The sequence below is a fragment of the Oenanthe melanoleuca genome, chromosome 2 (genome assembly GCF_029582105.1).
Source record: "Oenanthe melanoleuca isolate GR-GAL-2019-014 chromosome 2, OMel1.0, whole genome shotgun sequence".
Lineage (NCBI taxonomy): Eukaryota > Metazoa > Chordata > Aves > Passeriformes > Muscicapidae > Oenanthe > Oenanthe melanoleuca.
This window is the reverse complement of record NC_079335.1, coordinates 128,934,868-128,990,215: the sequence shown is the minus strand read 5'-3', so window position 1 is coordinate 128,990,215 and position 55,348 is coordinate 128,934,868. Positions and strand designations below refer to the sequence as shown.

The 55,348-nt window shown below is 37.2% G+C and overlaps 1 protein-coding gene across 1 annotated transcript; it reads right to left on the bottom strand.

Annotated features, from left to right (window-relative positions):
• Positions 1-935: 935 nt before the first annotated feature.
• Positions 936-52,471, bottom strand: LOC130250438 (macrophage mannose receptor 1-like). The gene is made up of 30 exons (XM_056486162.1): positions 52,184-52,471; positions 48,096-48,497; positions 46,461-46,634; positions 42,920-43,081; positions 39,442-39,555; positions 36,888-37,034; positions 32,420-32,602; positions 28,478-28,635; positions 26,128-26,241; positions 24,701-24,816; positions 23,207-23,355; positions 21,947-22,146; positions 21,254-21,378; positions 20,283-20,370; positions 19,227-19,371; positions 18,286-18,327; positions 18,003-18,166; positions 17,049-17,116; positions 15,969-16,069; positions 15,318-15,460; positions 14,437-14,551; positions 12,870-13,039; positions 10,790-10,892; positions 9,653-9,882; positions 8,365-8,530; positions 7,878-8,030; positions 6,929-7,045; positions 5,292-5,459; positions 2,746-2,805; positions 936-2,353 (listed from the first exon to the last, which is right to left on the bottom strand). The coding sequence occupies exons 1-30, from the start codon at positions 52,248-52,250 to the stop codon at positions 2,103-2,105; spliced, it is 4,395 nt and encodes a 1,464-aa protein (XP_056342137.1). The 5' UTR covers positions 52,251-52,471; the 3' UTR covers positions 936-2,102.
• Positions 52,472-55,348: the final 2,877 nt, after the last annotated feature.

Below are 55,348 nucleotides of genomic sequence, written 5' to 3'. Positions count from 1 at the left end.
GGAGAGTAGAGCTGACACAGCATTTCACAGAAGCACCTACATCTACTGCCAGCTATTAACTAGTATGGCATTTTTAATTCTCTTCAACTCAGAGATGATGCTGGATTTCAGGAAAAACAAATGGATGAATGAGCTCAGAACTATCCAGGCTCCAGTGTCTGGATTCCCTCCTTGACCCTTGTTAGTGATGCACTCTGTAAGTATGACAAAGAACCAGAAATGAGACAACCCCTCTATTTTTATCTTCTTTGCAACCATTCCTTGCATATGTGCACTGCAATAAAGGTTATCTGGAAGAATAACTCAGATACCATTACAGATACCATTTTAAGATTGTGCAGGGCCAGAAGAGGACTGAGCTTCTTTGAGGTGAGACTGCACCTGTTTGTTGTTTCTCAGCAGGCAGCACAGTGAGGCTGGGATTCCAGCCAGGCTCTCTTGGCCTTTCATTGCTGTTTCACCCAAATTTCTACCACTCCTCCCTATAACTGAAACAGCATGACACTTGGTATCATTAATCAGTCAGTCAAGAGCTTTCTGCCATGAGCCATATCAGATGGCATAAAAAAACATTAGAGGTACTGATCCTTGAAAAAACATGCTTGAACAATTGCATTTTAAAAATGGAAACAGCAGTAGGAACACGGCAAGGAAATAGCTGGGAGAGCAGAGACAGAGAAAAGGAGTTCCTGGACAAATTTTCCCATCTTACCTACATACGTATGTCATTTAAGATTTTTACTAAATCTCTCAACTCACATTTTTGTTTTGTCTTTAAGCAGATAATCCTGGGACAGATGCAGGCAAATATGGTAAATATAACACCTGATCACAACTTTTGCTGGAATGTCTCCCCAGTGGTATTATCTTTTCCTTTTTCACTTTATCATGTCACAATGTCTTATATAGATGAGACTATAAAATGCAAACCTATGTTAAAAATCAAAGATAGTTATTTTTTATTTCACAGGGCAAAATCTGAAACCACAAAATCAATCCTTGCAAACATATGTATGCAAGTGAGGAATCATGCATGATTTACATTTTACAGGATCTACAAAAATTAAGAATATAAACTCCTGGGGAAATATAAGATGTCCATAAATAGTAACTGATTTAACCATTTTAGAAAGTAAATAAAATCAGTTGTAACTATTATACTGGTAAAGTTAAATTGTTCTTGCAGCACACATCCCACAAACCTATGCTACCTATTGAGAAGCTGTAGAGAGCAGTACCAACATGTGATCACCATAACAACCATGCAGACACCTTCTGCTGCTAGAAACCTTCAGAACACACACAGGCAATTCTCCTCCCTCTCCTCAGTCACTGCTGCCTGATAAGAAGGAAGTTTTGCCATGACCTTCATCACCTCTCACCAACAAACCCACCTGTGGCCAGCCAAAACTGGCAGCTAATATCAACCTCACTTTCCACTCCAGAGGTCTGCCTCCAGATTTTTTCTGATTAAATCCTAGAATACATAAACTACAAGTATTACATTCTTGGATTTCTGTGTTGTATAAAATTGTGGAAGCTGAAATACCATAAAGGTACTTTTCCCCATGTAGTTCAAAGGGGAAATGTGCCCAAATTCAGACTTACCCTGTAGTAATTATGCCTGTACTTAAGTCTATGGGAATACTTGAAAGATGGTAGAATTACAAGATATTTACTGAATAGCTCTGAGTATCCATTCAATAGCATGGTTTGAAATAAATCCAATGCACAAATGTCAAATCTTGTCTGCATTCCTCAAGTGGATCTATCTACGTTTTACTTTATTTTGTCCATTTCTATTGTCCCATTTAATAATTAATCAACATTATCACTTTTCTTATATGCACATTCACCAGTGAGATCATCAAATCCTGAGACCTGAAATCTTTCACCTTATATAATGGCTACAAAATAAAGTAACTGCAGTTACTTTATATGTATGACATTACACACACACAGAAACAGGATATTACAGTAATTGCACATGAGAAATACCTTTGGCTTCATTCTAATTGCATAATTTTCATAAAACAAGGCACATTTTATTTTATTACATTACATTTAATATTACATATTACATTACATTCCCTTTTGTTACATTACAGTGTTGCATGTTCATTCTGTTCTATGTTGGTCACAAGATCCTTTGTGTCACTAATTCCAGGAACAGCATCACCATTAAAATATAAATTATTCTCAAAGCTGTCATTTGTTGGCAAGCAATTCTTTCTTCTTTTGTAGAAGAGATATCCTGCAAGGCCACTTCCAAGTAGGATGATGACACCAACAATAACTATAACTCCTGTTTTGCTGTGATTTAGGGTAGAAGCCTTCTCATCTTTTGTCATTGCTGAAAACAAATAGGAAGAAATTAAGAGAATGCTACATACTCTTTATCTGATTACTGGAAAAAAGTTCTTTAGAATGCATAACCTTTTAAGAAAAAGCGGTTCATTTAATTCAAAGTAATGAGAAGAAAATGTAGCAACATAAAATAACTTGATTTAAAATCACTAATATTGCATGCTATATCACAAATTAATACTTTTTTTAAATCTGCATCTGCACCCAAATAGAGTGTATTGTACTAATAGGAAACAGTGTCACCCTAGGAAACAGGTACAGTGCTTAGGCATACCAAAAAATTTAAGAGACATAATACAGAATAGAATTGTTTTGGTTTATGATCTTAATGTGGGACTATTTTCTAATTTTTTTCATCTTGAAAGACAATATTCTTACCCATTGTAGGTATTTCAGCGGGTGGCATTTCAGATGCTGATGGCATTTCAGTTGCTGGAACTTGAAAACATTAAAAAATAATTATATTTTTCTATTATTATTTATTTATTATGTATTTCTATATTTTGGAACATACTGAGAATTATGTTCAGATAAATATAAGGTAATAAAACCATATAGTGCGAAAACATTTGGCTTTGGTTCATAGAAAATTATATACGACTAAGGCATAGCACAATGGTCTAGTGTATTCTGGTCTCATTTGGAGTTATTTACACAAACTAGCAAAAAAAGAAGGAATATCAAAAAGCTGCATGAAGACTGATCCAGACATCAGAGTAAAAACACAGGAAAATCTATACAGCACCTTGAGGATAGACATGGTCAAACATAATCCTCAATATAATTACAAATTCTTTCAGTACTTGCTATATAAACATAAAAAGTGCAATAAATTTGGTTTGCCAAGAGATTTTGATGGCTTACTTGCATAGACACTTGAAATCACTCCTGAACTTCACAGTGTCCTAGCAGGCATCACATCTGAACTAAAAGGTTTGTAGCTCATTTAAATTTTAACATCTGGACCATGAAATCTGGCTTGCTGGTTAAATGGGCCGTCATTTAAGATAAAGGTCTTTATTTTGCCATGTGGGTATAAAATCAGTTTATTACTAAATCTTGAATCAATGCATCATGTTTCATTCTGAGAAAGGTGAGCTCAGAAATTTAAATTACTTTTACCAATCCACACTTACACCTTCTCCATAGTGCTGCCTAGTGACAGTAGAGAGAGTGTGGGTACCACTGTGCAACACAGATGTTCCCTCTGAATATCAGGAAACACTTTTTCACTGTGAGGGCAGCTGAGGACTGGCACAGGCTGCCCAGGGAGGTTGTGAATTTCCATCCTTGGATTGTCACTACAGGTCCTTATAAGAAGTCCCTTTCCAGCTTGTCTTTAGGTGCTCTGAGGTCTCCCTAGAGCCTTCTCTTCTCCAGGCTGAGCACCTCCTCACTTATGAAATAAAGTTAGATACTCCATGGAATAGACCTGCTAGACAACTCTCAAATTACTATGGTAAAAATTAGCTCAATAAATGAAACAGAAAACACCTATTCTATGGGAAGACTTCAGTCATGATTTTGTGTTTCAGTCTCTTCAGAAAACAACAAACATAACCAGCAATAGCCAGTGCAACTCAGTAAAACCATGTTTCTGATGCTCCATTTATTGGTCTGTAGCTATTTAATGGTTTGTTTAAATTCTGCTCGTGGAGCATTGTCACAGTTCTGAAAAATTATGCCAAGGAAAGCTGCATTTCTGTGACAGTGTAGGACTAGGCTGTGTTCTGTTTCAGGGTGAGTGACTATATAATCCTTGCATTGACACTGGAATTCGGTTGAATCCATGGCAATCCAGATCAGTAGAGTAGACTGGCTGAAGCTAATCCTAGAAAAAGTAACTAGCTTTCATCTGCTTCAGCTCTTTACAATGCCTCAGCATCAAAACAGGTGAATGCTAGCAGCAGCACAAATAGTATCATTGAATGGTCAAAAAGGAACAGTGGTGATTTGTTTCAACACTTAGTACCCACATCTACGAATTTTTTGTCACTGACAATGCAAAAAGATAGATAAGTAGACTCTGAAAGGGTGGCTATACTGAGATTTTGCAGTATTTCCTGAAAAAGATACAGTCATCATTACTAGTATTTGAGTAAGTAAGAATAATTTTGCTTGAGAACAAATTTACAGAAAGGATAGCAGAAATTCTCTCGTTTCCAGTATTGTAGAGGAAGTGGGTATATTGCAGCTACACGTTTCAATCTTTTTAGGAAGCATAAGTAAGAGATTTTGGTATTGCAATATATGCTGAAAAACATTATTATGATGACTTTTAGGAATACAAATGCACTAGATGTCCCTACTGTCAAATTTGCACATTCAGTTATTTCAGGACACCTTCAGCTTAGCACATTCAAGCTATGCAATTTGCTTTGCTTTTCATTCATTCATCTTTTCCCAAGAGGAGGACACAGAGACAAAAGATCCCAAGCTGTTAAATAATTCACACCTCACAAATTCTCAATTCATAGAAACACTACGTCATACTCAGAAAACACAGGCACATGAGACTGGCAGAGGGAAATTAACAATGGCTACTCCATGGGCAGGGCAGAGGGAATTCCCTGAGGAATATATCTGCATATAGATGAGACAGATTTGGGTATGCAGGGAATGGTCCTTACACTCTGATTTCTCAACAACAGTCGATAGAAAATGTGCAAGAGTATATGCTAGGTACAGTTAAGATATGAACACAGTCTTTTAAAAGCAATTCTTAAGGGACTTGACTGCTGTCCAGAACTATTTTCTGGTAAGAGTCATTCTATGTTTTTGTTGGCATGGAAATTTGCATCCTTTGGCATTTATAAAAATTCAGAATATCCAGCTGAAATGCATTGTGTGTAATGGCCACCTACTAATACTAGCATAGAGAGTATAATCCATACATAAAACTAATTCATGAATGCATCACTTACCTTTTGGCTTTTTACAAATATATCCTTTGTAGGAAGAGCAATAGAAATTATTCCAATACCCAGAGTCTGCATACATTTCAACACAGTGCTCATTTTGTTGAGGAGAAGGTTCTCCTACATTCCAGTTGACAAAATTCACTGCAGTGCTGTCTAGCCACAACCATTGTCCTAATTGAAAAAACATTGAATACAGAAAAAAAAAAAAAAAAAGATAGTATTAATTTCCATACTGACACCTTCACATGCCCCATATTTATTGCCTTTGTGAGAAATTTACTTGCCACTTCTGGAGACAGACATTAAACTATTTACTTCTGACACAACATGTTGCCTCTAAATTTTTATGCAAAAGATACAATATCAAATTTTGGAAAATGGCAGACAAATCTGGCTCGTGGTCTTGCAAAGGCAAGACAGTTCCAAGAAGAATCTCCCACAAATCATAGCAATGGTGCAGTGTTAATTATTTGTTCAATTTATAGAAATAAGTGATGTTAAAACATAACTTAACTTCACCAGAAAGCTCTTTATTTCAGTAATTTGTATGAAGGTTTTGTGTTACTCTTTTCAAAGCCCACACTGAAGTCTTCTTAGGCCCAATTTTATTTCATTTATTTTCCAGTTTCTGCTCCTTTCCACAAGCTTTACACACACAGTTTTCCTTTTTATAGATCTCCTTCCAAAATCTTGTGATCATTGTTGCTCAGCTATGCTTGAGACTTTCTGCCTCTTCCTTCCGGTTCCTTTTTTCCTTCTTTCCTTTAATAGCGCTATTTATTTAGAATAAATGTACTCCTTGTGACTTTAAGTTGTACTCAAGCAAATTCTTAGACTCAGCATGAAAATTGTATTTTGATGTCTTAAAAAATTCTACATATTTTGCATTTGTTTTGGTTTTTTTTATAATTCCTGACACCCTTTGTGTGAGGACATGGCAACTGAATACAATCTAGATACACACATAGAGGTATGAAATTTGGCCATGCAGTTATGCTGAAATTTCTATAATCATTATCTGGAGCTACAATAAAGAGCTGAACAGCTCTTATCATTGTAAGAAGTATGCTGTTCTACACTGCTCTAGAATCACCTTAAGAAACACTTTTTGTGTCAATTGACATGAGTAAACCTCAGTTTTCCTCTATGGGTCATGCATATAAATGACTACTCTCAAATTCTTCCCTTTATCAAAAATTTTCACTATTCCTGGTTAAGATTCAAACAATGTAATTGAAAAGTTCCCTTATCCCTAAGAAGTTTGTCATTCAAGTGCTTGGGTAGGCAGTTGTAAAAATAATCTTCCAAAACTCCAGAAAACCCCACATCAAGTCACCTGAACTATTTTGCAATCCTATCACTGGCAGTCACACTGGCATTTTTTGCCTGAACAGTACAAGAATGTACTTTAAAGTCTATTATAAGGATAGAAATATCTAACTGAATATTAATTGCATTAATGTGAAAGTAATAATCAAATTTTGGATTTAATTAAAGCAGCCTGTTGACTATTCTGTCTTGCTTTATCTTCCTTGTTATAGAAGTAGAATGTGAAATTTTCAACACTCATACAAATAGCTTGCAGTACTCATTCACTAAAAAAAAAAAAAAAAAAAAAAAGCTAAAAGTAGAGAAAGTACCATCCACATTTCTGTACATTCCTGTCCAAAATGTTGATGTTTTCCCTTCAAGTGGTTCAAGGTTGTAGGTCAGAAAGCTGGCTTCAGCTGAGTCCTCAATCGAGACCAAAGAGGCACCTGGCAGACACAGGGAAAGAAAAATCTCTTAGATATGTTTCACAGTGGGAAGCATTCTCCTTGTCCTATCAATAAACCACTTCATGAGAACCCAGGAGCAAACCTGAGTATCAGAAAAGAGGTGGAGAATCTCCTCACCCAGTACCAGGTGTCTACATTTGCCATGGGTTTCCCTGGTAGGTTTTTATTGACCACACATCAATATACACTTCCAGTGAAGATAAAGACATAATCAGTTCTGCTGGAGAGTGAATGAGATCTGTCCATAATCTAATGGGAGACCAGACACCTAAGGCACATTGCCACCCTTGCTACAAACAACAGTGCTACAGACCTATGAAGTCCAGCATTAATCGATTCTTCAACATTTCCCAAAGAAGGAAACAGAGAATGAAACTACACAACAGCCCTAGGTCGGTCATATACTACCCAGACTAAACAGCTTTCACTGCAGTGGCATAAAACTGCAATAATCAAGGGAGAATTTCGATCAAGAATACAAAAGATAAAAATTCCATTAAGCTTAATGACTGTAGTGGATGAAGCTGTTTATCTCCTATCAGGCTCAAAGTACAAGTTTTCCACTTTCATGGTCTTCACTCTAGACCACACAGTTCCTCTCGTGCCTGGTCCCACATGCATGAGACATAATGTGGGCCATTGGCAGACAGAGGTTTTCCATTACCTCCCAAATTAGGGCAATAATGGGGTGCAACTGTCTTGTCCAACACTTCCACCATCCTTGTAATCACAAAAACACATAACACGTGTTCAGCTTTCCACAGTCAGGAAAACAAGTCAGGAATATGTGCTCATAAAGTAGGATACTCACCTAGTCGAAGACATTCTAAAGATGCCTGGGCCCAGTTTCTTGAAGAGGAAGATTCAATGTAGTAGCAATGACCTCGGAAAGGGAGCCAAGACCTGTGTCCTTCTGATTCAGGACACTTTCCTGGAAGCTGAGGGGGTTCAGTGGGAGCTTGAACTGATTAAAAATAGTTAAAAAAAACCATGTGACTACTCACTTACATTCACTGTCATTTGATTTTTGAGGTTTTTGAAATTGCAAGTTTATTCCATAGCAGAATAAATAGCAGAGTGAGTCAAAGCTTTGGAAAATTTATCTAACATTGTTGATATAAAGTGATGGCTATTCAGTCACCCTAGCCCTTTCTTATTATATGTTTGCCCTAATTTTAAAGTAGCCCATTTCAACCTAAGTAATTCTAATGACTTCATCTATTTAGCTCTTGAAATAAACCCCAGCATCTCTAATGAGCTATTGATTGTCATTACAAGGGTCAGATTCAAGTACTTACCATCAGACTTTTTGCAAACAGAGAAGTAACTTTCATTGCAGAATCCTGTCTTCCAGACTCCAGTAATGTCAAGATAGACACAGCCTATTTTTTGCTTTGGCTCCCCTTCACCCCATTTTGTGTACTTCATTCTCCAGTTATCGATCCATTCGTAACGCCCATTGGTCTAAGAAAAAAACACATACACTGGAATGATTAAACTCCATTAATTCACTCTGTCTATGTAGTACTTTGTGCTAAAAGGATTGGGGCTTTTCTTAGAAACAAATAACAAATATCAATGGCTCAAACTTTGAAATTTTTGTTGTGACAAACAGCTATTTATTGAGAAATACAGCAATACAATAAGTACTTTTCAGTGAAAGAAAATGAAAAGTGGCATTTAGTTAATGTTAAACTTAACAATACCTTTAATTTGGGACTAATAACAATTTAATTTAAAATAATTTGTGGGAGTGGGAGTGAAATTCTGGTGACTAATTTTTGAATTAGCTGTTTCCCCAGAAATTTCAAGACATAGATTACTTTAACTTGAAATGCATTTAAAACCGTAATTATTTCCCACCAAAGCTGGTTAACTCAGTGATTCATCCTTGTGATTAATGCTAGAGGCATCTTTAGATTTTTGGGAAGTGGAGTGTTATGTTAATATGTTTGGGTTTTTTTCATTTGCTCAGCCAAATGGAGTGTGTGGGACAAGTGCCTGTGCCAAGAAAAAAAAAATATTGTATTTAAATATGCAGAAAGTATTAAATAACAAATAACTGAGAATGGAGAGACAAATAAAATTACACTAGGTAAACTAATTATTTATTTTTCTAACCATCTTCAAAAATGTTAAAACAATCATAGTTTCATATTCATATTTTCATAGTTAAAATATTCATATTGATAAAATATTCATCTTCTTATATTTCTCAAAATTAGGCATCATTATTAAAATAGAGGTTTTCCTCTGCAAATTCTAAAATATGAGGATTTTATATATATCACATCTATATCCCATTTATACTTGATATATATAAAGAGATATTCCAAGATGCTTGCTTAAAATGCCTTATTTGGAAGTGCACAGAGTGGAATATCATAGAAAAAGTGTGAAAAGCATGAATATATACATATTAATCAGATTATCAGAAGAGGATGGATTCCTCTGACAGTACAAAGAAGTACTTAGGTCCAAGATATTAACAAATAAGCTAAAGTGAAGAGAGATGATAAGACTTTTCAGCTCCTGATTTCATCACAAGAGAAGCAGCATCGTGCTCAATCAGTTTTATGTTCTTACCACGTTACTGTTGAGACCAATCCACACAGGCACCCCATACTTTAATATCTTCAGCCACAGGAATGAATGACTGTAGGGGTCTAAGACACTGGAAAGGTCAAACTGATTTTGTTTGCAGTTTTTCCGTGCATCCTCCCATGTCATTTTGGTATGGATGAACAAGTAACTACTATTCCCATAACGGATAATGCTGGATAGGGGTGAAGTTGTAGAAGGCAGAAGTTCAGCATCTGTAAAATAAAGAATGAAAAAAGAACCACACACTTGTTCAAAAAGGGAATATGATTTCACTGTGGTTGCAAACAGAGCTAAAGAAAAGTCTTCCTTCTTTATTCCATATTCCCTGATTTATAATCAGCATGGGTCAGATGCACTGTTTTAAGCCAGCATCAGTAGTAAAATTCAATTACAAAGCTGTAGAAAGAAAAAAGAGCTATGTAAAGCAACTTCTGACAAAGAGTAAAGGAGCATTGTGTGTAATCATGAAGAATAGTATCACTGAAATTACTTAGGATTAGGTCATAACTTTTTTTTCATAAAATCTTTTTTCATCAAATGCAACAGTTTGCAGAAACTATTTGGTTTCCCAAGGATTTTTTCCCAAGAAATAAAATGTTCACAACAGATCAGTTCTTAACAATTACTCAGATACTTAAATAGATGCTAGATTTAAACATTTTAATCTATTTTTTTTGGAGGTGGTTTTGCTCAAATTCAGTGCAGATGAGTTACAGTCTCACTCCAGACAGTTCACGCTACATGTATAAACCAGTATTTTTCATAACATGTTTTGAAAGCCAGTGTGCTTTCAAAAATAAAAAAATAAAAAATAAAACTCTATGGAACAAATGTCATATCAAGGGTCATACTAGACACAAAAATGCAGATGTAAATTCCAGCTCAGGAAAATAGCAACACAGCATTTGCTGGAAGGGTCAGATGAGAGCAGTGACTAACCGGACTTCTGGTACATTTGACTATTTGACCCTTTTGTTCCTGCCTGAAGAACAATCTGTACATTTATCTTTATTGGAAGCAAAATTATGTTTAAATCCACACACATAAGCAATTCCCTGGAAAAAAAAAATAAAAAAAAATAAAATAAAAAGGTTTGGTTTTAACTAAAAGGAGAAGTACCTGCATTAATTTGGCATACATATCCTCTGTTGTTATCACAATTTTGATCAGCCCACTTCCCTGCTTCCTTAACAGGTTTGTTTTTCATGGCAACACAATCAGCCTCGAGGCAAAGAGGTACAACATTAGTTAAAAATAGCTAGAAAAAGCAAACACAAACTTTTGTCCCCCATTTACATCTTCAGACACAAGTAATGCTGTAATTTTAGTCTCATATCTTTGTAATGTTTAAGAGCAAAAGTTTTAAGTTCCACAAGTGATATGGAAGTTCTATTCCTCTTACACTTCACAAATTTCTATGTTACTTTCTATTTCACTACATTGGGGTGAGAAAGAGGACCAGAGAAATTCTAATATTCCAAATCCTCAAGCATACAGCATGGAGGGGAGTCACTGACAATTTAAAGAGAAATTAGATTGATCATTGTAGAAAAGACTGGATAAATTTGCCCCAGAAATAAAACAGAACCCTTAAAGTGCAATGCAACAATTTATTATTTCAAGCTGTAATAGTGCACACACCAAAGTCAGAACAGCTCCTGCCCAAAGGCAGCCACTGCTGTCAGTACCACCCTCACTATGACATTTCAACTTCTCTGACATGGACACAACAGCTAGAAATTAGATTAGCACATATTAAATAAACAGTGATTAATACAAAAGCCTGCAGGATTGCCACTGGCTTTGTGCAATGAAACATTCATATTATTTTATTCTGTTTACTTGTTCAGTTTTTTTCCGTCCATGAGAAGACATTCAGATAATGACTTCATTTGTGGCTAAAAAGCATTGGGGTTTAAATCTTTCAAACTGAATAGTTGAGTACTAATTTGTACTATGATAACATTTTTTTTTTTGTTAAAAACAAATCTAAAATTTATGAAAAAGGGACTTCATAAGTTGTCACATGACTTCAGAAAAATCCTATTAATTTACATTAAAACGACAAACATATTTTTTCTTTGAAAATTAGTATTTTTAAAATATTTTCCTTTAGAACTCCAAATTCTACCTAATTTTTTCCTCCTTTAGATATAAGCTCACAGGTGATACTTTCAAAGACACATAAAATGATATTATACATAAAAATAAAATTCTAGATTAAAAATGCCATTCAAGAGAAATAGAGTTAGCACTATAAAGTGCTGTAGTTCCAGAGTACAGAACTATCTACACACACATGATCAGAGAGAAAGGAACTCTGTGACCTATCAGATCAGTTTGTTTGACAGAGAAATAGAGAAAGTCATTTCTGTCAGTTTGGTTTTTTTTTTTTTCCTTGTAAAAATCGAATGGCTCTCATTTTATGGACTCTTGTCCTTTCTGCAACTGTGACTGGCAGAATTTGCTTATTTTCTTGCATGTAAGACACCTGTTTCAGGGGAATGTTTGTGAATGCCTTCTTGCAAACTGCATGCCAACTGGGAAACCTGCCAAGTTCCTGCACAGCTGTCGGCTGGGAGGACGTTCTCATTGCTGTGCTTTTGGGAAAATGCCATGGGGAGGAGAACCAGTGCCCTCTTTACACAGCCCATGGGAGAACACAGGCTGAACACAAAAGCTGCATAGCTTTTACAAGCACAGAGAACTGAAAACTGAAACAATTCTTTGTAAGAGCACTCCACAGATTCTGTCATCAACTGCACAAGGGATAAAAACCATTCACTCTACCTGGATTCGTATTCAACATAAAATCACCATAAATGCATGAATTCAATCTTAGGCAAGGTGGGTATTGGTCTCTTTTCCCTAATATAACCAGTGATGGAACAAGGGGAAATGGCCAGGAGTTGTGCTAAGAAATTAACACAACTAGATTGGATATTAGGAGAAATTTCATCACCAAAAGAGCTTTCAGGCATTGGAATAGGCTGCCCAAGGAAAAGTGGTTAAGTCACCATCCCTGGAGTTATTTAAAAAAAGATGTGTAGCTTCACCACTTAGGACATGGTTTAGTGGTGGCCTTGGCAGCACAGTATTAGTGATTGAACTAAACAATCTTAGAAGCCTTTTCCAAACTAAATCATTCTATGATGCCATAAAATCCAATTTCAGTGAAGAATTTGTGACTGGTATTTACCTGGCCGCTATATGCATATAAATCCACGTGTCCTGATGGGAAGCCTTTGGCCCAGTTTGTAAAGTAAACTCCTGTTCCATCTGTCCAGAGGAACTTCATTTCATGATTTATATCATTTAATCCAATCCATGTCTCAGTGGCAAAATCTTTCAAATGGAAGGTAAGGAAAGCTAGAATACAAAAAATGTAACGAAGAAGAGGAATAATTTTAATATAAAACAGTTTAAATGTTTGTCCTCACTGAGATTGGTGATACTAAATGCTTTCTCTGAAATATAGAACACTCCACTGCTGGTAACACAAGCAGGTGAAATGAAAAGGGGATGAATGTTGAGTTTGAGGAGCAGGGAACTAGATATATAACTGCAGCTTTGGGCAAAACACTTCATCTAAGTATCTAAGCTGGTACTGGAATGAACCCCAAAATCATGACAAAAACGGTTTTTACAATGTCCCAAGACACTTTTGGATCCTAGTTCAAGACATGAAGAGCCATGGAGATCACATACATTTTTGATAATCCCACTACAATGGTTGCTCCCCAGTGACAACAGCACCACTGTGCTCCTGCCATTTGTGTATCTGCTGTTCTGCCTGCACTTCCTGCAATGATAATAGTTTTGTGCCAATAGTTCCATTGCTCATTTCTCTTTTACCTAGAATTCAAGTCATGTGCATGAACTAACCACCTGGAAAACGTACTGCAGAAATTATGTAGGGTAAGAATATAACTGCTTAAAAAATGGAAGTTTGCTTCTTCAGCTCTTCACAAGCAGAAAACATAATTAGTACTAAGCTCTTATCAGCAGTTTAAATTAAAACTATTTAATTGCTCAGACTTCAATGCACTGCTTTACAATGTTGGAGTTTTCAGAGTGCTCTCTTGAGTTCACATTCAGTATGTGTTTTGCAGCATCTGTTTTTCATGACATTCACATAAAACAGTATGCCTGAAAAAAAAAAAGAGTTTATCTAGCGAAGTCAATCTAACATCTATCAAGGTCTTCCCCACTCTTTAGTTTGGACATGTGCCTTGTTTATTCAATAATGAGGTAGTTTTCCCCTGCTCATCTCCCTGAGGCATGGATGCAGCTCCTATGTTCATTACAATAAGCTCCTCTATTGAAAAGAGTGGCACATCTGTGGGTATGTGTAGGAGCACTCAGGCCTGTTTCAAACTGCCCAAAGGCAAATTCTCATCCTAAAGGTGCTCTGCTTGATTTAATAGGAAAGCCATGGCTATTTCCAGCAAGTTTATGCCACCTAGTGAAACCACATTGTTTGGAATGGAAATTGCAGGGTCCAGCTGGCATCATGTGCAAGCAGCAAAAAAACACTACTTTGGCTGCCAGGACAATATACACATATAAATATCTCTGAGCCAACACTAAAATTTGGTAGATTCAAGTGAAGACTTCATTGTAGATGACTAAAAATTATATGTTTTGGAACAAAAATCAGATGTGCAATCATTATTCAGATCTGTTCATATTCAGACAAAAACCCCAGCCAGCCTGTAAGGATTAAATGTCATCTCATCTAGTTGCTACAAAACTGTGCACAGTACCTTGCACTTGTTCATTAGGGATGGAGGCCAGGTTTCCTCCCAAATTCATGCAAGCTGTTCGTGCAGCATGCCAAGTAACACGTTCCTCTTCTGTAGATCCAAATATTTTGTAACACTAAAATACGAACAAAATCTCTCCATATTATCTTTACTCCAATATCCATCAATTGATAATCACCATTTTAAACAGAGCAGAATGGAGTAAAATAATGCATTTATAGGCAGTAAATATATAAATATAAAAATAAATATATACATATATATATAATATATATATATATAAATAGGCAGTAAAATAATGCATTTATCTGAAAAAATACTTTAAATGAGCTTTTGTATTGTTTCTGGTTCTATATAACATTAGAAGTCTCATTAAAGCATTTTGCTCAACAATTAGATTTGACCTGAAATCCTTAGAAAATAAGCAAATCCTGACTTTTCTATAGACAGCTGATAATGCTAAGTTATACATGACTGATCTTAGTCTGCCTGATTATTGATTTTATTCTACAATGCATACAATGTTAGTAAAGTTAAGAAAGACAAAATGTAGTCAGTAAAAAGCATTACTGTAGCACCAAGATCAAGGCATCAATACTTTAGGAATTCTGACTTAATGTGTATCAAAAGGTCTGATGAGCTGACTAGAGAATTGTCTTTCATCAACTGCAACTAAATTTTCTTTATTAGAAGCATCAGAAAAGCACTTTTCCTGCAAAACAATGGGTGGGCAAGCAAAGAAAAGTGTGCATGTGTCATAGCTCTCTCCAAAAAAATAAAAATATTTTGTTTTAATAAGAAACATTTTGACTAAATAATTCCCTTTTTTCCTGTTTAATGCTTTGCCAAACATCCAGCATGGACCGTATTTGTTATGGTACCTTATTACGAAAGGAAAGCCAAGTTGGACGACATCCTCTTGGAGTTGAAAGTGTTGTTGGAGGAACAGTGGAATTAATGGAACTGTTGTGCCTTTCACATATGTAGGGATTTGGATAGCCACAGTTTATATCATTCCAAAATCCTGGGAGTAAGATAAATGGGGAACTGTATGACATAACATCTCATGTTGATTAATGGAAGTCATTTTCACTCCTTCTCATGTAGAGTGCTTTTAGTTGAAAGATGAGATCAAAGCTGTCTCTCAGTTTATTATCATTCAATATCAGTGTGTAGGAAAAATATGTCACTTCATACACACTGTAATTACAGAATGTTAAAAGCTTTGTAGAACCAAGTACTACAAATTTCATAGTGACACAATAGATCAACTTTAATAAAAAATATAAATCAGCAATCACAACCATAGACTTCTATCCACAGACCTCTATCAGATCTTCCCCATGTTAGGCTAAAGGTAAGCACAAGAGTATAAAAGCATTAAATCTTATAAGTAATACTATGGTCTATTTCAATAACTTTATGCAAAAGAGAAAAACAAATATGAGGAAGAGGTGCTTCTCAGAAGAAAAAAAGTATTGTGATGCAAACACACAAATAATGAAAGTCAAGAGAGAACATACAAAACTCACCTAAATTCTTATACATAACTACACAGTTTTCATCATTATTTGCAAAGTTAGGTTCATGTGGTGCCCATGCCAAATAATCCACTGGAGTGCCATCCATCCAGCTTGAGAAAAACAATCCAACAAAATGCTTCTTTAACATAAAATAGAACTTCTTCCTTGTTAAAAAAGGTAACTTTGCAATATGCTTAATATAGCTGTTCATAGTAAAGTGTATACGGTTTTTTGACCAAATTACCTCTTTATTAATTGCACTAAACTTTCTCTCTGCTCAGACATAAAAGGTAAAATACAAAATTGAAAAAGCTGAGCATCCATATAAATTAGGCAATGAAGAATAAAATTGTAATCAGGCAAATTATTAGAACACAGCTTTCTAGTGGTCTGCAAGTGACAGAAGTGGCCAGGTTCATCCTTCAGACACATGCACAAGGTACTTTAAAGTGTATTTCTCTTAGGATCCCTACAAACCCAGCAAGGCAGAAACATCTCATTTTCAGATGCTCACCTAACATCCTTATTATCCTCTGTAGTCCCTCATTGTTACTGTGGACTATAAGGAGAACTGAGAACTACTAGGCATCTATCCAGGCGCTTCAAACACAGACTGAACTGAATCCTGAATAAGCATCACATGTCAAAATCAATATGGTGCTGCATACTGACATTCAGAAAGGCTTGCAGAAAACCTGCTTGACCTCACAGTGCAACAGCTATCATTATTCTAGAAAAAGAAAATGGATTTTATTTGTTCCTTTATTAGAGTCTGTTCTCAACAGTTAAGGATGGGGGAAAAGAACATTTTTACCTACCAGAAGTTTTATATATTTACAGTTAGAAGACTTATTTATATTTTCTGTATAAATCACAGATTAAAGGAAACTAGAATTCCTAAATAAAAAGTCAAAATACATTAGCTACAGTGCAATTTTTTATCTAACTTTGAGCGAATTCTATTTAGAAAACATGCAGAACTTCTCCTGGATAATATAAATTAAGATGTAGAACCAAATTAAGATGTAATTAAGCCACTTGGGAATACAACAATTTTTAAATTATGTCTCAAAACTGGGTATAACATACCTTGTACGCTGGTCAATACTCAGTTGTAAACCAATGAAATATGCATCCTTTTTGCCATTCTTCAATATCTAGAATGCAAAAATTAAAATTATACAAATACCCTCTATTATGTTACTGATGAGTAATATACCTCTAACTAATAGAGGATATGAACTGGATATATTCTCTAGTTGCAACATTTATGTTAAAACAGCTCACAGATGACAGTCAAACTTCATCATCAGCCAAAAAGTGTGGTCACTGTATCAACATTTCTCACATTTTACTTGAAAGCTACTGAAACCAGCATCTCTTGCACAGTCTCTGCAGTGGATTTTCTCTAACTAATTTCTTGCAAAGACAAGCCCCTTCCTACATTTTGGATATAAATTGATACATGTCCTTTTGTACTCTCACTGTCACTCTTCAGCCAGCTCAGGAAATATTCTATGCAGTTCAATTATAACTTTTAAGCACATTCTTGATTCAAAATAAGTTTGCCTCAGCAAGCATAGAAAGCAAACTATTCCAATGATGTAGGAAATGGAATTTCAAAGTTCTTTCTCATGGCATAATGTCCATGTCCCAGTTTCTTCTGTCTCCATAATTATATTTTCACAAGAATGAAGCAAAGGAGCAAACTTGAGGACCAAAAAGAGACTGCTAGGTAGACTACAGCCCAGATAAACAGATAAGATCTAAAGTCAATGCTCTGAATATAAGACAATTGCTGCTTTGATCCACTTCTTGAGATATCCTACACAATCATAGCTCCTCAGTGTAATACATCTTCCTAAAATGAAGCCACAGATCCCTTAAAAATTAGCATTAGTTTGTTCTTTATACTAATCTGGCTTAGTGTAACTGCAATTTCACTATCAAAACTTGTAGAGAGAACACCATGGTGAAAAGGATCTGTGCCCATGCTCACTTGTTTTGGATGGTTTATTCCATAGTATTAATGATTTTTCTTACATATCGCCAGAGGAACTTCCTTTCACTTTCACTCTCAATGACACAAAGATCTCCAAAGTTCTTTTTGCAGAACTCACGACCCTCTTCCATAGGAGCAGCCTCTGTGCTGAAATAGTACTGCTTGTCTTCATGGATAATCCATCCATCCTCAGTAGTCCTGTATTCTGTAAGATAATTGTCAAGCTAACTATTCTGCTCCCAAGATACAAGACATTCCCCTTAATAAAATTTTAATAATGCTTTTGAACACACACACACAAAGAGCAATAGCAGTAACACCTACCAGGCACAGGAGATTCTGTTGGTTCAGGCTTCACAATTGCCCCTGTGAGAAAAAAATATTTATTATTATTGCATACTTTCTTTCTAAAGAAAAGACATTTACTGTAACTGATAGGCATGTTTTAATACTGACATTGGCTTTTACAGTTAGCAATAGATTTAACAACAAAATGTAGAAGGAACTAAATAGACTAAATCTCTTATTTTTGGTATACTATTCAATTTTAAATTTATAGTCTTGCTCCCCGAAACTACTCCTTACACACAAGAAATTAACCAGTACTTAATGAAAAGAAAAAATTTTAGACTGAAGAATTCCCCTGTTTATTTTTGCAATGGCATCATGTAGATGGACTTTTGGATGTTATCATTAGTATCTCATGAAAGTAATTTTTTATACAGAAAACAGTTTAGGCTTACCAATAAGTTTTGTACTAAAATGTAATCTCACAAATAACAACATTTATTAAGAAAATCTATGCCTAAGAAATTCTCTTACCAATAAAAGGCAGAGCTGACATTTATTGCCAATAATCTAATGCAGACAATGTAATCTATCTTTATTTTGCTCCTCTGTCCCACTGTAAGAATGCAGTAAAACACTTAAACGTGCATTTTCTAAAAGGCTCAAATTTAAATAGATGCACTGCAAGTGAAACTCAATTGTTCCCTAAATTATAAATATTGCCTTGATATCTTCAGTAAATAAAATCATCCAAACACATATCTCATGAGAATTTAGCAAGGAATCAACATGTGCATACAGAAATGAAGTGTCTTGAAACCAGGCTCCATCCTGAAACTACACATTCTTAGCAGACAAAACTGCACCTGAGGCAGGTGAAGGAGGGAACTATTCTTATAAAAAGATTTTCAATTTTTTTATGAAAGTAAAAATCATCCGAGAAAATCATCTTATTAATACACAGGAGGAAGAAATACCTTTTCTTATCTGGCAAATCCATCCATACATATAATCACAGTGTCTGTCATTCCACAGCATGGTGGAATCACCACTGATCTCTGTGCAAAGTTCAATTCCTTGATAATTATTTGGTTCTCCAAAGCCCCAGTTTTCATACTTCACCTATGACAGAAGAAGATTCTGTTACATGGAAATAAAGTAAGGTGACAACATCACAGCACAGACTTACAAATTGTTCCTATTGTCAGGTTAAAAACTTAGGTAGGAGGAAACCAGGATTCTTCTGTGCAAATGCTGACATTTCAAACTTTTTTTCAGATTGCAAATGGATTGTAGCTTAGGTAACAGTTGTTTTTGTTCACACTTGGAAGAATATAGACATTTTTAATAGAACCTAAATTCTGTAAAATACATTTAACAACAATGTTGGGGCATGCTAGATCTTGATATTAAATTAATTAAGTTTACAATATAAGTAAAATAGGACATTATTCAGAAACAACAAAAATGCTGGCATTTGCCTCAGAAAGCATTACTGCTATCCTAATTTTCCTATATAAAATCCAGTTTCATGTTTCTCTACTGTAAATTGCCATAAATATGTCTTGACCAACCTTGCATCAAGTACACCTACATCAAGTACATCTACATCTCCAAAACCACTTTTGTTTCTACAGTTTTATACCTTAGTTTAAAGTGCAGTAAGTCAAACTGATATTAAAAAAGTGTCTTCATATCCATGGAATGTAAGCCATTTCAGATAATGAGCAAAGAAAAGAATGACTGCAGAAGGACTATTTTACATAAAAAATCCTTTCATTTATAAGAACATCCTTTTAGTCTACATGTATTTAATTTCCTTGTTGATTCAATATGTATCTTCTAATCAAAAATCAGTGTGTTTTAGCCAAAAAATACCAATCCATGAAATTGCTATTCATTAGCTTTCCTAAAGAGAGCACTATACAGAGGGTTATGATTAAGCATAAAATTACACAGAAACACATACACTACACATAAATGAGAAGTACAGGGAATGCAGAATAACAGCTGTGGAAAATTAAATTACTCACTGGAGATCCATCACTCCAAGCAAAGCCATCGTCAGGATTCATGTAATATAAACCCATCCAGAAATTCTGGTGGTAATAGCCATTGTTCCTAAAAAAAAAAACAAAACACCAATACTAATATGGGCATTACAATATTTTTAACAATCTATTTTATTAATGCTGTTAAAAACAATAACAACCATGATGAAAATAAATTAAAATGCAACTACTTCTAGCTGTTTTCATTATGCATTAACTCAGATTGAAATACAGCTCAAGAAAATTACCAGAAATAACTCCTGTTCATAAAGTTGCTTAATACATTTCTATAATGGTTCACTGGCTACTGTTGCTCCATTTCTCAACTCTTCATTTTCTCTGTAAAGGCACTTACAGTTTTCAAACAGAGAGTTACTTTCTGCATTGAATCACCTTTTTGAAATATCACCTTCAACTAATCCTATCTGTAAGCAGACACACTTTACTGGTTTATCTGAATATATTCAGTCAATTTGTCACAATGAAGCATCTGACACTTTTTCCTTACAGTAAATACACAGTTGGGATTCTAGTATGGTCATAGCATTTTGCAGGGCCATGATGTTTCTTGCTTCTTGGTTAGCCAGGAATGTACAAGATCCTTGAGCCTGGTTTGTTCTGGCCATATAGCAAGTGTTAGCTTTTGAACTTATTCAGAAATCTAATATCTGGTTTTTGCCATTCAGGGACTTACTAACCTTATTTACCTTCCTTATGTATGAATAATCTGATGTTGCCTTTGCTTTTTGGTTAGCTCACAAAAGTGACCAAAAAATCAGCATATTATCCAGACTTATTAAACTATTTCATCAGCTCTAGGTTTTTGCTGTGTGTTTGCCACTCACACAGAGGTGGAATGCAGTCTGGTTTACACACAAATAAACGCACACAGCCAAGAGGAGGGATTTCAGAAGGCCAGGAGGCTGAGTGGAGCAGCTGCTGGCTGTACTCACGCGATGGAGCGCCAGATGACGAGCTGCTCGTCCCTGCCGTGGATGGAGGCCAGGTCCCCCCCGATGGACCGGCAGAACTCCTGCGACTCCTGCCACGTCTTCTTGTGCTCTGCTCTTGAAAAGGGCTAGAGAGACCATGCTGCCATCAGACAAACCAGTATAGATCGCGAGATGAACAAGTATTAGCTACCCAAAAAAACTGATTTGCAATCATAGTGGGGATTACGGAAAGTGTTCTCCTCTGTGAAACACAGGCTTGGAATGAACTCTTCAAATCAAGTTAGCACACTGCATTGCTGGTAGGAGTGTCTACTGCCAGGCAACAACCAGACAACCAGCTTAACAGAAGTGGAATTTAAGAACGAAAGGTCAAACCCAAAGATTAGCCTTTAACAGAATAAACAAGATCATGAGCATTTCAGTAGAAAAAAAGACTTCTACATATAATCTGGAAAAAAATATTATGAAACAGTAGGACACACATATGCCATTTTTTATTGGGATCACAAAATATTCTGAGTTGTAAGAGACCCACAAGGATCAGCAAGTCCAACTTTTAAGTGAATGGCCCATAAAGGGATCAAACCTTCAACCCTGGCATTATAAGCGCTATGCTCTGACAAACTGAGCTAATCACAAGTATGTGAAGCAAACAGAATGCAGAAATAATCCAGAAATAAGCATCATGCTTACTTTGAAACAGAAGCTAATACGATTGTTTGAGTCCCAGCCTTCTGGACACCGGGGAATAGGAGTTGTTGTAGGAGCAGGTGGAAGTGTCACTCCTTCTGCCCACACTTTGCATATGAACTTTGCCTTTTCTTCACATTTTATTACATCCCATAATCCACCTGCTATTCCAGTCCTCATGGCAACACAGCCTGGCTTTCTTCCTGATTGTAAACAGGAATGCACAAAAATGACATTTAGGGTGTCATAAATAGTTAGAAAATTTCATATTCTATCCTGTCAGAAAGAAAGTAATTGTACAGAGTCAAAAATATTTCTAATATTAGAGAAGGTCCCTGGGAGGACCACGAAAATCATCAGAAGGCTAGAACACCTCTCCTACAAAGAGAGGCTTAGGAGTGGGATTGTTCATCCTGGAGAAAAAAAATTACGGGGAAACATTATCATGACTACTCAATATCTAAAGAGTGCTTATAATAAAAAGCAGGACTTTTTACCAGAGCTTATAGTGACAGAACAAGTGAAAACCATTTTAAAATTAAAGAAGGTAAATTCAGATTTGGCATAAGGAATTAATTTTTTAAATATGAAGGAAATGAGTAACTGGAATAGATTGCCTGGAGAAAAGTTCCTTCATGAAAGTTCTCAAGATCACGTTGGACTAGGATTTAAGCAACTTGGTCTAGTGGAAGGTGTCCATGGCAGTGGGTAGGGACTAGGTGTTATTTAAATGTTCTTTCAACACAAATCATTCTGTGGTTTTATGATTCTAATTAATGAAGAAAAAAATTGTTTCTTTCTGATTAGATCATGCCAGAGATTAAATGACCTTCCATTGTTATATTTTGTCCCTCTTGTCCTACCTTGCAATCCCATTTTCTCTAGGACTCAGAGATGCTTTCATGCATGCTGTGGTCCCACATGCCCAGAAGGTGCAGTGAACAAGAGTGCTATGAGATGTGGCTGCACAGGCAGGACCCACAAGGAGATTTCTCCTCCAGAGCAGCCAATGACTTCCCCAGAACAGTTGCAAATCAGAAACTTGACCTCAATGAAAAGTTTCTTCCCAAACTCATAGTAAAAACTCATTTCAGCACTAGGCAGGAGCTTAGCAACCACACTGGATTCTTGGGGAAATCAACTGGATGTATTTGAAAGCCACTGGCCATTATGTCATCAAGAGAGAACTAAGGAAAAAACTTCAAGCAGTGAGCGACTCATTTTGTGTCCTGGACTCATTAAACAGCACAGAGTCATACCTACCAGGCATTTCAGAATTCCAGTGTGTGAACAAGACAGATTCACCATTAGCCCACTTGAATGTTCCCTTTTCTTCTACATCTGAAAGTCCAATCCAAAAGTATCTTTCTGTTCTCAGCCCAACCAGGCTGGTCAGATAGGCTTGTTCATATCTATTCAAGAGAAATCAGTCAATAAATTAATACTGTTAAAGTTATTTTTTAAAGTTGCAAAAAAGCGTGCTATTTCTCAGAATTACCTCTGCACCTTCTTGAAAACACAGCTTAGATGGATTTTCTCTAGCAAATAATATAACAAAACCATTAAATAATAGATATTTTGTAAGCCTTAATATCAAAGTATTTTGCTTTCTTTTCAGATGCCCAGTGAATAAGATAGTCTAATCTTGGACTGACAGGAAACTGCTGGTAAAGAAGAAATCTGACATGCCTTATGTTTTATAACGCTGTATTTTGTGAGTTTCAAGTACTCTTTTATTTTAAGACTTTTTGCTTCAGACAAATGCAAAACTGAAAAAGGAATCTCAGCATTACTGAAGAAAGTTACAAAAAGTAGAGGCAAAAGTAATATGACACTAAATTATAAAACTAGGGAACACTTTAAATTAGATCCAATGATTAAGCAAGACAAGTCACATTTAGCAAACAAACCTATGTAGAGGTAAAGCCTGTCATAGTTCACTATGGTGTTTAAATAAACAGCTCCTAAGAAATTAGAGAAAATAAAAAAAAGACTCTCCCTAACAAAGTGTAGTCTGAAGGCCACATTAATGTTAAAACATTTTTATGGCATCTGCAGTGCTATCTGTGATACCTATCTGTGAGAGCTACCATTTGTGGCAGCTGGAGCTTTCACAGTAGAACATAACTATTTTGATTATATACAAATAAATTAGAGATTGTGTAAAGCATCAAGTCATCTGCAGAAAAAATATTTTGTTTCTTAAACCTTGTATTTTTCCTATATTTCACATAGAGTAATGTGCACTACTTCTCCAAAAATTTTGCACACACTGAACCCTGGCTGCATTGTAACAGATTTTCAGGTACCAAGCACTTTGCATAATTTAATTTCACACTTAATTTTTTTAAAAGTACCTCAATTCAAAGACCAGACAGTTGAAAATTATATCCTCTTGCTTATTTGTACTACCTTTTGAATTCAGAGCCATATCTCTTCATTTAATAATCAAAATTGGATTCTGTATTCCTCACTCAAGTTAGCCACCACAATTAAAAAGTGAAAGATATAGTTCTACTTGTTATTTGACATAACCATCCATATCAATACTGATTTTACAGCCTGATCTACTTTCAGTATAAACCAGATTCCTGGATTTGAACTTACACAAAAAAACTGTGTGAAGTTCTGTGTTGACAGATAGCTGTCCTTTGAAGCTAGATTTTTGCTCAGATCAGAGTCTTTATTCTGATATGCAGGTGATGCTAGAAGTTGAATCCTCATGTGACCCCCTCAGACAAGTAAACATTTACCTACCTGTCTTCAACAGTTGCTAAAAAAGCCTGATGACTTCCACAGGTTTGATTTGCTTGAGGAAATGTTGCAAATGTATTTCCAATCAAGTAACAATAAAAACCATGCCTTTTCCAGCCCTGCCAAAATAAATGTGAAGTGATCACATGTGGGAAAGGGAGAAGGAAAGGGAAAGGGGACCAACAAATGAGAAAACTGATTTATACCACTGTTACCTAACCACTAGACAGAGGAACAACGTGACTGAAAAAGTCAGAGTGGAAACAGGCAGGATCAAAGCTTTTTAGAATTTTGTTTCATAAAATAATTTTTCATATCTAATGAATTATCAATGTATTCTATTCACAAAGGGATGAGAGGCTTTGCTGTGCACCTTTTGTGCTCAGAACAGGATTATAACCAGCACATGGGCATCATGCAATCACGAGGCTGGTCTTGAAAAGCAAAGCTCAGCTTGAATTTTCAGAAAGAGAATGACACCTCAACCAAGTTTGTTTATTCTTAGCTAACATTAAAACTCACTCCTAAAGTTTTGTCATTCAAATTCATTTACTCAGGAACATGCTCTCAGAGAAGGTTCCTGTGAACAGCCACAGTTCACAAAAAATTTCTTCTGATGGTTTTTAACTTGTCACTTTTGAGAGACTTTATATACAAGCATGCTACTTGTTCTGTAGGCAATAGTAACATCCACAAGCATGAGGAATGCTTAATTTCCTCCAGCACTTGTAAGGATTCCAGGTGTTCTTTATAAATACTGGGAATAATCATCAAAGACCTTCTCTGAAGCTGTGTAAAGCAGACTTGGAAGAAAAGCCAATTTCTTCAAGGAAAATAAACACTCAGTAAGATTTCCTACGACAGAATAAATTTCAGTAGCTTTTTGTAATTACTGGGTGTTATGCCATTAGAAGGCAAGCAAGTAAACAATAGATCTGTTGACAATTCAGAAGAATCACAATTGATTCATTTTACTCGGCTGCTCATAATAAGTTGTTGGACATAGAAAGCACTGACAGAGACCATAGGAAAGCCCTGAGAACAGTATTTAGACAGGGACACCCTCCCTGCTATGAACAATTTTGTAGAAAACTATAGCCAGAGCTGAATTGCAGCTGATGGTACAGGCAAACTCTTAAGGGAAGCTTGAAGGCCAATCAAGGATAAATGGTTTGCTGCAGGGATAACAGGTTTGAGATTTGATTTAAGTTTTGGAAAAAGAAAGAGAATATCAAGAGCCAAATGACAGTCATAATTAGATTTAGTAATATAGATCCCCTAGCCCATCTGCCATAGGAATGAGAAGGCAAACTCTTCTGATTATGATGAAACAGAACCTATTTTTCCTGGTTTTTCTGTCACCTAGGTGACAGTTTTTCTATTTTATCATTCTTAGCCTATTCATATCAGACAGCTTCTTCTTCACTTACTCTCTGGCAGCCCATGTCAACAGTTTCCTCTTCTGTAGGAGCATCTGACATAGGTTTCCTCTTACAGATGTAGCCAATTTTCTTCTCACAAGAACGGTCTGCCCAAAATCCATCCTGAACACACAAACAGAACCTCAGTCAACTGGGCTTTTTTATATCTCCAGAAAAAAGCTGGTTTATACTTCTAAGTATGCAATAATTTTTTGCTAGCTATCAATAGATAAAGTTCCAGTTCAATTAAGTTCAATACTTAGTTCCAATGTCATTCCTATCTCACTTCGTCTGGAGCTGATTTACCATTGACTTACAATTTCTTTGATTTTCTGCCCTTCTTAAAAGCAATCCCTTGAAAGTGACCACAAGACACCATGTTTAAAAAGACTACTGATTTAATAATCATGTTGGAGGAAAGAGAGATATCATCTATCCCCACAGAAACACAGCTCTAACAGCAAAAAAAACAACACCAGAAGACTGCACTCCTTAGTTAATACTCACAAAAAAAATGAAGATGCAAAAAAGTTCTTTGTCAAAGTTAAAATTAATATTCTTATTCCTCATACTGCAGTTTCTTAGAAGGAACAATGGCCATTTAGTGGGAATTGTACTGAAAGTAAGGAACATCACACCATGTTCCCAAAATATTTTACATTCATTTTGGCTGAACAGATGGACTAATGTATTAAGAGATGAAGGGAAACTTGTGTGCCATTCACCTGTGCCTTAAAGACTACACCTTTGTAATTGTAATTTCATACCAGTTGGTGGCAATTTCTTTTTTATTTTTCATTCTTTTTATTCTTTCGACCCCACCCCCTCCCCTAAAAATGTAAAATAATCATCATGGTAATACACAAAACCAACAAATCCATCTTCCAGCAAAAACTGTCAAGCTCAACACTTCTGCCTTCAACAACAAAGCCTTGGATGTTCACCTGGTGCTTGTGTCTGTCCTGTGCTTACTGTAAGGCAAGTCCATTGGTGGCTGTCACATCATCCCCTGCCATGTCTGTCTCATTGGGTTGGTAAACCCTTCAAATAATCACCCAAATCTCTGACCTTCTCAGACTGGGAGAAACCACCTTTGCAAAACCTTCAGATTTCTCCAGCACAGGAAAACCTACTCTGAAGCTATGGGTCTCTAGTTGCAGGAAGATCATTTGCTGCCTTTCCATAACTGTGTCTTCAGTGGGAATTTCGTGCAGTAATTTCTAGATACTTCTTACTTATGTCTCAGGAGCTGGCTTTGGCAAATATATCTCTGTTCTCTTACTTTCTTGTTAACTAAACCCAAACACTTCCTTGAAAAAGAAGGTGGTATTACAGACAGGGCCAGGATTTGTTCCATAAAAATAAGTGATGGGTTCAGATGGCTTCTGCCAAGGACTGATCAACTCAAAAATATCAACAATGGAAACATAAATGCACTTAGGTAGGTAAACGTCAGCAAACTGAGAAGATCAACTTATGCATTGTTAATCTTGCAAAATAAAAAAATAACCTTTGGTATGTGTACATGCTTTTTTTCCCTCCTGATAAAATAGGAAAAACTCTAAAGGAGGTGGTAAGTTTAATATTTTAATTGTCACAAAAAGGAAAGATACAACATCAACACAGACTGATGTTTATGTCAGGTATTATCTCTGTTCCTGCAATACTCCCAAGTCACTGATCATTGCCTGATTCCAGAAGACAGCCATTCCAAAGCAGCCATTAAATTGTGGGTATGCAGTCACTCAGAAAAAGCTTCCACTAATGCCACAGCTAAATACTTTACTACTTTTCTCACAGGTCTTCATGTGCAGTGCAGATACAAGCACAGTAATTAAACCACCTAGATCCAAGATTTATAACTTTGCCTAGAAACATAGAATTAAGTTTTCTATTTTCTTCTAAAGAGAGTATTTCTCTCTCTAGCATCACTAAATGCTATACTAAGTGCAATTTTTTAAGGTGAATCCCATATTCAGTCAAAATATATAAAAGCCAAACTTATCCACAATGTCTTTTTAACTTCCTGAAGAAAGACATTTACATGTTTGTCTGTTTCCTGGTGTAATTACAAGATTCTTTTAAAAGTCCACATGCACAAACTGAAATCCAGAAATATGGATCTTGGAGAGCAGTTGCCACTACTTGTCTGCTCCTGAGAGAAGACAGTGAAATTTTCTGTCAACCTCAAACAGAGGTCTTTCATCAAAAAAATTAATTCCTGGCACTAAAATAGGTTGCTTCAAGCAGTAATAGCTCAATTTTTAAAATTATTTTTTATTATTTGCTCTTGCATAGGAAAAGCCCAAATGAGAAATGAAATTATAAGACAATTTAGTCAATAGCTTTATGACTTTACCTTTCCCTTCATAACAACACAGTCCTCTTGCCTGTTGTTTGCATGAGTGGGTTCTCCACGAAGCCACTTAGTGTAGGTGACAGGTGTTCCATCACTCCATTCAAAATACATCTGAACCTTGAGGTCATTCAACCCAATCCACAGCTCATCAGATGGCTCTAAAACATACAATTAACAATCCTGTCACATAATGAGAACTTTTGTCTTTGTGGAAAAGAAAAAAAAAATTAATCTCAGGAAGTTGAAAAGGCAGTCAGGAAAATAGGGTTCTCAGCCTCATAGAGGTCAGACTGATTCTCATATACCCACTGCAGTCATCAGGAAAGGCCACTCACCAAAGTGACAATAAAATAAGGGTATTAAACTTCATAGAAAACAACCAAAATACTCCCTTTGCTGAACACAATGAGATTCATCTTCTTTCCCAATTCAAAACTCTTGTAACAAGATATGAATAAACACCTAAATAAAATATTACCTCCCTTTTTCCTCCTATTTTTAGTATAGTGAAGAAAGAAATGTTCTATTTTCCATTGCTAAGACACCCAGTCTTTTAGAGCTGAAAACCAGAGCGCTTGCAAGTTTTCCCATTATATGTGTTCCTATATTTTATTTCCTTTCAGAGTAAGATGAAATTCATATGGTTTTTCCATTTTTTTCACTTTACAGTTAAAGGAGTTAGTCGTTGGCTTTTGGCTGGAAAAAACTGCGGGACTGGTCAAGGAATTTACTTCACACTATCTGTTTTTGGGAACTTTATTCGCATGTGTTTAAATTCCTCCACTCTAACACACTGCTACTATAATGTTCATATCTAGTTTTGCTCTGAATAAACTATTTGAATAAGGAGGATTAAAAATTTGGGCATTTATAATCATTGTCACAGGGTATTTCTCCCTAAAACTGATATTTTGATTTTGTTCAGTGAAATTGGCATTTTTTAAAGTATTATTTCATTATTTATTTCCAGTCTGTTATCCAGCATATACCATAGGGAGCAAGTACTTGCTTTTGTCCAGAGCACTACTACTCACACTGACCAACTGCATGCCCAGTCCTTTCCTTGGATAGCTGTCCTTCCAAGCAAAGTATAAACTACTTGGTTGCTAGAATTTGCTCACTATTAACATTCTTCATGAACAATAAGGGGACTATATTTTAACATTTTCCCCTTAATTTATGTCCTTTTATTTCTACTCATCAAACTCAGAGGTTTTTCCCTGTTCAGTTTGTTATCAAAGTTCTTGCATTCTTGCATAAGTCTTCTAACACACTCTACCCAGACTGACCACAGTCAACCTGACAATGAAATCACCCATGGAAATTAAAAATATCAGCTTTTTATGAGCCCACACAAAGGTCACAAGTCGCAGGATCAGGTCTCTCAATGGAAATGGAACTGTTTCTTTTCTGTTTGTGCTGCCCCTAGCAACAGAAGTGCCTATATATAAGCTAAAAGTCATTGTCCCCAAGGCATTCTTTCTGAGTAACACATTTCAGATGGAGGTTTTCCCAGATTCCACCACAATCTAAAATTCTTCAGTGACATTTCTGCTATCTGCTAGTTCAGGAGCATGGAGGCTTTCCCATCCTGGCCAGCCAAGATACTGCAAATACCACCCTCCCAGCCAGTCACTTGAATGACAGTGTCAATCCTCTGTCCTTTCTCCTTCCCTCCCTTGACTCTCCTGCCTTTATTACACTGAAGTGTGATCAGCCCCTATAGCCCACCCATAATTTCTTACCATTTCTCCCCCATTAAGAAGCCCTCAAATTCACAGGCTCTCAGGCTACATTTTCAAACACATACCTTTCCCCTTTCCTGCAGACTTATTTTAAGAAGTCCCCCAAAATCACATTTCAGTACCCCTGTTTAAACTCTCTTCTGCTAACACAACTGAAACCTGTTCCAATTGTACTGCACATCACGCTCTCATTTCCTCCTTGCCCACTGCTATCCATGGTCTTTAATTTTTTTTTTTTTTTTTTAGTTTAGTTACCTCTTAAAATCTTTCTGTCTGTGTTTATTGAGCATTTGGCAGAGCAGAGGCATTGTCCATGGCCAGAGCTCCTACTTTTGTGGGCTCACACCATGGTAATATAAACAATAAATAACATTCTTCAACAAAATATCTATACCGAAACCATCTAAATGAGCCATGCAAATCTATGTAGCCTCTTCCTACATAACATTCTTTTCCTCACTGGAACTGCTCCTTTTTTGCAATCATCCCTACAGCTGTGTGTATAAATACTAAGAGGGTTTTTTTCCAGCAGTTTGTAAAGCTGCTTCCCATTCTCAGTCATGCACTGGGCCACATTTGTGCCATATCACATGCTGGACTTCCGTGTAAACATCCAGAATGCACTTCTTTATTCTTCATGTTCCTCTCTAAAGTTCTCCTTTGTGGGTGATGCCAACAAAAGCTCAGCTACCATGACAATATTCATCTCATTACACCCCTTCTTCCTTTGTTTTATCATGGGACTGTGAATTGTTTGGCACAAAGATAGACTTTTGTTCTTTCTGTACAGCAGCATTCTGATGCAGACAAGACTTTCTAGGCACTGCAATACATGGTGTTCTCCTCTCAGTGGTGAACAAGGGCAATCCAATACAGTCATAAACTGTCTTAAAAGGCTCCTTTAGTGTTCCAATTTTACTCCTCTGAAAGGAATGCTTTTAAAATAGGCTGTTGCAGCTGGTGTGTCATTTGTGAGAAGCCTGGTTTCCTTCAGAACTTTTTGCCTTTCAGAAACACTCAATTTTACTAAAACAGAACAGTAGTTCAGGAAAGGTCTTTGGAGGAGGTATTAAACTATGAAATGACCTACTTCCCATATGTAACGTGAAAATACAACTAGTTTCCTTTAGAACCTATCAAATATCAAATCTATCTATCAAATGTCCTAATGTCTCATCAAGAGGTCCCACCTTTCCTAAGAATATGTTTCAAAGAGTAAAAGTTTCATATTGTTCATGAAAGACCAAGTCACTCTTTCGGGAGTGTGAAGGTAAGCACAAGTTGCCATGGAGGTAGCTAGGATATAAAAATAAAGGATTTCAGCTGTTTTATTGTTTCCTGCTATGCTGCAGCTCTAGGTACACGGCTACACTTTAAGTGAAGGATAAACTAACTCATCTTTACCTGGCACTGAAAGCACACACAGGATCAGTCACTGCAAGGAAGCACACCTAGGTGTGAACCTGCTTCTCCCACAAAAAGCAGGTAACTGTTCCTCCATGCAGGAGCAGGTTCATGTAAAGCAATAGCAGCCATGAAATTGGCTCAGAGTCAGCATAGCTGCATTCTCCTAATGAACACATCTTGCATCTGTAGACTAACTTGCCTTGCAACAGCTTGAGTGTGTGCTCAGAAACCAAGCATATAAATACTGTATTTGCCATGGGGCACATCTGAATCCATGTACTGAGACAGATGCATTCTTTTTTCAGGAGAAACACACCCAGCACAACTTAAAACATAAGAACATGCCAGTGTTAATAATAGGAAAAAAATCTTCCCAAACTGTCTTGGACCAGCAGACTTTGCTTCCCCCATTTATTTTTGAAGATTGATTGTAAAATCCTTTTATCTTATGAAAATGTTTTAAATTTCTTTAACCTATATAAAAGGAGAAAGGAAGGAGAAGCAGCCCAAAGAAACGGGAGTTTGGAGATAATGCAATTTGCATCACTGATCACAGCTTTTTTTGTGGCAGTAAAATCTCTTTGAGTTTTGTACTCCTGTGTTTTTTCTTCCTCTGATTTTTTTTTTTTTAAATTTAAAATTTAACTCCTTCTGTGCCCTGTGATCAGGACAATTATCTTTAAACAGTCTCCTCATTTTATTAACAGGTAAAACATGTTCAAAACACCTTCTTTACTTAGTGTAAATATATATATATATATGTATATATATGCTATTATGAAATACTCACGGTACCCAAGTTGAGAAATAACAAAGCTGTATTCTTCAACATTATGGATGCTTGCCAGATCTCCATCCTCTTTCCTGCAAGATGTTAAGGCATCTTTCCATATTCTGGGGTCCCTATGAATTATGTAACAGTGACCAGCATATGACATCCATTGATCGGGACACCTAACAGGCACATTAGTCTCTGAAAAGAAAAATTGCCATGAAGAGTTTCAGAATTCTGTTCTTAACTAAAGACTAAACTTCACATCAGGAAATATTTAACAAAAATATTGAATCATAAATTTTCCTTATGAAGAGTAGCAGAGATGAAAAATACGTCCGGTGATAAAAATCTGCATGAATCAGTGAAAGTTGAAACTTCCACACTGTTTTTAAGAGCATTACAGCTGCAAAAAAGTGCTTGCAACTTGAGAAAAGACAATTAAAACACAGTTCTCTATTTTATAAGTATGCATATATGCAAAATAAAATATAAGGTTTGCAGAGTGGTGCTTTCTAATTTTTCTACACTGATGTCAGCACCTCTCTTTAACTCCCATGCTATATGTTAAGAACCTGACTTTACAAAACATATTTATGAGAGTGATTATTTATCCCAAAAACTTAGGCACTTTATGGATTAGCCCATCTGCTAGACTACGGAAAGAAATAACTGATTATACATAAGAGAAACCAAATTGGATTACTGCTTTTAAGAATCCTTTACAGAAGCTTAACTGAGAAAATTATCTTGTCAAAGTAAATGGTTTATGCTTTCAGAAGCTCAGTAGAAGAGCATCAGAGAATTGCCAACAAACACATCACTGTTCAGCAAACAATTCAGCCTTGGGAGGAGTGCCACGTGAACATATAACAAACAGGGTATTGCTATTGTAGAAACAAATTATGATTCTTGCAGCTCTTTATTTATAATCAGCAGATGGGTTTAGCAAACACCAATATATAGAGTAGAACAAGGACAGCAGGTTTTCAGAAATTCTGCTGGCAAAAAAACTTGTGTATGTCAGAAGAAGAATTGTGTTTGTTTAACAGTGGGATATATTCTGTAGAAATGTTTAAAAACAGTAGGCACCCAAACTCATGACCATGCCATGTTGCAGGCATGTGTTTTCAATTGGACTATACTGATGGTTAATACTTAGTGTCACAACACACATTTCTGTTATAAACAGTACCTTCTCTTTCAGACCTGTGTCTAAAAAGTGATGGCATGTTTTCATAAAGTTCTAGTAAAACTCTACTTTTTCCCCAGGACAAGGGGCTCAATGCTTGGTCAAAGACTTCTCAATTCTGTCAAAGGAGAGGAAGAAGTAATATAGAGGATGGGGCAACCCCAGGAAAACAAACAGAATGTACATGGTGCTTTTGGGAGAAACCAGAGCACAGAGATGCCAAATGCTGTTGTAGAAGTTGGTCTGATGCTTCAGGCAGCCTCCTGATTCATCTCACACCTGGTCTCAGTTCTGAACATAAGCATTTTTCAGTGCTTTGCCATAAATCAGAGAGCACTCAACACACTCTTCTCAAACTGCAAACTGCATAGAACAGAAATCAGCAGCTCAGACACAGCCACAGAGGGTCACAAAGGTATCTATGTCTCAGTGTGTCCATGAGCATCTCTTTTTCAAGTGGATGCAGACTGTGATTACTCACTAAACACTAAAGCAGCTATGGCAGGGCAGAAAAACTTTTCCTTGTAGACCTAGTAACACCAGGGAGCTTGTTGCAAGCAACAAAAAAAAAAAAAAAAAAAAAAAAAAAAAAAGCTGTTGATAGTGTAGTTTCTTGGCTGTAAGTCTTATTGAATTACATTGCTGGGGATTTCTTAGTACAAGAAATTCTTCAGTTCTTCATTTCAACTACTCAGCAAAAATTAACTCTGTGCTTCCCCATTCTACTTTTAAAGAAACTACTACACAACTCAAAGTCATCCAGTTTACTTTTTCATCCTAATGGAAACATGCATTACTCCCTGGATATCAGTTCACTTAAAAAAAAGAAGCAATGCAAATTATCACAAATAAAAAGCAAAATATAATATTACATTAATGTGTAAACAATATTATTCCAAATGTCAAGCTGATAAATTTATTGGTCTGTAACTCTAGAACAGTTATTCCTCAAATAGAGAGCAAGTACTCTTGTGAAGTTGACTTTCTTGCAAGCTTGAGTTTCTGAAGTCTGAAAAATCTCACAGTGCTTGACTTGTGTGTCTAAAAGGGAGGAAGCACTAGCTGGTCAGTCTCATGATTCAGACATTCAAATTTCTCTCTTAGACCCACCCAATGTGGTCTGATAAGACAGAGATACACAGCATCTCAGCAATAACAGTAAGAGCATTTATTTCTTCTAGCTGAATATTTAAAGAAACATTTGGAAACAGTACTTTTTGAATTTGAAATTAATGCGTTTCTATAATTTGCAAATCTACTTTGCTGGGTTACAGAACAAATACTCTGCAGCCCAAAGATATTTTGATGTACAACATGATGTGGCCCCCTGCTGGAAAAAAAAATTTCTTACAAGAAACAGAAACACAGAACAATCCTGCAGATGTTTGCTTTGTGAAAATCCATCTGTAATGAAAACAAATATTCTGTAAAGATTTTTCCCGACTTTGTTTTGAACACATGCATGATTGCATTCTGTTGTTAAATGCTCCTCTGTTCCAAATACTGCCCCGCTAGACACAATTATAACTCCCAGGGTTAAAATTTCAGAGGCACTTGAAATATGTTTTTGTGTTTAATGTCAGGCGAACAACTAAGTGCATGTATGAATTTGCAATTAATTTATATCTTAACTCAGGAAAGCATAATCTGCCCCGAGTCTTCCTTTACACCTTTAGGAGCTGAGGGCACCTAACACCTTGCATGATTCCATGCTCAGCCCTTTTATTACTTCCCCCCATGGGACATTTTGGAAAATATTTTATTAAGTGAACCGCTGCCAATCTCTGGTTTATCTTTCACAGTGTTTACTCAGCAATTTCTGTTTAATTTAAAACTTTTTTCTCTTCCTTCAAATTGCTGGTAAACCAGAGGGTGGAGGTGGCAGTAAGGATCAAAAGCCAAATGCAAAAGAGAGTAATGATAATAAGACACACACCTTCCTCCAAAAAAAACCCTGAATTTAAATATAAATAATACAGCAGCCAGTCTTAAACTAGTAGTATATTTATAGGTATCAGTGTTTCAGAACTGATGTATGAAACCTGAAAAGCTGAGCAGTAGCCAGCCAAACAACCCAAAACAACCCATATAAGTGAAAGTATTTGGGCTTTACCTGTATACAATACTAACAAATTAAATTAAGAAATAATTTAAACATGCATTGAATTCTTTCTTAGCTAAAGCAATGAATGTACTTGATTTCAATAAAAAGTATCAATTTAATTAATTAATTAAGATGTATTTTGCTATCCAATTAATGAGACACCAGCTCATTTTTCTCTTAGCAACAAAGCAAAACAAAATGAGGCAAAATCCTCTGTCCTAAGTGTTTTTAACAGGACTAATTGTATATTAGCAAAAGCAGAAAAAATATTAAAAAACACCAACTGCTTTTTAAGCCAAATATCAAACACTGATTTTCCAAAACGTCTGCTTTGCAAGTAGTGATGAAGATTAATAAATGAATTGGAAATCTAGTTCCAGTTCAGTCTTCTGCTTCTAAAGCCTATATAAAATAATATCAGAGGATTTAAGAGATAAGGGTATGTCCTAGAAAAAGAAAGGAACTTGGAAAGAACAGAAAAAAAAGAATGATGAAACAAAGGAATAAGTCACAAGATGTTTATAGTACATAAAGAGATAATAAAGAAAGAGGTCAAAATAAATCTTATCTCTCTTCTGTCTTTCTTATGAGGCCAGTTCCAGAATTACATTTCTTCTGAAAAAGTGTCTCTACAGTTATAATATAAATAATTTCATAAAGAATGATATCTGCTTTAAGATGCATACAAATATTTTTATATCTCTATATTAACATTTATATGTTTATAAGACACATAGATACATTAAAAATATCTAATTCAAAAGAATGTTTAAAACATTTTCTAGTCCACCACTGACTTGCACCAACTCATAAGCAGTAAAAATTACAGGAAGAAGTGGATTAGTTTCATTAGTTTCATGGGGCTTCAGAGAATTACATCATTTTTAAAATATTAAATTCATTTTTTATTATTTTATAATCAAAATCTTATTGTTCTGCCTGATTTTGGGAAAGAGAACTCCATGATTTGGCAATTTAGAACTCGAGACTACTGAAGAAAGATTATTACACAGGAAACAGGGAGGCCAGAGCAAAAAGGAAGTACACACTGTTCACTTTTAGAGGGAATCTTGGTCAAACCACAGTCTATAGAGTCCTTTGCTTGGTTTTACCACATGCAATAATACTCCAGTTACAGTTAAAAAACATTGCTCATTAAGAATTTGTTGAGGGTTTATTACCAAACTTACCTTTAGGAATAATGAAAGATACTAAGGTAGCATTTCCTCGTTTACAAATATAGCCAAGTTTCTTATCACATTCCCAGTTCTCCCACTTTGCACCTTTGCCAGGGTTCAATGCACCACAGATTTTTCCAGGTTCTGGAGAAGGATGGCCTTAAAAAAAAATAAAGCAAAATAAAAAACTACCACCACAAAACTCAAAAACAACAGAGTATAAGCACAACATGGTTACCCTCCCAAATCTCCTTCTGGTTTCAAATTTCCTTCTGGTTGATGCTTCAAACACCAAATTCATTAACATGTAGAAAACTGGTACTTGACAGTCCTTTAGCCTGAAGGGGGAAGTTCATTGCCTTCAGAAATAATTTTTCCACAGCAGCCACAAGTTGCAAATTCATAATTTAACAGCCTCTTTACATGTTCAAAGTCCTGGTAGAAGGTATTACAGTGTATGGGTTTATTTTCTTTGGATTTTTTCCTTTTCCAAATGGAGAATGTCTAAGTTCCAGAGGACGGTCTTTAGGTAAAAACACCCTGTTCCATAAGCTAGTCAAATTCTGCACTTGCTATAAGAAAAATAATAAGTAATTATTTTGCTGATGTGAACTTCCTGCTTATTTGCCTAGATAACATGACAATATCAGGATATTTGTAGATTTTTTTGTTACACCTAGAAGAAAAGTAGAATCTGTAGAACAGAAGAAATTTCAGCAATAAACCAGGTGAACTTTTCAAGATCTGACATACTGTTATTAAACTTAGCATGTTTTGTCTTTAATTTCTGACCATACGCCACTATACTACATAACAAACATTGGTACTACACAGAATAAACACAACAAAATAATATTTTTAGAGTCCAAGATTGTTCACTGAAATTCTCTTACACCATTATGGTTTCATTACTTTAGATTAAATATAGTCTTATATTTGCAGTCATGTTCTATCTTCTTTGCACAGGAGAAATGGATACACTTACATCAAAAATACAATTTTAAATTGTTTTATTGCACAAAGAACTTCAGCTATTGGCAGCTAGATCCCCAAAATGTCTAAGCAAAATCAGTTTTGTTTAAACATTGATAACAGCTCCATTTTTTTCCATATATTTAGAGCTAGTGAGATGAAAAATTATGAGATTTCCACTAATTCCCTTAAATTGTGTTAATGGGAAAATAGTCAATTCTTAAACATTCAGTGTAATGGGGATGAGACAGAGGGAAGCTGACCAGCATAAAGTAATGAAGGAGACAGCACAAATATAAAACATGCTATATGGACATAAGAGTAGATTATTACCTTAGAATGAAATTAAGGAACATGAGGAGTTAAGGATAAATGGAGTTCATTTTTGTTACATCAGAACCCATCTTAACTATTTAATTCTTTACAGCACAACTGAGAGTTGTCTGCAGTTTTAACAACCACAAACAGCTCCTCCTGCTGCTTTGGCTCCATCTCACAACTGTTTTTCCCCCACCCCTCCCTGTGTGCAGATTCTCATCAGTGCACTAGGATGACAGATCTCTAAATACCTCCACAGCAACTTGCAGCTCATCTCTTTGCCTGTGTGCTCACTCCACTGGAGAGCTAGTTATAAAAAGGTCAATTCACTCTTCAGAGCTTACCTGCTCAAGAAGTTTGTCCACCTAAAATGTGCTTTTGGCCTTGCTGACACGAGGAAGGCCCTGGAGCATGCACTTATGATGATTAAATGCTCAGTGAAGATAAAGAGAATTTACTTTGCAGGACTTCAGGCACCTACTTTGAATTAGTCTCCAAAAGCTCCCTGAATAGCCAGTGCAAGGGAACAAGGAGCAAGGCAAGGGTCCTGCCAAAACACACTATTACACAGGAACTCTAAACAGCCAACCAGAGATGCAGCCCTTCACCTCCTGCACAGATGGCAGAGAAACTTTTTAATGACTGCAGCAGAGTTCAACCCTGCAGCCACAGCTGTGGAGTAGCTGGGCTTCCTTCAAAGTAGTCTAGCCTCAAATGTTTGGTTTGATATGTGTTACTGCTGAAGGTAGGTTAATCCCAAGTGAAAATGAAAAGCTTCTTCAAGCAAATAAAAAAAATTGACCAAAAAGAAATTGGAAAGTAATTAGAAGAAAAGGGAAAAAAACAGAAGCTAAAACAAAACAAACAAAAACATCATTGACTTCAAGCATTGATATACATCTGTCATCTGAGTGCACCGATGAGAATCTGCATGCAAGGAGGGAAAAACATCTCAAAAATGAAAACACTACAGCACCTGATTTCTTCTGTATTCAGAAATAAAACAAATTAGGAAGATATGCAAATGAAGCATCAACAGACAACTTAAATCTTTCCTGTGGATTTTGAGGGTATCATTTCCATTATGAATAATATATTATGGTGCATATCCCTAGCATAAGGGCTGTTACTCACAGTGTTTATAATGACAATCAGAATCTTTCAGCATCAAAACAAGCTCAATAATTGCAGGAGAATAGAGAGCTAGAAAATATATCTGTTACACAATGACCAAATGTTTGCCTTTTGAACTGAGTAGCAATGAGTTTAGCCTTACCTGGAACCCAGTTTAAGTACCGAAAAGGAGCACCACCAACCCACTGCCATCCACTGTTGAAATTCAAACTGTTGAGACCAAACCAGAGAGCTGAACTCAGTGTGCGAGTCAGACCTAGGTAACAGAGACACAGAGAGATATTGCAAGTCCACAGCAAGAGCAAACACTCCTCAAAACTTGAGAGCTGAATTCTTGTTAAGCCTTCTTTCTCCTAGTACAAGTTTTAACAATTGTTAACATTCTAGTTAAGGTGGTTATGCTAAACCTGAAAAACAGGTCATCTTACATTGGTCAATTTAGTTTTAGAGTTTTGACATATTTAGGTTCGGAGAATTTTATTACAACAGAAAACAAAATTATTCTGCTATCATTGATCACAATATGAATTTTTTTTTCAGAACTATTTAAATATTAAATGGATATAGTTGCAGAAAATATCACAAAATAAAAATCAGTTTTTAAAAATTAAAGATATAATTTCCTAGAGTATATTCTCTTCCATAAAATTAAAAAGTGTGAATTTCACAGTGTAAAAAACTTGTTCTCATTTATCAAAATACATTAAAATGCAGTCGTTGCCATCATCATCCTTTTAACAGCATATCTTGTGCAATTTTCAGACTGATCTGATTTCAGTTCTTTAGCCAATGATGTCAGGCTTCAACAAAAACCAGTTCAAATGTATTCCTCTAGCTCTGAAAAGCACTTAGAAATATCCTGCTCAAGTATGGCCCTACTGAGCATTATTCATAGTCCTTACCAATCAATTCTCTATCTCTACCCTTAGTATAAGGCTTGGAAGCACAGCTGGATGCCTGCTGATTTTTTAAATTTAAGTGTGTTTCTGCATATTTCACAGAATGCCATTGTGCAATATGTATAATTTGTTTCTGATTCTACTGATGGCATCATGCCAAGGTGATGGAATTTATAGTTGTCTTTGACACCACAATGATGGGCAGCACTTGAAGCATGGCAAAGTTAAAAGAAGAAAGGAGTTGACTGGAAAGGATTGGAATCTCAGACCTGGTTTTGCACCAACACATTGACATGCTCTATAACTTCTTCTGGACAAACAACTTGTGGTTAGGAGAACTGAGAGCTGAGCATGACAGGAAATCCTAGTACTGCCAGGGTAGTTGTATAATGAAAAACTGATCTTCAAATACATTCAGCGGCCATGTGTCTCAGTTTGCAATTAAAACCCATCAGCTAATAACTACCTCCTGTGTCAGCATCAGTTTGCTCCCTTGGGCACTAATTCCACCAATAATTTTTTCACAGTCATTTGAAAAACAACCCATGTTTTGACCAAATCTTTAAATTGAAAACAGAAGTTTAGACAGAACAAATTGTTCATAACATTACATTTCTCATTCCTCTAAAGTGAAGAAACATGGATTTGATTGATGGACTGTGAGATGGATAAGGAAAAGGCTGGATGTCTGCACCTAAAGAGTCACAGTCAATAGCTTAGAATCCAAATGGAAACCAGTAACAAGTGGTGTCCCTCTAGGGTCTGTACTGGGAGCAGTGTTATTAATATTCATGTCAGCCACAGAGACAGTGGAATTGGGTGCACCCTCAGCCATTTTGCAGATGACACCCAGCTGAGTGGTGCATTTGACCCACTTGAGGGAAGAGATGGCAACCAGAGGGCTCTGACAGGCTTGAGGAGGGAGCCCATGAAGTTCAACAAGGCCAAGCACCAGGTCCTATCCCTGGGCCATGGGAATTCACAATATCAATATGGACTAGAGGGTGAATGGATCTAGAGGAGCACTGCAGAGAAGAACTTCAGGGTGCTCCTGGATGAAAAGCTGGCCATGCCATGACCTGGCCATGTGTACCTACAGCCCAGAGAGCCAAAGGTGTCCTGAGCTGTATCCAAAGGTGTCCTGAGCTGCATCCAAAGGTGTCCTGAGCTGTACCCAAAGGTGTCCTGAGCTACATCCAAAGGTGTCCTGAGCTGCATCCAAAGGTGTCCTGAGCTGTACCCAAAGGTGTCCTGAGCTTCATGCAAAGGTGTCCTGAGCTACACCTAAAGGTGTCCTGAGCTACATCCAAAGGTGTCCTGAGCTGTACCCAAAGGTGTCCTGAGCTGTACCCAAAGGTGTCCTGAGCTACATCCAAAGGTATCCTGAGCTACATCCAAAGGTGTCCTGAGCTACATCCAAAGGTGTCCTGAGCTACATCCAAAGGTATCCTGAGCTGCATCCAAAGGTATCCTGAGCTGCATCCAAAGCAGTGCAGCCTTCAGGGCAAGGGAAGGGATTCTGACCCTCAGCCCTTCTCTGGGGAGACACACTTGGAATGCTGCATTCAACTGTGGGGTCCCCAGCTCAAGAAAGGCATGGAGCAAGTCCAGAGGGGGCAAGAAATTTCATCAGAGGGCTGGAACATCCCTCCTGTGGAGAATGGCTGGGGTTGTTTAGCCTGGAGAGAAGGCTCTGGGGAGATCTTACCATGGCTCTTCAATAAATGAAAAGGACTTCTAAGAAATTTGGAAGAAGACTTTTTACCAGGGCTTGTAGTGACAGGACAAGGGGTAATAGTTTAAAAACAAAAGAGGGTAGATTTAGACTGGATATAAGGAAGGCATTTTTTACAATGTTGATGGAACAGAAATTGTTGATGCTCATCACTGAAAGTGTTCAAGGTAAGGTTAGATGGGACTTTGAGCAACCTAGTCTAATGCATGATGCCCCATACCATGGCAGAGAGATTGGGCTAGATGATCTTTAAATGTTCCTTCCAACTCAAACCATTCTCTAACCCTTTTATTCTACAAAATTAGAGAGTACAAATATAGCTTGTGGTATAGAAGACTTTATCTTTCAACTGATGTAACACATGCAAAATATTTTGTAATCTATTTAATAGATGAATCAGTGGATTATTTCATGTTTGTACACTGTCTGAGAAGGCAGTAAAGAGGACTTTCTCAATGTAGAATGTAAATATATTTTTAAAAAATTCAGAATTTTCTCATAGGAGAAGTGTGGAAACTCCTTCCAAAAACATTGAAGGAGATTGAAACTAAAAGAGAATTTTTATGAGTCCTTTTGTTTATTAGTTCTTTTTCTTTTCATGTTTTAGGGTACACTGAAGATGCAATGGCTTTAGTGAAATAGGCAAAACTGCTGACTAATACACATTTCAAGAAGCATGCAAAAAGGATGGAATCTTGGAACCTACATCTTTCATTTACAAACTACTTTGCATTTTTCTGCATTCCAACATTCATTCTTTATTGCCTGCATTACTTAATTGTTGTATTTTTTTTATGTTACTATTAGTTTATGGCAATATTATGATAAAATGAATATTATCTCTCCTATATTTCCAGAAGAACCATAACTATTTAAATTTTTTAATTACTAGAATTGAACAAATACAATCTACAAGAAGGAACATGCCATATTAGTGTCACTGTTGCAATAATACACTTTTTTAAAGAAATGAAGGATTAACCTACCTGTCAGGTATGTTTGTTCATGTAACTCTGTGATGCTTAATAACTCTGCCTTCTGCTGCTGACAGCTTTTTCTTGCCTGATGCCATTTCAGAGCTGTCTCAGAGTTTATCTGGTACTGGACATTTGTTAAAGGGTCTGTGTTCCACAAATCATTACTAGTAACTATAGGGAGAAATGAAAATTATGTAACTCATCATGAAGACAGTATCAGATGAAATATACCAAAAATAATGCATAGCAAAAGACACAAAATGCCTGAACACTGCTGTAGACAAATGGTTTGAAAGGAATCCTGAGTAGGAATCTTGCAGTAGATCCAGGACAGTAGGCAGGGAATGAAACAAAGTCAGTTTTCTCTGGTACAACAAATCTGCTGTTTAAGATAAACAATAAGTGGCTAAAAATGTGATAAAGTAGTTGATTTGTGAATATGGGGGAAAAGACTAAAAACTTACAGGCTGATGCTAGCTAAGGTGTATATCAAGCTGACCTTTTCTCAGTGTCTATGGATTTTCTTACTGTGATTGTGGTAATCAGACCCAAGTGCTGTATGCCAAGCTGACATCATCAGCATCCATCTCACATTTCCCTGCAATTCTTGATTCCTTAATCATGTGTCTGACATAGTATGGCTTTCTCCTCTGCCTCATAGCCTGGCTGAAATGCTTGGACACCTGAACTTGGCACTTTTAGGCAGTGCCAGTGAAAGCATCCTCCAAAAGGACCCAACACTGAAGCTGCCCCAGAAGGTTCTCTTTACACTGCTGCAGTGTCTCCTGGCTCATCTCTACTGAATCTCCACAAACAATCAACAGAAAACCGTGTGATCTTGATCTGCCAAAAATGGAACCTACATGAATTCCCAACACTGAGATAAATGTCACATAAAGGGAATAAAGTTGCATGACTGAAGCAGAGCACAGCAGAGAACACTGCATGTCTGCCAAGGAGCAAACAACTGAATTCCTGAAGCCTTTATCAGCTTCTCAAGTTACAGTCTGAAAAACTGAGAGAAAGAGGTCTCATCTGAATTCAGAGTGCTCAGAAAGCTCCAGTCTGCAAATAGAGGGAAACAATACAATAAACAAAACTCAAAACAAAGCATAGTGCATGTTAAATATCAGGAGGTCACTCACCAATTCCAGTTTTTCCTGTATTAAATCTGATTATCTATAGGTAATATAAAGTGTTTCTTTTCATATTATCTTTATTTTAAAAATAAATAAATATAACCTACTGTAATAGTGACATTTTGGTAAAAATGGGAGCTTTCATCTGATTATCACATCATCCACAAATCAACTTCTGTTCAAAATATTTTATAACTATCAGAATAAAAACTTTGTTGCTACATTACATTCTAAAAACCATAAATCCCTGTGCACGTGTCTGGGATAAAATTAATATTGCAAAAATAGTAAAACCTATAATTCAGTAAAGAAAACTGGCTCTGACTTGATAGTGCAATTATTACAGAGAAGAGGTAAACAGGTCTTGGGCATTCATCCAACCTTCCACCTCAGTTCCCTGGTCTCATAATTTATAGCTGACTTCCATATGGTGCTCTCTTGTAGAATTTTGGCCTTTCATAAAAATCAAATTAATTTCTAAGTCTTGGAAAATTTGCTTTTAAGATGTTTTAGAGTTCAAATGTCTTTGCAGAACAGGATTTTGGAAAATCTATGTGCTATTGTTTAAAGCTTAGTTCCCCAGGGAAACAAAGAAAAAGATGAATAACTTTTCAGGGATAATATATTTTAGCACCTAAGATAAATTAATGTTAAATCTCACCTGTCCTCAGTACATAAGTAGAAAATTATTAAAAATCTGGACTCTACCCCCACATAGATTAATTCAGCACCTGTCTCAGCACCTCTTTCTAGATCATCAAATAAAAAAGTCATAATCATATTTATATCATCTCCACTGTTAAAATTTCTCCACCTCTATTGATTATAATAACTGTTGCAAGTACAGCCTCATGCTCTCTTCATTTTGGAGAACATGTGAGGTGGTTTTGGTCACAATGAGAAGTGACTGGGTCACCCACAGACATTCCACCGAAGGTCCCAGCTCCAGTATGAGCAGCTGTAACAGTTTGCATCACATATTTTCTTGCTGGCACCCTTGGTCTCCTGGACAGTTTGAGAAACAGCACTTTATTCTTAGTAAAAAAAATTTAACACTCACAGACTTAAGCATTCTATTTTTATAGCTGTTGTTGAAGTTCATTAACTTATCACACTCTCATATCTCACTCATTGCTCTTTCATCGGGATGACTAAAACTTCTGCTACCATGGCCTATCTCTCACTAAAATATATGACCCAAACTTGAATATTTTATAGCCAGTACTGAAGAATCAGGAAGGAAATATGCAGGCAGTCAGCATAAAACAGTTTTTTCCAAAAACAATCACTGCCATCTGAATGGATTTCCTTGAATTATGTCAAAGAATTAAACAAAATTTTAATGATGCCTCCTATTTGTTGTACTCAAATAATACTAGGCAGGGAGTATTCTTAAGTCAACTTTACATGTGCTTTATTAATGGGATTGATATTCCCAGCATGTTTTTATTATCTTGAAAATTATATTGGCATAGGAGAAAAAAAGTCTGATTTTTACTTGTCGGAAATACTGAATCCAACATTAATGGAAATCAGGCAAGGACATCAGTATTTTGCAATCAAACCAGTTAAGATCAACCCAAACAGTTTTCTTCACATCAAAGGAAAGGCATATTTTTCTCCTCAGCTCTGCTTGCAGTCAGCACGTGATTTACAGCAAAATACAATAATAAAGAAAAGGAGGGAGAAGTACTACCTTTCTCAGCATGACAGAAGAACCAGATTGCAGACAAAATATTTAGTACAGATTTTACAGAGGTCAGAGAAAAATCTTTAAAATAATTCAAATACAAGCAGGCATAAATTACTCTACTTACTTAAAACAAGATCAACATTTCTAAATAAAGTTCTACATATTGATAATACTGCATTTTAAACATCAAGTATATTCAAACCAGGGAATTTAGAATACAAATTGAATAGAATACACATACTACTAATTGAGTTAGAAGACAGAACTAAAATATAGTACACAGATTTGGGAAACACTGGGATGTACTAAAGAGTTCATGAAAGCTCCTTCATGTCTAAAAGACAACTCACTCTCCAAAGTAGTTTTAATTTTCAACTAAACTGTATTCCAGCTTTCAGTTCCACTTCATGGATTTCTACTTTTTGACCTTTTCTATTTACTACTTATGCTAATGTAACATCTTTACATCTAATTGACTTTGTATTTAAGTAAATGGTGTGTATAGATATTCCAGTATACAATTAACATACTTTTACTCAAAAATAATTGGACAATGTTTTTTTATGTTGGGTCCTATATTTGAATATTTATGTAGCTCTTAAAAGGAAAACAGGCTAAACAGAGACACAAACTGAACCATTTCAAAAGCACATGTTATGGACATATATCCAGGCAGTTCAACAGCAGCACAGCAGAACCATGAATGTAAAAAGCTTACATTTCATTGGGCAAAATCCATACTTCTTGTCAACATCATAGTCTGAAGTGGTTCCACACCAGAACCAGCCATCTGATCTGCCAGCATCTGTGCAGTCAGCATACCATTTACCATCAAACTTAAAAGGAAATACACAAGGGGCTCCATTGTCATTTCCTTTCACTGTGTAGGTATCTAAGGAGACACAACAATTCAAAAATGTATAAAAATTAATAAGCATGGGATATATAGAGGTTCATCTTTATGATCCTATTACAAAATATTATAGCAAGGAAAGCTTGCTAGCTTAGTATACAACTGTACTAGAAATGGAATATTGGTCATTTGATCATTTTACTCTAGGTCTAATCTGATACCCACATTCACAGTGAGACAACTTTTTGTTGCTAAGGGAGACAACAGACCACAACTCTCTGAGCCAAGACAAGTACATTCCCATGCTAAATTTCCCATGCATAACAATAAAAAGTATAAAATCCACACACTTACAAAATTTTTTAAACACAAAAGACTGTTGAGCATTCTGTCAATAACCCAGTGAATTGCTGATCGTTTTGGACATGGAAGAGCATGCACATGTGGACTTTAAAGATATATACCATGGAGTGACTCCATTATATTATGCCCAAATCAATTTTATATTTGCATCTAAAGACATTTTTTGTTTTATCAGAAACCTGGCTCAATGAACCTTATGAAAGTAACTAAAGCAGGTTTCAGTGTGTGCACATGTAATGTACATTCATTGATGGAAGGACATACAGGGGAACTGTACTTGACAAGGATTTTTGGAGAGGTGGCATACCAGGGTTACTGTCTCACAGAGCTGCTAGAAAACAGAGGAGGAAGGAATAGCAGGACATTATTACATTTCCCCCCCGGGTTCTTTTACATAATTTGCTTCACTAGAGTTCTTCTATTCTGGCTTCTGGCCAAGGACTAGTACTGTAACTAGCCATGGTGTAAACCACAGAAACTGCATCCACATCTCCCCCATGACCATTTCTGTTTATCAAAGAATACTAAATGGGAAGTCAAGTGTATTTCCAGATACTTATCATGAATATATATAGAGAGAGCTATTATACATAACTTTTTCAAATTTAACTATTTAAAATATCTTATTTCTTTGTCTAACATTTTAGCACCAACTCTGAGACTCCCTTCAAACACTTAGGAAGATATTTGCAGTACATTGGAAATGAAGATATCAAGAGTTAACTAATATCTTACTGCCAGTTAATATTTGCACTCCAAGGAAAAAAAATACAACCAACAGACTAAACAACCACACTATGTCTTTCTATACATATGTAGTAAATAATAAAAGCTATCATCAACTGCTGTGTAATAGTTACACACATTTTCAATAACCATAGAATTTTTTATTCTCTCCAAATGAATCACTACCATGCATTGTTAATCATCTATTGGCACTCTGACAAGTCTGACAAAAACCAAAATGAACTACTCAAGAAACCAAAAGCACACCCACTCAAGTATTGTTGATTTCACCTGAATTTACACTCACTGATCATCAATAAGATTAAGGAAATTCTTCAACACATGTAATATTTTGATTATCTACACATAAAAATGAGTTTGAAATACAGAAAATAATTTACAGAACTTTACCTTCATAGCCTCGAGAGCACAGATCGTCTGTGGTTCCGTAGACTTTCCACCTGCTCCATAAACCAGATCCCTTGTACAGCATAATATTCCTTTCCTGTTTGTTCCCATAGTTGAAAAATAGATCTTCCCCTTGGATTGCAAAGAGAGTCTCATTTCTGCATTCCCATCGCTGAAGTTCACTAGCCTTGTCACAAGGATACAGAGTGATGGGAACCCAGTCTTTCTTCGAAGGCACTCCCAAGCACAGTTTGAATGCTATGCTCATAAGCTGGTGATCTGAGACCCACCTGAATTTTTGTGACTCATTCTCTTGAACACAAGGAGCAGTAGTCACTGAATTAGAACTCTGAGCCAGTACACAGCGCTTGTGATCTTCATTATATATTAAGAAGATGCTAGTATCTGTAAGAAAAATAACACTAGAATTATTTGGGTTGAAGTAACCTTACCTTCTACCTAAATGAAATATGAATCTGGGCACTCCTCTTGGTGTGAAAAATCTCATCATCTGTTCAGCAAAAGAAGGTTTGCACTACACCTGTTAAGGTGGCTGCATGATGCTGCTAGTTCAGATGTGAGAACATTTCAACTATTTTGTGCAAGTGAAAGCATCTGCACACAAAAGCACAAGGCAGCAGAGGTGTAGACCTAGAGCCTCCTGTAGGTTTAAAGCATGGGTTAAAGTGAAGAGAGAAACACCCTAATGGTGTTAATGCTGCACCCATGGAAATTACTGCAGTGAGGTAGCATGGACACTGCAGAGAGCAGATCCTGACACTGAACTCCCCAGCAGCTCTGGATACCAGGCTGGGGAGATGACAACAGCCACTAAGCTCTTCAGGCTCCATTTCCCCACAGTGGAGAGATCTGTTCTCAAAAGCCCTGCTAAAATCTTTAAAGTATTAACTGAGGAGAAAGATATGTTTTTAAGCTCTATACTCAAGCTTCTTGTAGAACATATTTCTTTTTCACTTCAGTCATCAGTGACTTCTTTCTTGCATCTCTCCATTATGAATGAAAAGCCAACAGCAGTGGGATTTGCCATCACCAGTTATGCCTCTTCATGACTTATGAAAACACAAAACTCTTCATAGCTTCCCAGGGTATTTCTCCCTCTTAGAAGACAGTGCTTCACAACATGCACTTACATATATTCAAGGTTGAATTCAAAATTGTAGCCACTTGAAAAGTTTCCAACACCTTTTGCACTTGGATGTGCTATGAGTGTAACATTTCTGAGCTGATCTTGCTGGAAGACTAAAAATTTCTCCTCTCTGATCCACCCAAGATATATTTTAGCACAGTAACTTAATCATGCTCTTTCACATAAGGTTAACAGGATGCACAGCATGTTAAAGCTGTATTTTAACTGGGCTATGAGCTAGAAAGGAGAAATATTAATTTATGTGACTCTGGGGATTGAAGCTAATTAAAATACTATTTATTTTAGTGTATGATTACCAAACTAAACAAATTCCATAATGGAGGAACATTTAAGGGAGAAATAGGTTAACCACAGCCTCTGCTGAGGCTCTAATGTGGAAATGATCACACTTTTCTGCAGAAGAACAATCTGGGAACAAATAACCTCTCTCTCAGAGAAAGGGCTGACCTAGACCTATCTCATCTATAGTTCAGCTTCCTTCTCTTGTCCTTTGGCTTCTAACTCACTGGGAAGTAATGTAAAACTGATGAGCACTGGAGGCAGAAATCGTTGTCTTTTGCCAATGTGTTTTACTCACAGACAATACAAGGAAATGTATAATTATCACCACTGGTGACAACTTCTTTTTATTCTTCTTTTCTGCTAGCATTAAACACGATGTTATTGTAAACTGATATATGCAGTGCTTGCAACTCTCCTCTTCCTGAAATCGTGTTTAAAGTTTCTGGATAAAAGAGATGTCAAACAATTTCACGTGTATGGAAAACACTACCTGATTTTTCAAACTGCTATAATTGTATCTGTGGCCTAAAATAACAGTCCTTATTTTCCAGTTCTTGTGGTGTTAAAGAGAAGATGCTATGCACATGATAAAAGTATCTCTAATTCAAAAGCGTGGATTGCTGCATCCAAGCAAGAGAGGGTGCAGAGTTTTGGCTTCAGAACTGAAGTTAAAAAGCTGAACAAAGCAGTCTGGCCAGTGGGGATGGAGAGGGGGACAAAACTTAGGGTTTCTACTATTCTGAAAGTGCCTTTACAAAGCTTTAGAAGTGTGTAAACCCAACACACCTGCTAATACAAGGGCATATTCCCAATGCAGGGACTAGTACACATGTAAGCAGTTAAAAGGCCATCACAGCCAAGAAGGCATCAAAAATAAGTTGACACCAAAACAGGAGAATAGAACGAGAGGTATCAGGATGCTGGGGCAACTGTGGCTGAGGCTGTAATTGCAGGATTTCCTTTCCCTCAGTGCTGCTCCTCTCTAGTCCATGGCCATCGAGCAGACTCATAACTTAGTGCTGTATTGCTCAGGTTTACATCTCTATTTCTGTTTATTCTCCCATCCTGGTCACAGAAGGGGATTCCCATATAACAGCATCCGTGTAATTAGATGGTCTAGAAGAAACAAGCCAGGTTTGTGCAGCACTTCCTCTGCCCTGCCAACTCCTCTCAGTAAACACTTGATACCACTCTTGCCAACATGATGAGCTGTATCTGTAAATGGGCTGAGCAGAATTACACATATCACCATTAGCTGTGTGTCACTGTTCTGCAGCAACACTTGTCATGGAGATCTGTAATGGGTGCTGTTCTTCACTACAGATGAACCATGGGTGGAACACTTTAAGGTCCACCACAGTGTGCTCATGAGTACCACCACAGTGTTAGTACTTTGAATTAAACCTATATCTAACACAAATTCATATATTGAAATTTACTCCTGGAAGGAAGGTCTTTAAAATGCATAAGAACTTGCCAGGCTTAGGAAACAATTTCACCATTACCAATGCACAACCAGCCATTCAGGGAGATCTAGCATCTTTTCCTTTGAAAGTCCCAAGTAGATCCCAAAAGAATTTTTCTCACAGGCTTTCATTTTTTTTACTCACCACTCTGTAACTAGTGCCTATCTATGTATTTTAAGAATTGTGCCAAGTACTGCAGGAACCCACAGGGCAGTATCATTTCCACAGTAGAGATTTCCAGACTGCCAAACTGACTTCACACTGCAGCATTTGCAAACCATCACAGATTATGCGAGTGCAAATAAAGAAGTAATTTGTTAAGCCAGTGAAGTGTTACCAGTGTAAAACACTAATGGAGAGCACCAGAAGAGCAGATCAAAAGCCAGAAGCAAAAGAGGAGAGAGCAAGGAAGCAAAAGCAGGTAGGGTGACTGTCTTCTCTACAGACTCCTGCTTACCAGATGGCCTGAACTGATTGCTGCTAATTAGACAAAGGATGAAAGGTTACAAGGCTGCGTTAGGAAGATTTGCATTGGTAAATCTCCATCTAGAGAGCAGAGGACGATGAGAGGTTTTCAGGAAGTGCAGGTGCAAAACTTCCACTGAAAAATAGCTTTGAGCTGGAAATCGTGATAAATCTCAGAGCAAGTGTGAACAAACTCCAGGTATCACAAAGCAACATAACTTCCCCCTGTTTACACACCTCCATCCACCCAGCACCACGGCTAGCCTAACATCCCCCCACAGAAGCCATCTGCCGAAAGCAGGGCTCATCCAAGAGGGCTGGAGGACAGGCACAGCCCCAGGACCAGGCAGCTCTGCAAAGCTCCGCGGTGAGCAGCTCTCTGAGGGAAAGCCGGGTGATGGTATTGAATCAATCAGGGACTGATGGGAGCGGTGGGGAAACTGAGGCAGGGCCGGTGACAGCCCCGCTCGGTGTCCACAGCGCCACGGGCACCCCAAAGGCCGCCCTACCGGGCAGTTTTCCCGGCGGGCACGTCTGGATGCGGGCGAGGAGGGGGTCCCGAGGGGAGCCCTGCTCCATCCCGCCCGCCCGCCGCAGCGAGGGTGAAAATGCTCGGGGGCTTCACCTGCTCCTCGCCCCGCAATCCCCGGCTCAGGCGCGGCTCTGTGCCCGCCGTGCCCCCGGTTTGCCCAGCCCCAGCGGGCACTTACCGAGGCGGGGCACGGCCCGGGGCAGCAGCAGCAGCAGCGGCAGCAGCGGGAGCGCGGTCCGAGCCATGGCCGAGCCGAGCGCGTCCCGCCGCGCTCCACAGGGGCGGCCGGACCGGGGGAAAACTGCGCTCCAAATGATAAGGAAATATCCTGTCACATGGGGCCTTTTGAAATAACAGGAATTCGCTGTTCAAACTTTGCTTTCCTAAGCTGATTTTTTTCCCTTAGCGGAGGAAAGAGCCTTCTTCCAGGCATGTGCAGGTGATAAAGCGGTGATAGCTGAGAGGAGCGCTGCTTTTCTTGCTGTTCCCGTCGTGTGGGGTGCTTGTCTTTTTTCTTTTATCCCATTTGCGACTCTGACAGCGTTGCATCTGGGTCAATGACTTGTCTTCCAAGAAAATTAGCCAACCCCGCTCGGAGGGAGGAGGGTATCCCTCTCCTTTTCTTCTGGGGTAAGGAAAGGAGAAGGATAAGGCGTGAGCAACCCAAATCTCAAAGAAAACCCCTGCTCACACGCCCAGGTTTCTCCCCAGAGCGAGGACTGCAGAAGGAGCAGAGACCTACTTTTGGGATCCCGGGACCTGCGCTGCGCCCCCGTCCCCATCCCTCCTGCCCCGGGGCTCCGCCGGGAGCGGGGCGCGGCCGGGGCCGGGCTGCCAGGGCGAGCCGGGGGGATGAGGGGGTTAAAGAGCCCCAGGAGCACTGGCTCAACTCCAATAAATTAATTTCAGCCGATTTGTTTGTTTGTTTATTCGTTCTACTGACAGTGATGGTTCTGCTGTTAGCAGGACTCAAATCTTGCTCGTGAATCAGTGCGGGAAAGACAAAACCTTGCCTGCTAGCTGGGGTTCACAAGCTGAAGTACCTGCTTGGAATTAAATGATCTTTCTGAAAAGTGACTTTAGAGCACAGACTGCCTTGATGTTTTTATGGCTTCTTACTGTGCTGCATAGAGAGCAGCACATTATTTGTTTGAGATCACTATCATTGTACAGTCTGAACAGTCCCAAATGGATTGAAAACATCACTCTTACTGTTGTTTTACACCAAGAGGCTTTTGTAACATATGGGACTTACTGGGTATTTTGATGGAGCATCCATGAGGCTCAGGGAGCACCTTATTGCTCTATACGAGTCCCTGAAAAGAGGGCTTAGTGGGGTGGAGGTTGGTCTCTTCTCCCAGGTAGCAACTGACAGGACAAGAGGAAATGGCCTGAAGTTGCACCAAGGGACGCTTAGACTAGATATTAGGGAAATTTTATTTTCTGAAAGAGTAGTCCAGCACCACAACAGGATGCCCAGGGAAATGGTGGAATCCCTGGAAGTGTTTAAAAGTGTGGAGATGTGGTGCTTAGAGACGAGATCTATTGATGGACTTGGAAGTGCTGGATTACTGGTAGGACTCAATGACCTTAGAGGTTTTTCCAACCTTAAAAATTCTATGATTCTATGAACCTGTAAAGCATCAAACCTACCATGTGTATAAAGCTGATGTGCAGCAGGCTGTACCCCTGTGTTGTCATGCTCTTGGAAATCTCTGATAAGTATTAAAAAATCTTCAAAATCTTCCTTGACGGAAGTTTTGGGTGGGAAAGTACAGCACATTCAGGGAAACACCAATATAAGATTATTATGGAAAGAGGCAGAGCAGAGTAAGAATGTATTTTGACACTATTATAAGAGGAGAAAAAACAATGGAAATGAAAAACAGGCTCATTGGAAGTCAATGAAACTCCTGTTAACATTGGAAAAGATTCCAGCTAGGCACTCCAGCTGTGCTGGGTCCTCTTAGGAGCTACGTGAGGAGAGTAAAGAGGAAGTGGTTCATCATTTCTCTCAACATCTGTAGAACTACAAAAAGGTCAGGCACAGCCTCATCCAGGGACAAGAGGTGGGAAGTATTTCAGCCATAATCAGCAATGTTCTGTATTGTTGTGTTGATGAATTGGCATGTAGGAAACTTAATCTCTTGCTGTATGGGAGATATTTATTTTTCTCTAATTATTTTTACCTAATTATTTTCAAAACCCAAAAGCCCAGGAAAACATCTAGTGCTAAGAGTAACAAGTCAGAAAAATGCTGCTGCCCTAAATAGAGCACTGCTATTTCTAAGACCATCACTGAAAGTTTGGGTATTTGTGGTATTCTTTCAGCTCAAGAGAAGGGAGATGCTTTGCGAAGTTCAGTCTCAAAGTAAAAAAATAAAGATGTCACCAAAGTCTTCACATGTGATGGTTATGTGCAGCAAAGGCTGCTTGTAACTGAAGTGAATAGATGTGTTGCACAAATAGGCAGAAAAAGGGAATTAAGTAGATGGGTAGATACCTCTTTGGCTGTCAGTGGCTGTACAAGGAATGAGCTATACTCTGAAGTGACAGAACAAACTGTTTTAGACTGTTTGTGGAGTTTCTCAAAACCAAACTGGGCAAGATGCTGAGCAACCTGATCCAAGTCAGCCCTTCTATATGACTTTCCAGCCCTTCGTGCTGGATGACCTCCCAAGGTCTCTTCCAATCAAAATGAGACTTCAGAAGAACTACTTCCAAGGGACATATTCCAGCCTCTCTCCCTCCCTGATCTGAAAACAGCCTTTTTCTCACTGTCCCTTACACTCACTGGATTTACTGGAGATATTACAAGTTCAAAGCCCTTTTGACACACATATGTGATTCAGACATATATCTATGTGTGTATGCATAAGTCTACACATACCCCTGTCTAGGGCAGCAAAGGTCTTGATGAGCCTATTCACATAGCCTCTGTGTCTCATCTGCAGCACACTCATCAGTAATTATATCTGTATCTCGCTCCCTCCTTCATCATCAGTCATATTCTGATCTCATATGGTCAAAAGGAAAGATTTTCTCTCTTCTGAGACAAAAGGATTCAGCAAAATCTCAGGCTGTAGTGTCTTGTAGGCAAAAAGTTACCAAAAGCTTATTCTGCTAAATAACTAATGACAGGGTACATGTCCTAGATAGACATATGTTTTCATCTTTCCCGTGGGTAGGAAGCCAGCTGACATTTACACAGGACAGAAAGGCTTGAATTCCTCTGAGACAGGTCAGACCCTCTCTTCTTGTGGCACATCCAGTTCCTGCAACTGGTCATCCTTCCTAGCAAAATACGTTGAATTCCTGAAGCCATAGTGGCTCTTGACTTTTA

Bases quoted from the DNA above. Each gene is read 5' to 3' on its own strand.
- LOC130250438 (XM_056486162.1), bottom strand. From the start codon at position 52,250: ATGGCTCGGACCGCGCTCCCGCTGCTGCCGCTGCTGCTGCTGCTGCCC. The intron at 28,636-32,419 runs GTGAGTATTTCA...TGTATGTTTTAG, and splicing joins TATTTCTCAACTTGGGTACC to AGCCATCTGATGAGCTGTGG. The intron at 24,817-26,127 runs GTAAGTGAAGAA...TTATTTTGGCAG, and splicing joins TTGACATGGGCTGCCAGAGA to GGCTGGAAAAGGCATGGTTT.